This window comes from Serinus canaria, chromosome 1A (assembly GCF_022539315.1).
Source record: "Serinus canaria isolate serCan28SL12 chromosome 1A, serCan2020, whole genome shotgun sequence".
Classification (NCBI taxonomy): Eukaryota; Metazoa; Chordata; class Aves; order Passeriformes; family Fringillidae; genus Serinus; species Serinus canaria.
Window position 1 is genome coordinate 57496207 of NC_066314.1, and position 69741 is coordinate 57565947.

At 42.0% G+C, this 69741-nt stretch overlaps 5 protein-coding genes and 1 long non-coding RNA gene across 7 annotated transcripts in view; 3 read left to right on the top strand and 3 right to left on the bottom strand.

Annotated features, from left to right (window-relative positions):
- Nucleotides 1-888: 888 nt before the first annotated feature.
- Nucleotides 889-7280, bottom strand: RAD51AP1 (RAD51 associated protein 1). Of its 2 annotated transcripts, XM_018918646.3 has the most exons (8): nt 7174-7278; nt 5154-5203; nt 4781-4907; nt 4052-4161; nt 3655-3729; nt 3086-3235; nt 2300-2446; nt 889-1411 (listed from the first exon to the last, which is right to left on the bottom strand). In XM_018918646.3, the coding sequence occupies exons 1-8, from the start codon at nt 7191-7193 to the stop codon at nt 1284-1286; spliced, it is 807 nt and encodes a 268-aa protein (XP_018774191.2). In that variant the 5' UTR covers nt 7194-7278; the 3' UTR covers nt 889-1283. The 2 variants fall into 2 exon arrangements, with proteins under 2 accessions (XP_018774191.2, XP_050843447.1); XM_050987490.1 differs by lacking the exon at nt 3655-3729 and having other exon boundaries at nt 7174-7280.
- On the top strand, nt 7220-27557 carry C1AH12orf4 (chromosome 1A C12orf4 homolog). The gene is made up of 14 exons (XM_018918645.3): nt 7220-7353; nt 8548-8742; nt 9008-9153; nt 10231-10412; nt 11813-11912; nt 11993-12114; nt 13703-13809; nt 15323-15520; nt 17051-17179; nt 18217-18285; nt 19773-19975; nt 24963-25020; nt 26243-26310; nt 27299-27557. Exons 2-14 carry the CDS (start codon nt 8565-8567, stop codon nt 27389-27391), a joined length of 1653 nt encoding a protein of 550 aa, XP_018774190.1. The 5' UTR covers nt 7220-7353; nt 8548-8564; the 3' UTR covers nt 27392-27557.
- Nucleotides 27558-42261: 14704 nt separating this feature from the next.
- FGF6 (fibroblast growth factor 6) lies at nt 42262-45744 on the top strand. The gene is made up of 3 exons (XM_009094127.3): nt 42262-42601; nt 43513-43616; nt 45568-45744. The coding sequence occupies exons 1-3, from the start codon at nt 42262-42264 to the stop codon at nt 45742-45744; spliced, it is 621 nt and encodes a 206-aa protein (XP_009092375.1).
- An 8205-nt stretch (nt 45745-53949) lies between these two features.
- LOC127061049 (uncharacterized) lies at nt 53950-62454 on the bottom strand. The gene is made up of 2 exons (XR_007780470.1): nt 62370-62454; nt 53950-54288 (listed from the first exon to the last, which is right to left on the bottom strand). It is a non-coding gene; the product is annotated as an uncharacterized LOC127061049 (long non-coding RNA).
- Nucleotides 59036-62555, top strand: FGF23 (fibroblast growth factor 23). The gene is made up of 3 exons (XM_009094236.4): nt 59036-59282; nt 61446-61549; nt 62118-62555. Exons 1-3 carry the CDS (start codon nt 59054-59056, stop codon nt 62553-62555), a joined length of 771 nt encoding a protein of 256 aa, XP_009092484.1. The 5' UTR covers nt 59036-59053.
- A 6527-nt stretch (nt 62556-69082) lies between these two features.
- The window catches only part of TIGAR (TP53 induced glycolysis regulatory phosphatase), an 8933-nt gene continuing 8274 nt past the window's right edge, over nt 69083-69741 (bottom strand). The window contains exon 6 of the mRNA XM_009094128.4: nt 69083-69741. This exon is cut by the window's right edge and continues 791 nt beyond it. The gene's annotated coding sequence lies outside the window, so the exon portion shown is untranslated.

The following is a 69741-nucleotide window of genomic DNA, read 5'->3' on the forward strand; positions in this document are numbered from 1 at the left end:
GCCCCTCTGCACCACTCTGCTGAGCCCCCCTGCAGGGCTGCATCCAGCCCTGGGCCCAGCACAGGAAGGACAGGGAGCTGCTGGAGCCAGGCCAAAGCAAGGACACCAAGGGGATCAGAGGGATGGAGCAGCTCTGCTGGGAGGAAAGGCTGAGGGAATTGGGATTGTTCAGCCTGGAGAAGGCTTTGGGGCGACCTCATTGTGCCCTTCCAGTGCCTGAAGGCAGCCCTCAGGAAAGATGGAGAGAGACTCTTGACAAGGACCTGGAGTGACAGGACAAGGAGGCAATGGCTTCACACTGACACAGGGTAGGTTTAGATTGGATATGAGGAAAAAATTGTTCCCTGTGACGGTGCTGAGGCCCTGGCACAGGTTGCCCAGAGAAGCTGTGGCTGCCCCTGGATCCCTGGAAGTGTCCAAGGCCAGGCTAGATGAAACTCCGAGGAACCTGGGATAGTGGAAAGTGCCCCTGCCCATGGTGGGGTTTGGAACTGGATGATCTTTAAGGTGCCTTCCAAACCCAGCCATTCCATGATTCTATTATATTCCTTTGTTAATGCAACTGCCTGAGTCACGGGTAATACATGGAGAAATGGATCTGCTGCCATCCACTGTAATCAGTAGGCTTAGATAGGAAATTACAGACACTGTGGATTAGTAAAAGCTCAGTTTCATTAATCAGTAGCAATCACTTCACTACTTTACAAAAACCCTACCTTAGCATGGTATCATGATCCTCAATGAAGCCCCAGAAGCTCCAAGGAAATTCCTCATTGTCTGAGCCTGACTAATGCTGCTGACTTCCAGTAAAAGCAAATACAGGCAAAAATATCTGCCAGACTGCAACCAACATTTTAAGTGACCTTCAAAATTAATACATTCATGGAATACAATTAGACATTATAAAGTATTTTATTTTAGTTTTTTTTTAAAAATACAACATTCTAAAAAACATTTCCCTATCATCATACTGCCGTAGTGCTGTCTAGACTATGTTAATACCAAGACTTAGGTATTAAAGAATTAAAATTATCACAAACATCTCTGAATATAATACATCAAAAAGCTGGCGACCAGATGTCACTTTGATTAAACAACATAAGTATTCAGTAGCACTTAAAAGATGCCTAGCAATTTGCAGAATAAAAACTCATCCTAACATCAGACGCATCCATAATAAGAGTCCTCCAAAATGGATGATCCCAGGATGCTGCCCACCCTCTGTTTATCAGCAAAACCCTTTCCACAGTCTTTTCCTCTGTGTGGCACTTTGTCACTGACCATTAACTGCTGGTAGCACTTGGATGGAGAGGTTTGACTCTTGCCAGTCTGGAGAGGCCAAGTCTTAGGCAGTGAGTAGGTGATTTAACAGGAACACATTTCGCAGAGGCATTACTGCTTCCTGACGGAGCTGGAGATAATTTTAAAATAAAAAGAAGGTATTAGAAGTTTAAAAGGGGAAAAAAAGTATCATATTACTGCTGTCTTCTAATAGTTTTCCTATAATGAAAGCAGGACAAAAGAAGCATTCTGAAGAGTGCAAAAAGGTCCAAACCACAAAGGCACATGGAAATCACTCACCAGGGATTCCTCCCTCTGGGAGCTAGTGCAGCAGGAATGGTGCACATGTTAATTACCCAGTCACATACTGCAGCAACACTGGGCAACTGTTCCCAGTGTCTTAGGCATTTTCAGGCACTCCACAGAGAAATACTGAACACAACTCCAATGGGGACACGAGGACTTGAGAGAGAGGAGCCAAACAGAAAGAACCACGTACAGAAATATAGAGTAAATATGAAGAAAAATCCTGAATCAGGAGGCAGCAGCAGCATGCTCAAAAACCTTGAGAATATGAAGCTTTTAAGCATTTGCTTTATTAGAGCAGCTAAAATACTCCAGCATTTTTTTAATATTCTTTGTTTAGAATAGATAATAACTTAGCACACACCAGAAATAAAGAAAGCTCTAAATAAGAGAGAAGTGGACATGGAAAGGATCTTTTGATTAAGGTCTGATCCACAGTTTGGAAAACATTTTGTAAGCCCCATGCAGATAAAGCAGTTAAGGATAATGCTGCAAAAGAAACATAGATATAGCACTTCTTCCTTTCTCTCTTTTTTGTTTTAAATCTGTCCAAAGAAAGTCTCCATAAAATGTATATAAAGGGTAGGAATTTTTTCTTGGAATAACTTCCTTTTTTGTTTGGTTTTTGTTTTTTTTTTTTTTTTTGAGAGAGAGATTGCTAAAAGCTAAAGTCAGCTCATGTATGTATCTATAGATGCAGCCTGACCCATACCTGGCGGTGTCCATTTCGGCTTTTTATTTCTGACAGGACTTGATGCATGTAGAGGCCTCCCAGATGCTTCCAAGGGACTGGACATCACCTTCTGCCTTGGCTCAGAGTTGTCTTCCATTATCCAGGAAAGAGAAACTATAGGCGATGCTGGGATGGAAAAGAATTACTTTAGAAAGATGTTTTTTAGCAGAGAAATGATCACTTAAGATGAGGGACCACTGCACAGCAGAAATAATGAGAATGGTAGTAGACTGTCCCATCTTGAAGCAGTAAATATTTACACAGACACCTTGCCTGTTAGAGAATGACAGAGACATGGATGCAGCTTGCTCTTCCAAAAGATGACAGTCACAGGAAGGAAAGAAGGGAGGCTACTTGCTTTTTAAAATAAGCTTAAAGAAAGCCAACAGTGAAAGCTCCAACACCTGATACTACTCCAGAGTCACTGTTTTGACACAGACCCCAGAAAACAACTGCAAAAATTAACAAAGGATCTTTAAAGAGATGAAACTTTCCTGGACAAGGAGGCAGAAGGAATTTCTCCTGACACACAAATGCAGAGAAGCAGTGACATTTTGCTGGTCTGGGAGCAAATAATCTCCAGTGTGTAAATTTAGCATTAAAGTGCAAATGAGATGTCATGACTATGAGGAGATAATGCTTCAGTAAGGGGGGAGTAAGGGAAAATGCAGTCAAAGAAGCACGAATTTCACTAAAAATCCAAACTAAATGTATTGCATCACATCTAAAGCACATGTAAGGAGAGGGTTTTGGTGGAGAGCTTACTGGGTACAGACTCTGGCTCAGAATCAGGATCATGGGCTCTGTCATCACTGTCAACCACCAGTGACTTATGATGTGCTGAAACTTTGGTTGCTGCTGTCCTTTGTCTCCCATCCTGCTCAGGTGCATCATCATCCATAACCTGATTGAGACCTACAAAACAGAAAGTGATTCAATCAGCTCAAATTCACAGTAAATCTATTTTCTTCCTCTACAATAATTTGGTATCTGAGTGCCCAGAATTCATTTTGGTGATATGAAGTTACACTGTTCAGAAATATATCACTGATGCCTGTTTTCACGTGCTTCTCATTTTATTTTCTCATTGTCAAATGCAATCAAGATTTATCTGTAATCAGGCAAACAAAACAAAGACCAAAAATTCACCAATCCACAGTTTGCTCATTTTCAGACTAGGGCCAAATTCTTAATGGAAGAATTTACATATCCTTCAACCTTTATTTAAGATAAAGACCCTTTTTTCCACATAACCAAAAAAAGAAACCAATGGAAACAAAGAAGATATAAGGTGCTTAAAAGTTTTTTGTAAAAAGAGTGTGAGAACAACTGACCTAAAAGTTCACTGTCTACAATGCAGTTGGAAAAAGGGGGTCTCCTCTGTGTATTTTCTGATTCAATATTCTTACCTGTTTTAAGATCCAGGGAAAACAAATGAAAAATATTATACAAAAACACATAAAAAAGTAAAAATAGCAAAAAATTAAAATAGCTGAAGTTTTTATCTGTCTCTAATCCAAGTATATATTTGGAAAATCTTATAGAAGAGTTACTTCCCTCACAGAAAAAAAACCCAAAAACCTAAGAAAACAGGCAATACCTAGAAACTCTCTCTTGCCATGACATCTTGAAATAAAATATAATTTTCAATCTACTTCAGTGTAAAATAAATTCCAATGTTCAAATTCACTGCATATAAATAAAGAGTGTTGCATGAAACTGTAAAGTAACCTTGTTCTTCTGAATTTTGCACTTTTGGGGGATCTGCAGATTTTTCTTTGACAGATAAGGCTAAGGCAACTTCCAAATCTCTTTTATAAAGTTTCTCATCCAAGGATAACCTAGGGAAAAAATGACAACATGTTAAATAATAAAACAATTACACGAGTGTTATAGAACTATTTCTTGCTCAGTGAACGCTTTAAAATTCAGGTACTTGCGAAGAGAGTAATATTTCAATACATTTTTATAGCATATTTTGATACAAATATTACATTTTAAAATTATTTAGAAAAAACACACACTAACTTTTAAAGCACTCTATACTTTAAACCATTATGATTGTAAAACAGTGTATGTGTGCAGATATATACATATATATAAAAATATGAACTATTAACTGGCATTACTACGGGAAAAAAAATGGATAGCCTTTGCTTGAAATACGACACCAAAATGTAATATTTAAACACAACTCTACCAATAAAAATTAGATTTCTCTTTTTCATTGACACTGACAAAATCAAACATTTCTTTATATTTGTCCTGTTTAGGAGTCCCTAAGAAATTCAGAATTTTTAGAGTTATTTGAAGGTGCATTAATACAGCTCAAAATCTTGATTACAGTCATGTATTACTTGCTTGTTCTCAGCTGCTTAAAACTCTAGGGGAAAAGAAACCAAACCCAAATATTCTTATTGAACTCCAGTTTTACACAGAGTTGACCACAACATTTCTTACCTCTTACTAAGTGTCTGTGCCTGTGATGGAGTCACTTCTTTGGGCTTTTTGGACTTCTCTTTTTTCTCCTTCTTTGATTCTTTGAGCTGTGTTCTGGACTTTTTGCTTGAAGGTGCAAAGTCTTCATCTGTTGGAAAACAGCAACAAGCTCTCATGAGTTTTCCTATATTCTTAAATTTCTTCATTTTCATTGCACACTGAAAATCTATCAAGATAACTTTTTCTGGAAATTAATCCTATTTTAAAAGAACACAACAACTGCACTATCCTTAAAAGTATTTAAAATGAAAATTCAACAGACTCTCTTTTATATGTACTTTTATGTAAGAGGCAATGACTTCAAATTCTGGATGTACAAGAACATCCCACTTACCATCATCTTCCAAATCCCCAAACTGAGAATAATCAACAATTTTCTTGTTCCTGTGGCAAAAAAAAAATATACATATACATTATCAATCCCTTCTGACAGAGCATCTTGATTTGGTAACATGTTTGGGTAGATCATGTTTTACAAGGAAAAAAAAGCAATACATGTTCAGGTGTCCCAGAATCATGGATTATCCTTGAGTTGGAAGGGACAAAATCACAGAATCATGGATTATCCTTGAGTTGGAAGGGACTCACAAGGATCATTCAGTCCAGCCCCTGGCCCTACTCAGGACACCCCAATAGTTCTACCCTGTGCATCCCTAAGAGCACTGTCCCAACACTTCTGGAGCTCTGGCAGCCTTGGGGCCATGACCATTCCCTGTTCCAGCGCTCCATCACCATCCTCTAGGGAAAGAGCCTTTTCCTGATATCCACCCAAAAACCCTCCCCTGGCAAAACTCCAGATGTTCCCTGGGCACAGAGAGAAGAGATAAATCTACAACCAATGCAACTGTACAGAATGGCTCATTAGGAATAGCTTGTAGATTTTTTTTAAAGACTCCACACCCTCTCTGGACAATCTGTTCAGAGCTCAGTCACTGCACAGACAGAAGTTCTGCCTCCTGCCCAGGTGGAACCTCCTGGTCTCAGTCCCTGCCCGTTCCTCTGGTGCCATTGCTGGGCCCCTAGAGCAGAGCCTGGGCCCTGCTCAGAGCCCTCCCTGCAGACAGGGACACACAGGGCTGAGGGCCCCTCTCAGCTGGGGCTCCTCTCGAGGCTGGACAGCCCCAGCTCCCTCAGCCTTTCCCTGCCAGAGATGCTCCAGGCCCTAAATCATCTCTGCAGCCTCCACTGACCCCAATCCAGGAATTCCCTGTCCCTGCTGTGCTGAGGAGCCCAGGACTGGACACAGCACTGCAGATGTGCCTCCCAGGGCTGGCCAGAGGGGCAGGATCACTCCCTGACCTGCTGGCAATGCTCTTCCCAGTGCACCCCAGGATTCCATTGGCTTTCTTGTCCCCCAGGGCACTGCTGACTCATGGACAGCCTGTTGTCCACCAGGACCCCAGGTCCTTCTCAGCAGAGCTGCTGGCCAGCAGGTCACCCCCAGCTGGTGCTGATACACAGGGCTATTCCTTCCAATGTGCAGAATACTGCACTTGCCTTTGTTGAATTTTAGATACTTCTCTGCCCACCTCTGCAACCTGTCCAGGTCCCTCTGAGGGGGTGCACTGCACTCTGGGGTATCAGCCACTCCTCCCAGCTTTGTGTCATCTGTGAACTGCTGACGGGACATCAAACCCTTCTTCCAAATCATAGATGAGCAATTTACACAATACTGAGCCCAGTATTACCCCACCCACAGGGCTGCATCCAGCCCTGGGCCCAGCACAGGAAGGACAGGGAGCTGCTGGAGCCAGGCCAGAGCAGGGACACCAAGGGGATCAGAGGGATGGAGCAGCCCTGCTGGGAGGAAAGGCTGAGGGAATTGGGATTGTTCAGCCTGGAGAGGAGAAGGCTTTGGGGCGACCTCAGTGTGCCCTTCCAGTGCCTGAAGGAAACCTACAGGAAAGATGCAGAGAGTCTTGACAAGGACCTAGAGTGACAGGACAAGGGGCAATGGCTTCCCACTGACAGAAGGGAGGTTCAGATTGTATATGAGGAAAAAATTGTTCCCTGTAAGAACTAGTGAGGCAGAAGTTGCCCAGAGAAGCTGTGGGTGCTCCATCCCTGGCAGTGTCCAAGGCCAAGCGGGATGAGGCTTGGAGCAACCTGGGATAGTGGAAAGTGTCCCTGCCCATGGCAGGGGAGTTGGAACTGGATCATCTTTAAGGTCCCTTCCAACCCAAACCATTCTACAGAACCCCGGGAGACACCACTAATGCCAGGCCTCCAACTCAGCTCTGTGCCACTGACCAGACCACTCACGACCGCTGGTGGAAAGGGAGACCACCCTGAAATCCCCCAGAGTTCCCGAGGGGATCGGGCCAGCCCCTAGTCCCTCAGCCCCGCACACGCACCTCCTGGCCGGCCGCGCCATCCCCGCCGCCGCCGGCACCGCTTGGCGCCTTGGCCACAGGCGCAGCGCCGAAAGTGCCGCTGCGGATGCGCAGCTGCGATGACGGGAGCGGGGAGGCGGAACATCCCAGCTCCCCCTTCCCCGCGGCCCGGTTAACCCACGGCTTCCCGCCCGGAGCCAGGTGAGCCGCGACGGACCGGGCCAGGCCGGGAGGCTCCCGGTGCCGGCGGGCACTGCCGCTTCCACCGGAGGGAATGCGGGCACCGGGAGCTGCCCGCGGCGGGGAGGGGGCGGATGGGCTCCCGCAGGCCGTGTCCTGCCGGTTTGAGCCTGCGATTTCAGGTCCCCTTTGGAACAGGGGGTTGTCCCCCGCTCCTTCTCTGTCAGCTGCTTCCCCACCTCCTCGCTGCATCGGGGAGCAGCAGAAAGAGCGTGGTCGGGTTTGCGTTTCCCAGGATTTCCCTTTGAATCCCACTCCCAGACAGGCCGGGACACCGCCTCGCATCAATATTGGTTGTCCTGAGATGGTTTTGAAACTGACTTGTTTCGTCTGTGTCTAACACATGTGTTTGTTCACAGTAGAACCCACCCCCAAAAAAGAAACCGAAAACAAAACCAAAAAAAACCACCGAACCCTAAACCTGTGAATTCTGCTGTTGCATTTTTTATTTTTATTGTTATTTCTTTTCCTCGGGGTGTGGTTTTTAGCACTGGGGAGGGTTCGGGTGAATCAATGTGTCCATCTTTGTTGGTGAGGTTAAAAACAGAAGCATGTGAATGAGCAGAGGAACCCTGTGAAGGGTATAAACACCAGCACAGTTATCTCAGCCTGTATTTTCACTCTACACAGCCCTCTTGCATCTCTTTTGGCTTATTTTTAATCCAGGTTACAGAAAGACAAAATCAGCTCTTTCTAAAAATCGTTGCAAACATCTGCTCCCCCACTCCCCAGGCCTTGCACCTGCAGAAAGGAGGAAATAGAATCTCTGTGCACTCTGCACGATTTCAGCTTTTGAGGCATCCATGACAGAAGTCAGGGTGTTTTGGTTAATTTTCTATTTATCAGGATTCCCATCTGCCCTGCTTCTGCTTTTAAGTCAGGAGATTTTATGTTGTAATTTTTAAGAGCAATTGCCCAAGTTTATATATTGACACACTCAAATACATTTTAGAAGCATTTGATATTTTGGAAACTGGTATTTATGCTTCAGTTCCAGATGCATGTATTTGGAAGTCAAAACTGAGTATCTATGAAAATTTGGGGGGTTAAGTATTTTTGGCTGTTAATTATTAGCAAAGCCATGTCTTTTCATTGCCATCTTTTACTTCTGAGTTTACAAAAATGTAATTCTTGTTATTTTCATTTCTGTTGCAGGAAACAAATTCAGGAGGATGAAGCCTAATAAAGGAAAGACTTTAACTAGAGAGAGAGACTATGTGTACAAATTTAGTGCTGGAAATGAACATTTGGTGCTTACTGTGCCTCTCAAATTCCCTGTGCAAGAGAATATCAGTCATTTGCATGGACGTCTGATGGTTCTGCACAACCTGCCATGCTTTATAGAAAATGGTATGAACTGATTTCTTAAATTAACCTCATGTATCCTTGTCCACAAGTATATTACAGCTTGCTCTAAAAAACCAGAAGAACAGTGTTTTACTGGAACAGTGTTTACAAAATCAGTTTTTAAACAGCAGAACATCAGAGAAAATTACTGTCAGTGCTAGCAAGTGCTAGCAAGGAAAAGGTTTTCAGGTGAAAAATTTTACTTACAGATTTCCTGGGTGATTGTTGATGTGTTCTGTTGATGGACCATTTCTTCTTGTTGTAATAGACCTGAAGCAATCTCTTAGTAAATTTGTAGAAGAGGAAACCATTAAAGATTATGACAGAGAAGCTGAAGTGGCTCTGGAAGCAGTGAAATCAGGAAAAGTAGACATCAACCAGCTGGCAGATATTTGGGCTAAAGCTTATAAAGAGGTAAGATTAAGGCTGGAAAGTTAATATTAAAGGCTTGCTTTGTGAGAGTATGTGTGTGTGTGCAATCACAGTTGTGAGGATGAAATACTACACTAAAATTCACTGCAATTCTTGCAGTTTTTTCTTTTTATCTGGAAATGAGCATCAAGTCTTCATTCTACAAGTTCTTAGGTTTTTCTTAAATTTAATAGAGTAGAAAGACAGAAAATGGAGAGGCAAAATATGGAAGTTTGTTCATTCAACAGTTGATATTTCAACAAATACAGGCATAAGGCTCATAGTGGCTTAGAATTAAAGCAAGAAGTAATGAAGGGACACTCCTATCCTAAATCTCAGTAACAGCAATTAAGGCTAGAAGGAGAAAGTGTATAGTTGAGAGAGACTGCAATTCATTTTTTTGGGTCATATTATTTAGGAAGAATGAGGCTTTAGTTGGAATAATGTCTCCAGTTTCACATGGGATCTTAAAAATAGTGGAGTGCAAAAGAACTGGAGGAGTCCTAGTGAAAAGAAGAAATTAATGACAAAACCTGCAGTATTTAAAGAAAAGTTTATAGGAATGAATTTGCTTCTCATGAAATACAGAAAAATGTGAAAAATTCCATTAAAAGTTTGCAAAACTGGCATTCTTGGGCTGTTCTTTGTTCAATAAAAATAGCCTTTCTTAAATCAGTATTGTTGATGGAATTCTTAGTGACATCAGCAGTTAGTCATCCTCACTAGCAAAGCATTTTTGTTTGCACAGCTGGTGTTCTGGGCCTTATCTAAAATTCATCAGGTGCAAATATTATTGTGGATATTGCTGTTCTTTCTGAGCTGGTGTTGTGTGAAAATTGGTAATTCATTACTGTAGTCCAAGCCTTAATGATTCTGACTTTAGTTGTTTTGAAAGATAAAGAATGGGAGAGGAGAAAATTGAAAGCTAAAGTAGAATGCCAGGAAGCTTAAATTAGGGAAGATAATTTATGTATGGTACAGTTGTGTGTGGACCCCCAGGGTTTTACTCCACCTTCATGAGGGATCTTTATATGTCCTAAGAGGTATCTTATCCTTTAAAATCTCTTACCTTTTCTGTAGACAACATTAGAACATGCCAAACCTGAAGAAACCAGCTGGGATGAAGATTTTGCAGATGTTTATCATGATCTGATCCATTCTCCAGCTTCTGAAATGCTGTTAAACCTGGAACACAATTATTTTGTTAGCATTTCAGAATTAATAAGTGAGAGGGATGTGGAGCTGAAAAAGCTACGTGAAAGGTATTACTTTTTTTTATTATTTAGGTTCTCCTTTCTCTTATTAGATAGGGGTACATGCTACTGGGTGTATAAACTCATAAGACAACGTGTGTAGCTTGTATTTGTCTGTGTAAACCCAAAGTCAGACAACACTCAGCTGGCACAAGAGTATTTAGAGCAAGGGGGAATGGCTTCAAACTGAAAGAGTGAAAATTTAGATTGGATATTAGGAAAAAATTCTTTACTCAGGGTGAGGTGAGGCCCTGGCACAGGTTGCCCAGAGAAGCTGTGGCTGCCTCATCGCTAGAGGTGTCCAAGGCCAGGTTGGATGGGGCTCTCAGCAAACTGGTTTGGTGGAAGATGTCCCTGCCCATGCAGGGGTTGGAATGAAATGAACATTCATGTCGTTTCCAGCCCAAACCATTCCATGATTCTATGATGTTATTAGGGTGGCCTTCTACTATTTTCAGTGACAGAGGAGAATATAAGTTTTGATTTCCAGAAAGTGTCGAGTTTGTGTAGGCACACAATTTGTAGTAATTGGGAGTGGGGCTGTGACCAGCCTCATCCACAGTGAGCTACAGCTGTGAAAAGCAGGTGACCAGCATTATTGAAGGTAAAGGAGTGCCCAGGTGTGCTGGCCAATCACAAAAGGGACACACAGGTGCAATGCACGTAAGGTGAGGAGTGTAAAAGGTTGGGCTGAAGAACGAGACAAGATGTTTGTCTGCACTTTCTGAAGTGATGTTGCTCTGTGTGGGTTGAAGCTTTCTGAAATGGCATGGTGTCACTCTGTGTATCTTGGTTGTCTCAACTGTGACATATGCTGTGACAAGTTTGAGTCTGGAGTTCTGGAATAAGCTTGCATAGCTGCAGGTGACTACTTTATCCACAAGAGGGAACACGTTGAGTGTGGATTTTTCTTTTTGTGTCAAAGTAATTCTAGTAGTTCTGAGTAGCAATATTCCTCTTGAGCTGTGTGTGTTTAAGCTCACATTAGACAATGCATAATCAGTTCGTGCTATGGTTTCTTCTGGACCGAATTGTAAGTATTTCTAGTTTGGTTGTCAATGTTTGCAATGTGTTTGCAAATCTTTTTGCTGCTGTTGCCTCTTCTCAAGTATGCATACAGAAGAAAGTGCAGTATTGTTGTAGAGCTCAGGTGTAATGTAGCTGTGAATTAACTCTTTTGGAATTTATCACATATCCCAGGCTGTCCCAAATGAGGGTAAATGATGTTCTGTTTACACAGGAGCTGACTTGTGTCCCTGACCTGTAAAGCCAGTTTGTTTTGTGGATTTTCATTGCTATATCTGTGACTGTGCATTCTGTCAGTAACAACCAACCAAGTTTGTTGTTGTATCACAGTAAAGGGTGGTCTGCTGCCAGTCTTCTGAATTCTGTGTTCGCTTCCCTTTCAGGCAAGGAGCTGAAATGGATAAGGTGATGCAGGAGCTTGGGAAGTCACTGACTGACCAGGATGTGAATTCCTTAGCAGCTCAGCATTTTGAGTCTCAGCAGGTAACTAGAATATGCCATGCACATAATCACCTTAAAAAGAACACCCACACCACTCAAATTATCACTGCTCTCCTTGTCAGGATTTGGAGAACAAATGGACCAATGAATTAAAACAGACTACTGCTATCCAGAAGCAGGAATATCAGGAGTGGGTGATAAAGCTTCATCAAGACCTAAAGAATCCCAACAACAGCTCAGTCAGGTATTTAATTCTTCTGTGATGCTTTATTTCAGCTGAAATAGTTCAAAGGATTTGCATTTACATAATATTTTAAATAGGATACTATAGTCCTATTTATTATGATATGATAATATGTATAAATAATTTGCTTAGGATAATCAAAGGCAAATAGACCATCATAAAGAAATATGTATAATTTCAGGAGTTTCTTCATTTTGTAATGTTACAACATCTCTGTACCAGAAAGTGTTGTAATGCACTAAAGTGCAGCTTGACATGAGTGGAATTTCCTCCTATTTTGCTTTCCTCTCCTATATCTGTCTTTAACACTGTTTCACAAAGCTTTCTATTACCACCCAAGCATGTTCTGGAGAATAATGGTACTTTAAAAAAATGGTAACAATGGTTTGAATTAACAAGCCTCTTTTCTCTTTCTGTATGTATGTCACTGGACAGCTAAAAAATGGAATTTTTTAGTGTGACTGCTTATGGAGGGAGTTGAATGAGAAGCTTTCCTCTGTTTGAGGAAATGGCAGGGAAATTAGAATTTGTAAATTGGGCAGGATCCTTATTCTTTATCACTAAGACATTGCTGCTTGGCAGTTGAAATCAGTAAAATTGCTTGCAAGTTTATAAGAGATTTTTGGAGGTGAGGCACTTTGAAAACAGAAACTTCTCACTAATGCAGAGACAAGTTGGATGCTGTTCTTTCATGTATTAGGAACTGTCACCGACATAGTTTATGAAAAATCCTTTACTTAGGAATTTTCCTCTCCTGAGAGCTGAGAAGCCTCAGGAACAAGCTGTAAACAATTCTTATCTGCTGCTGTGGAATGCAACGGGGAGAAATCTGTGATTGGCCCTGTCAGACTGTTTGCAATTAAGAGCCTATCACAATTCACCTGTTCGGCCCGTCTCGGGCTGAGAAGACTTCAGTTTACACATTTCTATTCTTAGCTTAGCTTTGTAGTGAAATCCTTCTCTTTATTCTTTTAGTATAGTTTTTATATCTTATATATCATATCATAATAAATCAAGCCTTCTGATGCATGGAGTCAACTGTCTCATCTCTTCCCTCATCCTGGGACCCCAGAAAACCCTGTAACAAGGAACAGTATTTGTTGTATCACCACCAGACTGTTGAATTTAGGGAAAATATTAAAACTGATATCTGAACTGTTTCCTGCTAGTTTGAACACTGTTGAACATTTGATAAAGTGGTTTTTTATCTCCTGTTTTGTGTGGGAAGAAATGCTCTATTTAATAACTTCATACATAGGTTTTTGCTGCTGTAAATAGGTTGAAGACTTTTTGTTTTCCTTTTAATGCTACATTCTTACTATGTTATAACTAGGTATTGGGACTTATTTTTAATTCTCAGTCTTGGAATGCTTTAGAAATGGGCCAAGTAATGTAAATCTAACAGTGAATTTCCTCTTCCTGCTGCCAGGAATGCAAAGGTAAAACCTCACGAATGGAGGTCATGCTCATAGGTTTGATCTCCTGGTTTCCACTGACCAGCTGAGAAAACTTGGTATAACTTTCCCAAAGTTGTTGGTCTTGAATAAAAATTAGGATTAACTTTTTGGTGCTTTTCTTATTATTTTAGTGATGAAATTAAAGTTCAGCCCAGCCAGCTGAGGGAATCTGTGGAAGGAAATGGGAGAATCTATGAAGAGCAAAGGCTGTTAGAAGAAAGCTTTACTATTCATTTAGGTAAGTGGAATAAACCCAAGTAAAGCTGGTAATAAGTAATGTATCCAAGGCATTTATTATTTACATTATTTAACTCTCAATGTGTATAATCCATAGCTTGGAGTTTGTTTCTGTTCTTTACATGTGTAAAAGAACAGCATAAACTGTATCATGCAATGTCTGAAATGGTTGGAAATCTTAATGGAAAACATCCTAGGAGCAAATTTTCACCCATTCTGTTTGGGTGACTCATGTGGAAAAGCACAGCAACAGCAAAACATACTGCCTAAAAATGAAAATTCAACTTTTCTTACATTTGGTAAGAAAATGTGTTTACGAAATTTACTTCCCACGATTAGTTGACAGTGGAATAGGTACTTGCAATTTGTGTTTTTGTTTGTTCAGTAGAGTCTTCTTGAGCTGTTTTGACCATGTCACATTGTGCCAGAGTGGTTTAGGTCACTTAAAAAATCACCAGCAAAGGTATCAGCCTGAGGAGGTCTGATACAAATTTGCAAAAGAGCAAAAACATCCAAAGGGAAGGTTCACTTTTTTACTATATAGCTAAAACACAGAGGAAAATCGGTTTATAACCAAATCTAAAATGGTTTAGGCAGAGATGGTTAGCAGCAGTCCTTCCCAGAATCACAAATTTAGGAAGTTGCAAGCTCTGAGAGGTATCTCTGTCCTAGGGAGATGCTAGTGAAGCCTGCTGTGGTGCGGGAAAGCTCCAAGGACATCCCATAGGACCATGGGGTCACAAGATGATTGCCTTGAGTCATTTGGAAAATGTTCATCCTCAGGTTGAATTGCTGGAGTTTCCAAAACTCCAGCAGCAATGGTGCTGTTTCCCTTGGGCCATGGGTCAGGTAGGGGATGTTTCCAGACTGTGAGGGGCTCACTGATGATCCCTTCCTCTCCATGCAGCTCCCACTTCAGCCATGCAGCAGTTCCTGGGATGGCCCAGGGGTGCCTCAGTACCCAGCTCATTGCACAAATGCTAAGGCTTAGCAGGAGCTCCTGAGCTTGTGGAGTGGTTCTGGGGAGGCTGGGGAAAGATACACCACCACTACCACACATCAGTATTTCATCCCTAGCCCTGCAGTACTCCTCAGGAAGAACTGCTTCACAGAAAGGGTTGGAAGGGTCTGCCCAGGGAGGTTTGGAGTCCCCATCCCTAGAGGTGTCCAAGGAACATGGTGCTCAGTGGGCTGATGACATGGTGGGGATTGGGCACAGGTTGGACTTGATTTTGAAAGTCTGTTCCAAGCTTAATTCTGTGATTCTGCAGTGGGAGCAAGGCTCATTTCAGGCACAGACGAGCCTCACTTTGTGAAAACACTGTGTTTTTATTGCTACTTTGTGAATTGCTGGTGTGCCTGTAAAACTGAATGTGTGGTTGAAAACTTCCTCTGGGTGTTACTGCTTACAGCTCCCTTCCAGATTTTTAGGGAAGCATTTTGTGCCCTTGCATTTCAATCTGAGTCCTGAGTTTAGACTTCCACTGGGATTGAGGCACATGTGCTCTGTGCAGGAGCTCAGCTGAAGACCATGCACAACCTGAGGCTGCTGAGAGCTGATATGTTGGATTTCTGCAAACACAAGCGCAATCACCGCAGTGGGGTGAAGCTGCACAGGCTTCAGACTGCCATGTCCCTCTACTCAACTTCCCTCTGTGGCCTGGTGTTACTGGTGGATAACAGGATCAGCTCATACAGTGGAATCAAAAGAGGTGAGCTTGCTAATGGGAGGTATCATATCAGGGAAAATGAATAAAATAAATTAGAACAAAATCTGGCTGCCTTTCTCACAGAGAAATATTCTTTGTAAAATTAAAATTCAGTGGAGGGCACTCATGCTTTGCATATGGTATGGCAAAAGGGTTACAAAAATGCAAAAGAGATGTGGATGAGGATGGGGGATAATGTGCTGTTATCTCTCTTCCCTACATTTTGTGTCTAACAAACAATATTGAAGAGGACCATTCAATATTGGTTTAGACAAATTTATTATAGGAGTTTCCAACTCTTTAATACCAGATTATCACACTGAACCCTATTTGCAAAAATGAAAAAGAAATAAGCCCAGATTTTGAAGTGTTAGGTAAATATAAAAAAATACCATGACCTTTTGATACTGTGAATTCTGTTAAAAATAAACAATAGGAATATGACTTCCCTACTTCTGAAAAGTTTGATTAATAGCAATTTGAAGTGCATGTCTTTTGATTAAGTGGGCACTATGATGGTGTTTTCTATCAAGGTTAACCAAAGAAACTTCTGTCTATTCCTGGTTGACTTTCCCACTTCTGTCTTGAAGTTTAATACCAAAACACTTGCAGGCACACAGTTTGTGGTAATTGGGAGTGGGGCTGTGGCTGAGCCTCATCCCCAATGGCCTATAGCTGTGCAGGACAGGTGAAGAGTATTGAAGGTAATGGGACATGGAGTGCTCAGGTGTGCTGACCAATCATCAGAGGGAACAGAGGGCACACGGGTGCAATGCATGAACCATGGGGGTATAGAAGGTTGGACTGAAGAACAAGAAGGGAGGATGCTTGAAGCCTTCTGAAGTGATCTGGTGTTACTCTGTATGGGCTGATGCTTAAAGAATTTGGAAAGTGTATGGTGGTAATCTGATGGCTGTCTCAACTGTGACATATATGCTGCTACAAATACACTTGGAATGTCTTTTTTTGACTATTACTTGTCATTATTCTTGTATGCCATAGAAAAAAAAAATGCACAGTAGTGCTTGATATTTTTTGGAAACAGTTGGAATCAGGCTTGTACCAAGAAGGGGAGGGAAGTGTACCAGAAAAAACTGCAGTTGCATTTGTTGATTGCTGTTGATGGTTTCCAAGTAGTTTAATTGTCAAGTATTATTTTGTACTTATACTTATTTTGCAGGTACTTTTTTAACTGTTTAATATTTAAATGAATAATAAAAGGAGAGTGTCTGGCTTTATGTTAAATTTTAGGTGATGAGAGAAGACAAATTTAAATAATGCCATTAAACACAAAATGGCATCTTGTAGCCACCAACTAGATCCTGTAGCCACAGTAGAGGGCAAAGTATGGGACCATGTCACAATCTGTCAAATATAATCCTCAATAAATTTTGGAAGAGGAGTCTAATAGGGCTTTATCTGCTTTTGGAGAGTTTGCCTTTATAGCTGGTTTTACTTGATCAGTAGAGTAGAATTACATAAGGTTACTGAGCACAACCTCAGGACAGCATTTCAATCTTATTTTTTTCCTAGATTTCGCAACCGTTTGCCAAGAATGCACGGATTTCCATTTTCCTGGAATCCAAGAACAACTTGAAATTGTCCAGAAGGTTGTACTTAAGGCCAGAGCACAGCGTAGCAGCAAGACAAAAAGACACCACGGTCAGTGACAACCAAAATTACCCTCCTTGAAATAGAACAGTGGTCAGAGGGATGTTTGTGGGCAGGGCAGAGTTGATGCCACTCTTCTGCAGTTATTTCATCTGTAAAATTGAATGTTTGGGTTCATCAAGAAACTGTGAAATTCACAGAGAATGTGATGTTTGGGTGGTGTCTTTGCTGCTCCTTTAAAATGAATCAACATATAAGTCACATTTTAACAGCATGGGAAATGCATCAGGCTATTTTGCTTTCCTAAATTGCCTGTAGCCGCACAAACTTTATCTGTCTTTGCCTTTTTATTGCAATTTACATTGAAGCCTTTAAAAGTTGCAGAAAAAGGAGTTTACTACTTTTTCTCCCTTTCTTTAAAGTGAATGCTGAAAGCCAAATAAGAAATTGATTAAATGTGTATTTAGCTTTCTTGTGCTAGCCAAAGCTTTGGGAATGGTTTTCCTTACATTGTGTTTGCAAATTGCTGGGAAATGCTCTGACCACGTGGTGTTTAGGCAGTGCAGTTGTACATAATGTAATTTTGTTTTCCCTCCAAAGAGCTACTTATGTGATTTAAATGCATCCAGAACATGAACAAATATGAGTACACAGAAAAACAAGCTCCCTTGAGAACCTGCATATTGCTGCACCTCAAGGGAAATGGTGGAAGCTGATTTATGTAAATCTTTTAGGAACAAATTTGTTTTAATTTATTCCATTATTGAGAGAGTAATAGCAAGATACTATGTGGTTGTGGGGGCAACTTTGAAAGTTTCATGTTATGTGTGAGAATATTGTTTGCTGTTGTCCAAATGAAGAAATATCATGGGATGGTAAGTAAGAAGGGCAGGGATTTGAGGTAGGATTCAGTTTGGGGTGTGTTGAAGACAGCAAAAACTCTTCTACCCATCCCCCTTGCAGTTTGGGGACTTTATGGTAACTTCATGGTCAAAATTCAAGCCAGATATCAGTACATGAACCTTTTCATGCCCAAGTGTAATTAATAGAGGATATGATTAATATTTGTTCTGTATGTTCATACACAGAAAACAAAATCAGTGGGAATGAAGATAAATTAAAGAATATCGAACGAAACCAGTCAAACATTTTGCCAGGTGAGTTGTGTGGCATAGACCCCCTCTTCCTGAAGCAAGTTGTGTTTTATACATCCACGTTTTTAGCTCTAAAGTCAGAACATAGATTATAAACTGAACCCAAGCTGACCTCAATCAGAGAAGAAGGATGTTCCTGTGGCTGAGGCGGAGAACTGGGTGTCAGGACATCTGGTTTCTATTCCCAGCTTTGCCACTGCATCATATGGTGTGGGGCGAATCACTTCTCTTTGCCTAAAATTTCCTTTTGGAATTTGAGGGTGGAAAAAAAAAAAGAACTCTGAGCATCTTAGGGGAAAGGTGAAACTTCAATACTAGAAGCTAATTTTATTTTTGAAAATGGCTATATGTATATTACTGCTGTGGTACAGAAAAGCAGTTTTGAGTGGATTTTTTAACTTTCAGAAATCCCTCTCTCAGGGGAAGTATCTTCTGTGTGTATTGTGAAGTTTAGTAAGGAAAGCTGCTGTGGAATTTGAAGATGAATATGCAGTTGAAGGGGGGGAGGAGTTAAGTCCATACAACCCATGGTTGAGTGAGAGCTTATTAAAATTGATTTCATGACTGTCTTAAATATTTTTAGTGGGAGTGGATTATAAATCAACTTGGATCAGGTAAATCCAGGTGTCTTGTAGCAGTGAGCTGTGTTACTGCTTGTAGATGGTCACTGCTGGGGATTCCTGCCTCCTTTGCAGTCATCCAGAAGGAGTACAGACCCATTCTGCAGCTGTTCCAGTTCAAAGAAAGGATCTTAACTTCAGTGGCCAGTGGGAGTAGATTTGAAGGAAGATGTTTATTTGTTGACTGAAACAGTGGGGGCATTGCACACCTGCTTTTCCCTTGACTGTACTGTGGACTTTAGATCTCCAGTGCAAAGGAACAAAGGAGAGACCTGGATTTCACTGCTTCTCACCTTTAATAAATGAATACTAAGTCTAAAAATACCCCCAACAAGATGTCTTGGTTCCTTTTTTCAAACAACTCTGTAACTCACCTTCCCACTACTCTGAATTATTTTAAATTCTAATGGTCACTGATCCCTTTGTGTTCCAGTGCCATATCTCAGTTGTTACATTACCCACTATCTTTTTCCACAGGCTCTGTGCATCCTTTATTTGAGCCCATCCTTTTTTGGCCTTTCCGCTTCCTACATCTGTCTGCAATTCCATGCTTGCATTGTGTATTTTGAGTATTGCACCTCCTCTGAGTTTGTTTTTCTGTTTTGTGCTATATAGAGATCATATCCTGTACTGGCACTGTTATGTCTTATTACACCATGTGGCCATGATGCCAGTGGAACCCATCAAAGCAGGGGAGAGTGTGGGATGGATGTAAAACAGTGACAGTCCAAGAGATTTTAGATCTCCTGCGTACATCCTCATCTCTGCTGTATACTTGTATTTGCCTTTTATCTTTCTTACACTGCCAAACAATTGGATTTCAGATCACTACCATGACTTCTTACCTTCCTGGTTTGCCTTACTGTGCAGGAGAGTTCTACATCACACGGCACTCAAACCTCTCAGAAATCCACGTTGCCTTTCACCTGTGTGTGGATGACAATGTCAGGTCTGTGAACGTGACCGCCCGGGACCCGGCCATCATGGGGCTCAGGAACATCCTCAAGGTCTGCTGCACGCACGACATCACCACCATCAGCATTCCCCTCCTGCTGGTGCATGAAATGTCAGAAGTAAGTAAATAGAAGCATTTGGGCTGATTTTATATCCTTGGATTTTTTCCAAAGGGTGTGTTTCATGCCGATTTAAGCCAAATGGGATGGTTTTTCTCACTCACAGGCCTCTGCCACACCACATGGTACTTATATCTACATGGTGACGCAAATTAAGGAGCTAGACCAATTAAAAACATCTCAGCCAGCTGAATTACTCAGTTTTTATTCCCATCCCTCCTTTTGGACAGTTCACTTCCTAGATCCATCTCGCTGGAGTGGTACAAGTATTAATAGAAAATGGCACTACATTACTGGAAGCTCTTGCTTAGGAACTCTACCTTCTGCAGTAGTGATACCAGATCCCCCCTCTTTTAATTATCATTATCTGTAAACATTAAAACTAAGTTTTGGGAGCAGCAGGACTGGCAAAGCTTGGCTTAGAGTTCTGTAAATCTAAACACTACCTTTACCTTCTGTAAATCTTCTACCACCTTGTCCCTACGCAGGAGCAACCAAATTTCACATTCACTTTGAACTGTCTCCTCCTTCACTGCCTAACTTCTGTCCCTGTTTCCTCTCTAAGTCCCCTCTAATACTGGCTGGGCCAGAGGCAGTATATTGCTGATGCTCTTTGTGTTCTTACTTCCTGTCCTGAGTTTTGTATTTTCTCCTGTAGTAGGACTCTGCTGTAAGGCTTGTCTCTCAATCAGCTGTAACATTTCTCACTGCACAGCAACTTAAAACTATTGGCAGCTTCTTTTCTCTGTCACACCTGGCTCACAGAGAAGAAAAGGGGTGGGAAGGCAGGCAGTACAGCCATATGCCTCCTATCCTGAAGAGCTGGAAAGTCTGTAAACCTAAAGAAATGAGAAAAGAAGATAATTCTGCCATCCATACAAGGATATCAGTAATAATTACAGTCTGTTGGAGAGGTTTCTTTTTTAAATAACCCTCTGATTTTTTACTTTTAGATTCAATATTGCCTTTCCTTTGTGGAAAGTGGCTGACTCACAGCAAGATAAATGCTCACCAGTGGATTACCTTTAACAGTGACAGGTTATATAGTAGAATTTACTGGAACACAGAGTAGTAGTCACCCTTTTTTGCAGGATTAGGGTCTATTATCATGAAAAGCAAGCAATGAAAAAGGTAAAAAGAAACAATAATGACGCTTCTAAAGGATGTATTTCCATACATAAAAGTAGACTTTTAGGAACAGATTAGATTATTTATGAAACTTTTCATCTATTGTACTGAGACCTTTCTTTGGGCACAAATGCAAGTTATCAACATGCAGGACAGGAGCCTGGGTCTCTCATGCGACCCAGCTGCTGTGTTTCAGAAATTTATTAAATATATTGACCTTTTACTTAATCAAAGTGCCACCTGATTATGTTCTTCTGGTTTTTGTTTCCTTTACACCTGTTTGGTTTTAGCTTCTGTTTGCATATCTGTATTTTAAACTACAAATAAAGCACATGATCAGTTGTTCAACACACCTTGAGATGTGTGAAACTGAAGAATTACCTTCTTGTCTAGTACTGGATTCTTAAAAGGTCCTGGTAAAACAATTTACCTTTTGCATTAAGCTGTTAAGTCTTAGCGGAGTTAGCAGAAGGTGATCTGGATGGTAACTTTGTGTTAAGGCACAAGTGCTTTGTATGACTTGCATTAGCAGCTTGCTTATTACAGTGTTTGGCAGCTGCCTGACCTGGTTTGAAACACACAAATCTGTAACTCCTTGTTGAGGGAAAAGTGAGTAATGACAGATTTCTGAAAGTTACCCTGAACTCGGTGCCTTTGGCAGCCGCAGTTCTGACTCTGCATTTACCACCCACAGAAGAACATTTTTGTGAGGTGGTTAACCAGGAGCCCAGCTGCAGAGATGTTTCCATGCTTCCTTGGGACAGGCATTCATTACCAGTGTTCTCTGTGCTTTTTCCAAAGGTTTTCTCCTAATGTAGAGGGAAGAGTGGTGTTTATAGCCTCACAAAAGTAATTTCAGTATCACAGACTGCTTTGGGTTGGAGGAGACCTTAAGCTCATCCTGTCCCATCGCCTGCCATGAGTAGGGACACCTTCCACTCTCCCAGGTTGTTCCAAACCTCATCCAAACTTTCCTGGAAAACTTCGAAGGATGGAGCAGCCACAGCTTCTCAGGGCAACCTGTGCCAGGGCCCCATCACCCTCCAATCTAAACCTGCTCTCTGTCAGTTTGACTGTATGATCTCAGTGAAGCCATTAGATTTCATTGTTATTTCTATGAAAAAAAAAAAAAATTCTGTTTTGCTTTGTTTTTCTTATGGCAAGAACAACCAAAACAGATCTCTCTGGTCTGATCATTAAATTAAATGAAGGAAGGAAACTGGATTTGATTCCTGAGAAAGGCAAAAGCAGGCAAGTTTGATTTCAGGCCAAGAGAGGTGTTACTGATCACTGGAATCTGCTATAAACTGGGGAATGAAATGGCTCTAGCAGCCAGGCATTGCTAAAAATGCCAGAGCTGGCACTCTCCCTTGGTAGTTTCAACATTGCTGTTGTCCACATAGCAACAGTGACAAGAATGTGACTCTTCACTGATCTCAGTGCAGTTTCTTTATTACCATTAATTAAGACAAAATTGGTTTTTAAAAAAATAGAAATGAAAGGAGTGTAAGCTGTGTAACAAATATTTATGAACATGGTTTATGTCCATAGAGTGGTTACAGATAGGTGTATTGACCTCAAGTGTTTCTCATCTGAGTTTCCTGCCTTTAAATTTATATCAGCTCATCTGGTGTTTAGGATTTGGACTGATGCACTGTGAGTTAAACACCTTGCTAATTAGTACTGATATTACCCACTGAAGTTTAGTTTGAAATATTTTTCTACATGATTTTTGTGGACTTTACTGTTTTACTTCCTTGATTATGACATGTTTTTGTGAATGCCCAAGCCCTAAGCAGCCCCATGTAGTGAGCCTGTCATAAATTAAATGAAAATAAATCAAAAGGATTGCAGCATACCTTTCTCACTGTGAAAATATGTGAAAGACCAGTGAAGCTGGTCTCTCCTCCCCCCCTTTTTTTTCTAAATGAGTCAAAGAAATCTTAATTTGACAAAATGATTGCATCTTAAAAGGGGTTGAAGTGTCTCTGCTAGTGAAAAACACCCAAAGTTCCAGGTGGGTTTTTTTAACTTTATTGAATGCTGTTTTCCAAAACTCCCTCTAAGAGGTTGGCTGCTTGGTTTTTCGCTTTCTTATGTCCTTCTCTGTATTTTGCATTGTTGCTTAGCTGAGCCTCCATTTCCACACCACAGAAAACTCCTGGTGATGTGGTGAATTCATGAGAACTTTGGTGTGTGAAGATGGATTAGAATTGAATCACTGCTATGTCATTTTCTGTTCTTCTGGCTTGCATGGAGCAACATTCTGTTATTTCCCTGGATGCCCGCAAAATTTAATCTCTCTGTTCCTTTAAAATAGTCCAGGGAATGGTGTCATATCCTGCTGTGTTGATCAGTCTGTTAAGGGTCACTTCCCATCACTGATTGCTCAAGGTGCTCCTGAGAGAGAATGTTCTTAGTTACTTGTTTCTTACTAAGCCAAAGCAGTGATCAAAACCAGCTTGTGACAGAAAGCACACATGGGCAGATGAATTATGGTAAACACAAAGTGTTGCTTCCAGAGTGCTTGAAAATTAAAGTCAAAAAGCAACCACAACAAAAGTACAAACCCAAACTTGTCCAGCACTATTTTGTCTGATTAATGTGGTGTATACACTAAAAGCAGCATGTAGGGATGCAGTGATTTATATAATGAAAGGTTTAAGAAAAGATATTTCAAACTTACCCAGTTTTTAACATACATTGTATTTTGGGGGGGGGGGTCGTCGCAGGAGATCCTCCCACCTGAGGAGGAACTTTGGCTTTCAGTACTTGTTTAATGAAGCCACATATTCAGTTTATCAGTTGTGTTATCACTGAGTGTTCTTAGATAACCTTGCCTCTCAAATAACTTTCTTTAATCCCGAAATTAAGCTTTCTGATAACAACAGATTGCACTGTATGTTTGACATTGCAAAATAGAGACTGACTTTAGTGAATAGAAAAATATGTAAAGCTTAAGTTTGAAAAGGTACATGGAATGATAAATCAGTTTCCACATCTATATTCCTGTATTCAGAGTAGGAGGTGCACATCTTCATGTTGAAGATTACAACAGAAACAAACAGATATTGTTTTCTTCTTCCTGAGAAGTGTTTGCAGTGAGTCATTCTGCCTCTGATGGAGTTACATCATCGTGGTGTAATTGGCTTTTTGGCATACAGCCAAACATGTTTCATGAACTTTAATCTTAAATTATTTAGCCCAGTGCTTGTACCCATATCTTAAACCACTGTGGTTTTCATGTCATGTTTTGCTATTTAAGTCTAGGTAAGGATTTGGTGGCTGTTGCTGTCTGAAACTCCTTCATCAGATGCAGATGATTTGTTTGTTCTCACTCTTACCATAAATGTGTCTTAAGGAGGAAGGGCTTCTTCCAGTTCCAGTATTAGAGAGAAGGTTTTACTGAATGTTGTGGGTATGCCAAGAAATATTAAACAAAATCAAGAACAGTTAAAAGTCATCATTGTGCTTTTAAGATGTGGTCAGGACCCTGCCTTTGATTTGCTGAAGCATGAACCTGATAATTATCAGTTGAATATTAGACTTTTTCTGGAGCTCCACAGGGGAATTGAACAGCCCAGTTTCCAGTGGGTTTGACAGCATTTTTATTCAACACCTCTGTTTGAAAATGTTTAATACTGTTCTGACACTGGCTTTCCTAGCAATAAGGAGTGGTGGTGCTTTTTTGGTCACCTGTAAGGTGTGTACAACTGCCTAGAATGTTCTGAAAACCAGGTTCTAAATCGTGCTTGAAAATTATGTTCTAGGGCAAAAAATGTATTGCTTTTAATAATTTCCCTGCTATTCTTGCTGGTTGGATTTGTGGGCCATTGAGGCTTTTTATTTTTTCATTTAGGAGATGACCATTCCATGGTGCCTGAAGAGGGCAGAGCTTGTGTTCAAGTGCGTCAAAGGTAGGGGAGTGGAGCCCCAGTGGGATCTGGGTAGCCAGTCCAGAGCAGGAACATGAACTCATTAAAGGGCTGGAGCTCTGCTGGGAGGAAAGGCTGAGGGAATTGGGATTGGTCAGCCTGGAGAAGAGAAGGCTTTGGGGTGACCTCATTGTGGCTCTCCAGTGCCTGAAGGGAGCCTACAGGAAAGATGGAGAGAAACTCAGGGACCTGGAGTGACAGGACAAGGGAGAATGGCTTCACACTGTGATAGCAGGTTTAGGTTGGATATTAGGAAAAAATAGTCCTCATGACTCAGCCTGGGTTTCTGTCTTTCCAAGAGGTGTTTTTACTTTTGGCTTTTTTTTTTCTGCTGCAATTAAGTGGTTGACCAAATCACTTTGTTTCAACCACCTGCTTGAAGAACCTCTTCCTATTGTAATTGACCTTTAGTAGTTCATATCATCCACTTCTATTTACCAAGTATTTTTCTGAGTGTCCTTATTTGCCATGAGAGGATTCCTGTGGCTTTTGGTAGTTCATTACTTGAGCAATAAATGAGTGCTGAGCTTTTCCCCTATAGCATCATAGAATTGTTTGGGTTGGAAGGCACCTTAAAGATTTCAAACCCCTGTCATGGGCAGGGACACCTCCCACTATCCCAGGTTGCTCAGAGCCCCATCCAGCCTGGCCTTGGACACTGCCAGGGCTGGAGCAGCCACAGCTTCCCTGGGCACCCTGTGCCAGGGTCTCACTGCCCGCACAGGGAACAATTTCTTCCTGATACCTGATCTAAATCTCTTCTCTGTCAGTGTGAAGGCGTTTCCCCTTGTCCTGTCACTCCGGGCCCTTGTCAAGAGTCTCTCTCCATCTTTGCTGTGGGCTGCCTTCAGGCGCTGGGAGGGCACAGTGAGGTCACCTCTGTTTCTCAGTGAAAGAAAGTCATGGAAAGAACTCCTGACACACTTGGAGGGTTTGGAGAAACCCTCACTTCTGCTGTGTTATCACTGTGCTGCACAGAAGGACTGATAATTCTTTCCTCAGTGTAGGTATTCTGCGGAACTCATCATTACATTTTTCTACATGGCAATCATTCAGATTGCCCAAGTCTGATTTAAAGGCAGTTGAGGACATCCCTAATTCAGGCAGTTGACACCCTACTTGTGTGTGAAAGTTCCCTCACTGCCTGTAACTGCTGGGGAGTGTTTCACAGGTAATTCAGGCAGTGTCAATGCTGGTTTTTTAGGTTTCATGATGGAAATGGCCTCGTGGGATGGAGGGATTTCTCGGACTGTACAATTCCTGGTACCACAGGTAGGTGAAACCAAAGTCATATCCAATCTAGGAGACTGCTGGTAAGAAGTCACATGTCAGCAGATCCAGCTGTGATTTTTTTTTTTTTTTTCTCTTGCCTGCCCCCTTTGGGTTTAAATTAATCTATCTGGTTTTGTTTCTTTGCCTATAGAAGAGGAGTAAGGGTGGGTTTATATTTTGGAATACCCAGTAGTATTTTCTGAGAGGATGCTAACATTTCAAACTGGGAGATTCACCTTTACAAATAGTGAATGTGTCACCTTTGAAAAAGGTACTTTTTTTTCTGTTAATTACTTAATTACATATTTGTGTTAATTACTCTGGTGGGCTAACCTTGTGTTACATGACTTGTTTGTTAGTCATATTGTCTAACAATATGGAAATTTCTGCAATGCAGAAAGTTCAGTCATGCTTTCACACAAAAAATAATTACTCCAGGTATTTGAAATTAGTTCTGGTTTAGATTTGAAATTATTTATTTCTGAAATTTTGAGTTCTAGCTGATCTTCAGAAACAGGAAGATATCCAAAGATGGCCAGCATGAGGTTTGTTCTAAAAACCAGTAAAAGTAGAGTTAATGACAGGAAAGGAGTAACATTTATTTCTTGCCAAACTAGAAAGCTGCTGAGCAAGGAGGAAGCCACAAATAAATTCCAAATTTGAAGCTAGTCTTGAAATGAAGAGAGCAGGAGTCCTGTAGATAACAAGCAGCACTGTCCTGCTTATGTTTGGCAGAAGTAGTGAATCCCTGGAACAAGAAATCTGCAGGAAATGGTTATGTGGGTATGTCACATAAATATACAGCCAGTATTTTAGGTCAGTCTTTTAATTGAATTCAGTCAGATTATAACGCAATTTGAAAATTTTGTTGGCTTCTGAACAGCAGCAATTCTCTTAAATACCAAGAAACAAAGTTGAGAGAGACTTAATTCTTCCAAACTACAAAAAGACAAAGCTTACCTGTGTGTTGTGTTTTTTTATTTCCCAGACAATTTCAGAGGAAATGTTTTATCAGCTGAGTAACATGCTGCCACAGATCTTCAGAGTATCGTCCACACTGACTCTGACTTCCAAGCACTGATTTCTGTGGGGCACTAACCTGTATCCTATTGACAGAGGATGAGATTTAGGAGATTCTGCACTAGGATGTCTCTTTCCTGTGGACTCATGACCCCAAAGTGGCATTTGTTGCAATTTCAAGAATTGTGTTGAAATAAAAGATATATGGTGTCTGTTCTTGGCTGGTAGCAGCTGATTTTGGCCTCTTGTTTTCTTTCAGCACAGGATTGAGGAATTCCTCTCCTTTATCTGAAAAAGGTTCACTACAACTTGTAAGAAATCTACAGAAATATTCTCATACATAGGTAGTAACAATAAGAGCTTATGCTAGGAATGGGTGTCTTCTGGCTTTACAAACATTTGCTGACTTTTCTTAGTGACTTGTAGAAGAATATGGAGCATGTGAGAATAACCAATGGCATTGTCATAATTACCATGGAATAAAATGTTATTACTGCCTCATTTTACTGCTGCAAAATGAAAGACTTGAATCAAACATTTACCCTGTTGCATTTTGTAGATTGTGGAAGTGTTTAAAAAATTAATATATGCTTGTGACAATAATTAGAAATTTTGAAGTATAGGTCTTCCTATTTTTTATAATTTTTGCTTTATTTCCTGACTTCACATTGAGAAGTTTATAATATGAAAAACTTAACAGAAACACTAAAGTGTTCTGGACACAGTTACACAGATAAAATTTGCTGCTTCTTAGTTAACATTTTATGACTAATCAAAAATGCCAGGGTGACAGCTCAAGATGCAGCTCTGAACTTTTTTGGGACGAACTTGAATCCAGTCAAAAAACCCCCAACCACACAACCCCTGCAGCCCAGTGGTGGGAGACAAGGGGGATGCTGGGCACTGCTTTTTCCCTATCATGGACAATCTTGGAACGCAGCTGTAGACCCAGGAGCTGGAAGCAGCTTTTCCATGCACAGAGGGAAAGTCCTGTCAGGAACTGGGATTCTTGGGATTGCCAGAACCACTGGGCTCACAGCAAAGCAGATGTGGGGGTGAGGGTTCCAGGTGCTGGGATTTCTAAATCCACAGTTCTGCTCTGTGGGAATCATGGGGATCCTGGCAGACCTGGCTTTGAATCAGAAACCTCTTCCTATGTACTGCAGGAATTCTGCACTGGAAACTGGAGAATCTGGAAGCCAGTTAAACCCCAAGTTATTTTCTGTCTTCACAGTTATTTTTTAAAATGTTTTTTAGCTTAATAAAGGCAAAGATTGAAAAACTTTGTTTTGGGGAAGCTGCATAATTAAAAATTCTCACGGAGAACCAAAGGAATATTCGCCATTTCATGATGATTGTAAGGTCACTGTAATTAACAGACTCAGCTTAGTATTTTTATCAAGTCTTGCATGCTGCAGGAAGCCATGTAAGTGACCCAGCAAACATCTCTTGCTGAACTGTCAAATGCTTTCTTTTCCTCTGCCAGCAGCTTCTAAAGAAGAATCATGCAAGTAACGTGACCTAATTTGGTGTTCTAGAAAAGAAGGATGTAAATTCCTCTAGAAGGAGCTGGATTAATCCTGTTACAGCTCATTTTACATTGCTGGCCTTAAACTGAAATCAAACTCTGGTCCCAGAAAAGCAAGTGTTCTAACACTATTCTGTCTGGGAAAGGTGTGGTGGCAGAGCTATTCCTTTTTAGAAGTTGTAATGCTTATCTGTGTGTGAAAAAGATCTGTGTTACCTACTTATACTAGTTTTATATTTTCATTCAGTCAGTAAATCTACCAACAAGGAGCACCAACAGTTCTTAAGCAAACATCTTGCACATACTTCAAGACTCTTTGGTAATAAAAATTATGCCTTATATTTTTGCCAAAGCATGAAGACTCTATTTAGTAGCACTTGGGTGAAATTGCCGCTAATTTCTAGGAAAATAACTCAGCTTTTTGCCTTTTATTTTTGAAATATTTGTTTTCAGTCCTCAGCCGACTGCATCTAAACTTGTCATCAGAAGAACCAGTTGGTCTTTGATATTGAAATGAACCAACAAGCTCTGGTGATGAGGTTTTGGAAAGCCAAAATGGAAGGAATGGTATGGGAAAACTATTAATTCTGCTTGCTGAAGTGTGACCCTTGTAAAAGCTGAATAAGCCTGCCAAAGAGAATCTTTGTCTGGAGGATCTGTGACAGAGCATTTAATATTCCCATTTTTCATACCTGTTCTCAAAGAAGTGGTGCTAACAGCAAAAATTTTAGCTGTCTTTGAAGAAAAGCAGAATATAGAGATGGGCCAACCTAAGCTGTACCTTCTCTTTGGTCTGTGCCTGGCAGCTGTAGAATACAGGCTGCAGTTTATGGTGTAAAGCCACCTTAGAAATTCTGTTTCAGTCAAGAAAAGCTATTCAACATTAAGAGGAAAGTGACTTAATGGGCATGAGGTTTTCTATTTGTATATGCAGTGCAGATTCCTTGGAAGGGTGACAGTATTTAATGCCTTGAAAATGTTGTGTAAAATTATATGTGTGGCTTGAATCGAATAAAAAATTCTTGCCATGGGGAGAGGTGAGGAGTAAATGCCATTATTTAGCTTCTATTTTGCTCATGGTGACCACTGTAAACTGCAGGTGCCCTTTTCAGAGTCTGAACTGAGGTTATTGCGAGGAAAAAAAAATGCCAAGAGCCTGGATTTGTCAAGGATATCACTTAGTGCCCTTCGCCTCTTGTCACCGGCTGTGTGACCTGTCTGCTTCTGTGGGAACTGGTGACAAACAGGAGAAGAATGCAGGCAGTTAAACACATGTACAGACCTTGCCCTGGCCAGGTGCTTCTACCCTGCTGCAATGCCAGAAATGTCACTGTTAGAAGGTGGCCCTGCCCAGACAGGTGGGATTCGTACCTGAGGTCCTTTCTTCTGCAATAATTCACTCTGGATAGTGAAATCTTAATGATGAAAGAGTTGTTTTATAACTTTTCCTGTTGTACAAGAGGTGAATGAAGGTGATTATGCAGAGGGGATATAATGTGAGGGAGGAAATTATCATGGAATGGTTTGGGTTGAAAGGGGCTTTAAAGAACAAGCAGTTCCCTCTGAGAAGATTGAGATTGCACATTCTAACCCTGTTCTGGTATTTCTGTGAGCTTAAAAGTTGATCAGTTTATTGTATCTGTACCTCATTTTCCCCTCATTAGAGGAGAGTTTAATTTATACTTGTGTAGTATTTTGAGCATTAGTCTTTCATGCCTCATTTACTGGGGGTTTTTTGCCTGTGCTATACCCAAAAATACAGAGCTATCCCCTGGTATTCACACCAGGTCAGCTGAGTAAAGAGATGCCTGTCCTCTTCTTGAATCTTTGCCTCATGGAGCTCTCAGGACACACCATCAGTGCTGCATAAAAATAAATTTATTACTTCATACTATATACTGGATGTGATAGAAGTCAGTAGCAACCCCAGGACTGCTGTCCTATGGGACCACAGAATTAGAAGAATATGTTGTTACCATTATGTATAAGGACAAACAGTTTTATTTCATGTTGAATAAGTTGAAGAGCTTGATTTTATTATATAATAGCAATTAAACACTAAGGTGTAATCTTACCCCAACATTTAGAAGCAAGTTCTTTCGAAGATTACTCCTTGGAGGTTAGGCCAGATTCTGGGTAAAGAATGGTGGTTCATAGTTCTCTATTTCCTTTCTCACTTCTGTCAGAATAACCTGCAAAGGGAGAAAAACAACATTCACACTTTATAATAAAGCCTTCAAAAGAGAAAAGCCATGGAAATGAGTCAGCTTAGGATGTGAAGTCAGTATTGCAAGCTCTGCCAAGTGCAGCTTGGAGAAGATGAGACAGCTTAAGTAAGCACTTCCTCTGGGCATGCACTTTCCATATGACATATTTTTTTAATTGGGAAATGGACACTGGACTTCAGTTTGTGATGCTCAGTTCTGGTCTCATTGGCCAGTTTTTCTGCTTTCAGAACACACATAGAGCAGGATTTTCAACCAGCCCTATGAAGGGCTGAGAAAAGGTGGAGAAATGTTCTCTGCTGGAGTAATTATCAACACTCATAGGAAAAAATAGTGACCAAACAAAACAAGGTTATTGTGTCATGTTTTTACCACACAGAGAAATATGAAGTATCTAGTATCAAATATTCTATGTAATGTAGAAAACCTCTTAAAATCAGTGTTAAATCATGCAAGCACTCTGCATGGACCAGCACACAATGATGTGCTCTATCTCATTTCTTAGAGGAGCCATGGTGGGTACTGGCATCTTCTTCATGGCTGCTGCAGTTCACAACTTCTTCTAAATCTTCACTCTAGTCACTGAGAATGCAGCTAAAAATATCATGATAGAAAAGGCACCAACCTTGTGCAGTCTGTGGCCCACAGGATGTGATGTTAGTTTTGATTGACATCCTGTTTTATCTTTTGGCATTCACCTTCTGCTCTGTGTGTTGCTCATGTCAATTCAATGTCTATCAAGTTTGCTGAGTTACTCCAAAATTACAGAGATGTAACTGAGAGCAGAATTTGGCCTTGTGTGCCCTTCCCAGGGTGCTAAGTTTGAAGAGATACACACAGAGCAACACTGGCTAAATGGCGACTGAAGGGGAATATGAAAACCATCTGTACATATTTAAAGGATGCAAAGACTAAAGAGGAGGTGGGTTTGGACTGTATGTTCCAGTAAGAGTTTCAACTTAACTAACAGGGATAATACTAATAAAGGAAAATAGGGAAGATTTAGAGAAGCAATATGTCTGGAAACTTAGAAATCAGTCTCATGCTGTACACATACTACTCTGAGAATGGAGTGATAGCCACTGTGTCATTTCCAAGAAAACAGGAGGATACAGCGATGCTTTTGTAGTATAAAGTACTCTTAAGTTGCCTGGGAGATGGCAAGACAGGACTTCATGTCTGTCTCTCTGTCATGTCTGGTCAGCAGAAATAGACTGATTTCTCCCTCCTCTGCTCCCTCTTTAGGAAACATGTGGATGACGATCGGGGTCCAGACAAATGTGCTTCATCACCAGTTGGCTTAATAAGGTGATTGATTTCAAATCTGCAGAAAGGAGGATCCCATGGAGAAAAGCTCTACATTCCTACAAGAGGTACCTTCCATGAAAGACAAATGGAAGAAATGGGCGGAGAAATCCTTAAATTAAATCAGTTCAAGTTTAGATGAAGGGTAAAGAGAATCGTATGCTCCAAGGCACTATCAGCTCTTTCCTAATGGGCATTGGCTCACTCTTAGCAATGCCAAATATCATCAGAGCATCTTTGAGATCCAGTGGTTTCAGCAGGAGTTCAAGGCCCTTGGCCCCCAGGCAGGAACAGACCCTGTACATATCAATTTAGGAGTATCTTGAACTGAGGAGTTACCAGAGTTGAAGCTGGTTTGGTCGTCTCCCAAAAGTCTTATTTTAAGTTCCTTAAACTGAACCATAACAGCTCTTGCCTGGCATAAATTATAATCCTCCAAAATACTCTGTACTTTTTCATGCAAGTCGTTTATAGTGACTGTTTCAACTCTGTTCCAAGGAGCAGTTTTAAATCCCAGCAGAAATAGCCTGACCCCATAAACAGGGGCTGCTTCCTTCCGCCCCTCCTGGTGTGTGCAGCACCCAAGTTATCAGCCTGCTCCATGCCTATTCCCACAGCGGAAATCCTACCAGCACAGGCCAGCCAAGCCTTCCTTTCTGAGAAATGAATCTCTCTCCCCGCTCACCAATCAAAGATGGAAATTGCAGTGGGGCATTGGCAGGAGCTTGGTCCCAAGCTTGACCAGCACAAGAGGATGTGAGTGCTTCTGTTGAGTAGTTGTTTGGAAACCGCTGCCTGACCACCAGTTGTTATCTTGGATGTGCTTTTAGCCATTTTGGGCACTTCTCCCTGCCCATTGGAAGTGGTTCTTTCTTTCAAGCAGTCCATCAATTATGAGCAAGTCATGCAAACTGATGTTGCTACATGCAAAATGGCACACACCACATTTATATCTTACTTTTGCTTACAGTGGGAAATCTTATGCTGCAAGAAGACAGCAAAATTTTCTAGTTTTTCTTCTCCTGATGATTATTTTACAGCATGCAGGTATTTATGGATGAGGACAGTCAGCCCCTTTGCCTGGGTGTGAGACCCAGCAGGTGAGTCAGCACCGCCTGATCGCTTAGAAGTGATGTCCCCCAGGGGCCCGTAATGGGACCAAGTCATTTTTGATGTCTTCATCTATGACATAAACATTGGGATTGATTGCACACTCGGCAAGTTTGCAGATGGCACCAAGCTGAGGGTGCAGTGACTTACCTGAAGGACAGGCTGCCATCCAGAGGCGCCTGGACAAGCTCGAGCCGTGGCCCAGCTCTGGGGGTCCAGCACAGGAAGGACATGGAGCTGCTGGAGGCAGTGCCGAGGAGGGACACCAAGGTGATTGGAGGTTGCCCAGAGAAGCACAGGTTGCCCAGAGAGGTGGAGGATGCCCCATTTCTGGAAACAGTCAAGGTCAGGCTGAGCAGGGCTCTGAGCAACCTGATCTGTTGAAGTTCTCCCTGCTCATTGCAGGGGGGTTGGGCTATGTGGCCTTTAAAGGTCACTTCTAGCCCAAATGATTTTATGATTCCATGAAAAAGGCATCAAGAATTTGGAAGGGCAGGCTCTGTACAATACATGGTGCAGCCATGTCTTTTTTGTATTTTCTTCTTTTTACTGATGCTGTCAGGAGCAGCTCCTACGAGAAACATTGTACCCACTAATAACTGGCCTGCTGGATCACCTACTTCTGCCTAATCCATCTTCTTTTTTTATTGCGGAGTCATACAGAGCCAGACCTGCCAGACACTTAGAGAAACAAAGGATGGAAAACATAAAGCAGTCAAAGAGAAGTTAGGATGAGCCAAGCTGGAGTGGTGTCAGAGCCTTTAACTTCCTGCTTTTGTCAGGAAGACTTTAACATAAAGTACAGCAACCCAGGACCTATTAACGTGCACTTCTGTGGCCAGTCCTTAAACTGGCTCCTCAAGGTGGGGATTATTGTGTCATGAGCACCATTAATTTTCACAACATTATTTCCATGAGAGGTTATTACACATTAAATTACAACATTCCCATGCATCCAGGCTTCTTGTAACAGTAGGAGAAATGGTGGGCTGGAGAAGACAGCTGGGTTTGCACGTGGTCTATGTCAGTTTACTTAAGCAGAACCATTTTACTGCTGCTGGAGGAATGCAGCAAAAGGTCAGTGCTGAAACTCCACTAAAGTAAGCTGAGCACACATTCCATCTGCCAACATATGCTCACTCCTTGCTTGATCAAAAAGGAAATTTCAGAGCTCTGCTGCATGCTTGCCTTGACCCTGCTCCACACCGCCTGTCCAGTGGGCATCAGACAAACCATTCTTTAATCCTACATGGAATACACATTCTGCTGGAAGGATACTTGGAATAACTGCACAGCAGCAGCAACAGCATCATCCTAAACTGGGCCCTGCACAGGGAGAAGTGCCAGACAGCCTGGAGAGGGATGTCAGGAGAAGAGTTATATGAATGCAGGAAATATATGGGTTTATTTCCTAGTCCTGTGCACCCATCACAACCTGACCCTGTCCAAATGAGACTCATCTTTGCAGGGGAAAAATAAACTCAACATTGTCATTCAGCTCTTGCATTTTCTTTGCCTGTCTTCTTCAGATATTTCATCTTCTGGATTCTGCCTGATCTGGTCAGTGTCAGAGGAGGAATTCTTTACTAACAACATGCACAAGGAGCTGCACCAACTTTACTGGGCTGTTAAAAATTGCAGAAGTGAAGCTCTTGCAGCTACAAGAGCTTTTGGCTGATTTAGAACACGCCCTCATAACATCACTTGATAAAAATAAGACTTGGGCTTTTTAATAGAACAAATTACTTAGGCTTTATATTTAACCATAGTCACTGTTAAAGCTATAACTGGTTTTCAGAATATTTTAGGAATCTGATCTTGATCTTCCATATGTTGAAAACCATCACAACAAATACCTTACACTGTGGTTCCTGATGAAGAAATGACAAGGTGGCTGCAGCCTTAAACATAGAAAGTTTCCTTTGGACTCACATTTGCTACTGTTTAGAGTGACTACTGGAAATTATCATTTCAAGGCAAAGAAGGAGGCAGCCTTGAACCAGAGAAACTCACAAACATGCATGATTTTTGTAGAGAGGGTACTGATGTCTTAGTTACTTGCAGCCAGCTCTTCAACAGATCCCAGACTCCAGTGGGAAAAATGGCACTTGATGCACTGAAAGCAGAGGATATTTTGACACTGAGAGATGGGCTCCCTTCTGAAAACAGGACTTACAGACTTTAAAAATAATATTGAATGACCACTGTGATCAACCAGATTAGAACTGCATTTACTCATCTCACATTGTCTTTAGGCTGTGCCTTGGGGATTCAAGTCCATTTAAGTGTATTGTATAGTCCTGGATTGTGATGAAAACATCTAAAATCACACACAGAAAAACATGAATGTAAAAAGATGAGGCTAAAGAATGAGGTCTTTGCTGGCAGAAACCAAATTAATTTTTTTAATATTGTATTTTACTATGTGTGATGACCATATAGAACCAAATCACTATGAACAATAATTTGGAGAGTGGAAAAAACATCCTGCATGAATGTGGCAGGCATTGGAGGAAGAATCCATCTGTACTCCCAGATAAGTTTATTTTCCCTAACCTGCAAGTCTGCAGTTGGCAACAATAAATTGTAGGAAAAGAATATATAATGAGGGTAGGGCTGGCATCCAGCTGGCCCCTGAAAAGCTGGAACAATGAATTGACAGGATTCTTGTGCAGCCTGGCATTAAGAAATGCAGAGCCTAGACCCTGGGAATACATCATTCCTGGCAATAGTCCAGGCTGGGCACTGATTGGGGAGCAGTTTTGCTTTGAGAAGAGGCTGGGGATCATGGTGCAGAGAGCTGAACCCAAAATCATAGTTGTGGTGAGGCAGGACAGCCACAGATTGGGCTGTATTAGCCCAAAGGTGGGCAGGAGGCCAAGGGGTGAAGGAAGGGATTACTTCCCATCACTGGCACATGTGGTGTGCTATGGTCAGTTTAGGGCATCCTAGCACAGGAGAGTCAACAGATTGGAGGAAGTCCAGTAGACAGCCCCAAGGATGCACAGGGAGTGTGTTGAAGGTGCTCAAAGGAGAGGCTGAATGTGTTCTCAGCAGCTTCTGAAGGATCAAGAGGCTGTTAAGCTGTTTGGAGCATTTTTGACCAATGGGAAAAAAGCTTCTGTTTGCCTTGGAAAGATGCCTTCTGTATAAGGTTCTGCCTGTCAGAACAGGGACACAATTCTGTCATCCTTCTGTGGAGAATTCAGAACTTTGTGCCATAAACACATCCCTTCTTCAAGCACAGAAGATACCTAACAGCTCTCAGCAGGAACTGTGCAGGTAGAATGAGCAGAGTGCAGTGGGAATGGGAACAGGGTGGCAGAAGAGGAAAGGAGGAGATGTCAAAACCAGGATCCTTTCTGTGGAAATTAAACTATGAATCACAACTGCTTGAATGATGAATTACAAGCTTTAGACCTTCAGGTGCTGCCGGTCATGCAGGGAAAAAAAAACCCCAAACACTTGAAAAACCCAGGAAAAAATTCAGATGACTACACAAATTATTTCAGAATTCTCCTTAGAAATATTAGAGAGGATCCAGACCAATGGATGAAGGATTGGCATGCAAGAGAAAGTCCTCAACTGAGCTAATGGTGCACAACACAAGGAAGACACAATAACCTGGCAAATGACAGAAATTGCCTTTGACCTTCTATGGTCATTACATAATTTAATCTGAATAGTTCTATGGTCAGGAGAATCACACAGAGGTCAGCTGGGCCACTGGACAGAATCTCATCACCAACAACAATAAAAACAAGGGGGTTTTTTGCTTTCCTACTCAAAATGTTGCTTAAATGTGGCATTTAGCATCCCTGTTCCTGCAGTGTCCCTGTTCCTGCTGTAATGAGCAAACTGTGCACGAAACAAACAAAATTAAACATGGCCCTTGTCATTCATCTCTTTTAATAAATAACTCCAGGCAGATCCCTGTGGGGGTGGTGGCTGTCACTTCTGTTTTCTTCAGCTCAGCCTTTTACCCTTGGACTGCCTGTCCTTGTGGAGTGGGAACAGCTGAGGAGGTGATGAGGAGAAGCAGTGTGGGCTGGTGGGCACAGTACCAGGTGGGAAGCCACAGGTCCGCTGTGGAGTCACCACTCTCTTTTCTCACAGTCATTCCCATTTCTGTGGGACATGGAGAGGGAGACCTGGCCAGCTCAGGAGAACACAGATGGGCATATCTGACTGTCTCTGTGCTTGACACACCTTCTGCAGAGAATGAGATCAGCGTGAATAACCAGTAAACCAAAATCTTTTTCCAAGCAAGGTAGCATCCACCTAGTCCTAAATGCTCCAGAGTTTCTTGTGGGAGTAGATCCTTTTTCCCACTTTCCTCCAAAAAGAAAATAGCAGGAAGCTTTTTTGTGATTTGAGCTTGCCTGTAAGAAATTGGCATGTGAAATTTCAGTGAGAGATTTCTCTGTAGAGAAATGGGAAGATAATTATTTGAGATGACTCTAAGCTGTTAAATTTACACACTCTCCTGCCCAGGTGTGTCTGAGTGGCCTAACCAGGATCTCTGTGTGTGTGAGACAAAGTGGAGGTTCCCTGTTAATATCTTGGCTTCCTTATGACTGGTGATGACAAACCATATTTGAGCAGGTCTTGTACATGCTTTAGTAATCAGCAGCTGCAAATCAGGGGATAATTTTGAGTCAGAAGTTTGTTTGCTTCAGCCTCTCAGAGCTCATCAGCTGCCAAGCCTCTTAGGCAAGGTTGCTGTCTGTTGTCCTGTTTATTCACTTTGGGGATCAGTGTGACAACAAATCTGCCTCCCTGTTGGGTAGTGGGAAGAGAAATAACAAATACAGTGTGCTACAATCCTTTCTGTCATCCTCTGCTACCAGAGCTCAGCTCTTCTGCTGATTAATCATCTATTTTGTGGTCCTACCCAAATTAGCCTTGAAGCCAACAACATCAGTGTTCCCTGATGTTGCTGGCATCAAGGGAACAGCACCCTTTTCAGTGTTACCAGTTCTGCAGTTTGGTGGAGTCCTTGGGTGTCAATACAGCTCTGCAACCCTTGCTCTGTTATTTTTTTATGCTGCTTTCAGACTGTGATTAATATTTAATTCATAACAGTCCTGCTATATGTGTTACAAATCTCTCCAGGCTTGTCAGCAAACCCTATTAACCTATTAATCTAAAGATGATCAGATGGGGCTCCATGGTCATACTTGGGCTTACAGAATTTTATGCAACTTGTCCAGAGTCTGCAATACCTGCCCTCCCACAACAGGCAGATTTATCACCTGGAAATCTCCCTTCTCCACTGTCCACCATCAGCTTGGGTCTTCACAGGCAATGTGAACAATTTTAGTCCATCCTTCTGTGTTTGAATGAGGGATTGCTCTTTCCAGGCCCTAAAATAGGGAGAGAATTTTAACAGATTTGAAAATGGAACTTAGGACCCTAAGTCATACCACATTTTTTGAAAGACGTGCTCTGCATCCATATCATATTACTGCTCAGCTGCAGGACTTTTCTTAGGCTATCTGAAAATGGATCTGAACTGCTGTGCTCCAAAGAGAGTTTATTTTAATGTTGTGCTGAAATACTGACAATGAAAACTTGTTGCTTTAGTTAGACAGTGAGCACTGTCACCCCAGGTCTTAAGAGTTCAAGTAAGCAGAGTCTGATTGCTAAAGTAAATTTTTACTGTTTTGGAGTTCACAGGGTTTATTTTACTGCAAATGCTAGTGGTGTCTCCCTTCCAAATTTCACTGGGAACATGAAGCCAGGACAACAAGCTACTGAAAATCAGAAGGTTACAGTGTGTTTTCTGGAAACAGTCACTTCATGGGCCAAGAGGACGAGTTTAAGCAGAATGAGACATCTTTTAGAGCAAACAAGGCTTGCCTAATTGAATCAGAAGCTCAAGAATTTACATGGCAGCTCAAATGCTAATACACAGAAACTCAGCAACCTGCTGGCCACAGATCCAGCTGGAGAACGGTTCAAGACTCATTTCAGCTCTGATGCAGAATTGCTGAGCAGTACAAGACTGCAGAATGCACTTCATCTCCAAGCTGTACGCACTTGCTCTGCGGCCAGACATCAGGACTCCTGGTCTTAAGAGGACCAGGTGTTCCAGTGAAATCACAATTTTTAGCTATTTGGTTTGGTTTACAGATCAGGCAAGAAAAGTCCAGAATTTTTGCAAGCAAGCAATCTGTGTGCCCTTTCCATACAGAATGCTGTCAGATGGACTTCCTCATCAGGAAACTGTTGGAGCAAGGCTGTCTCCTGGGTCACCACAGTCCTCAGCAGTCCTTTTCCAGCTGGACTGACTAAAAGACAAACCAACCTATCCCACAGACTTGTTAGAAATTATCTTTGTTTGTTTTGTGTCTGACCATTTGGTTTTACTTCTAGGATCAAGGGTACTGGGATGAGACATGGTGCAAAGTGTTCCTACACTACAAAGTGTTCCTTTAACTTGGGCCATCAGGACTGTGGATTCCCCATCACTGTGGGGAATCCACAGTGGCAGATGTACCAGCAAAAGTTAGAGGAGCTCAAGGATGGAAATCCAGCCCTGCATCCATTACATTGAAAAGTTCTATAGGGGGAAAGATAAACAGGAAAGAAAATATTGTATGTTTTTACAGACAGTGATGACTCTGAGAACAGGCAGTGTTGCCAGGAGTCACATGCATTGGGAATGGGCAGGTTTCAGACTGCAGTATAAGAAAAACTGGGAAAACAGTACTCCATGCTTGTAACAGGGACCATGGGCTTTGTTTACCAGTGATGCTGGCCTCTCATGAAGACTGCAGCTATGATAAGAGGGAGTAAAATACTAAATTATTTTAGTATTTCAGGTGTAAATTATTCCTTCCTAAAAATTATATATGTGCTTTACATAGATGAAAAAATCATCAGATAAAGTAGAAAGCAGGAGAGAAAAGGATCTGAGGATTTTCTTTGTCAACAAAAAATATCCTTCCTTTGGCCACCACCCCAAGCCTGCCAGAGTTCAGCGAGTGTTTGGACAAGGTTCTCAGGCACAGGGTGGGATTGCTGGGGTGTCCTGTGCACTGCCAGGCGTTGGACTTGCATGATCCTAGTGGGTCCATTCTAGCTCAGGTTGGATCACTTGCATGATCCTAGTGGGTCCATTCTAGCTCTGTGATAGTCAAGTTCAGCTTCAGCAAAGGCACAGAGACCTTGAAATGTCACCTGAAACAAGCCAGGGCCTAGCCCTGTGGTTCCCAATTTTTTTCTAGCTGAGCTTGTCTCCTGAGAGCAATCAGTATTCACATACAGCACTGACTCTGACTGATCTCCTGCCTCAAGGCTGCCAGGGGCTCCCGTTCACCTCACGGGGCTCACGCTGGGGAGTCTACAGTGTCCCAGGCCTTGTATTGCACCTCTGCTGCCTAATGTGAAACTCTGTCACACTGGGTGTGCTCAGATTAATTATGCTTCCAGGTAGTCCCCTCATTAGCAGGCTTCTCAAGTAACACAGAAGATGCAAGGCCTGTGCTATGAGAAGCTGACAGACATATTGACAAAAGTATTTGTATAAATCTCAGCCGTTTTCCTCTATCTTATGTCTTGATGAGTTCTGTGAAACTAATTGAGATAAAAGTCTAATCTGTCCAACCCCAAAGGAGCTGAAATAGCTTCAGTGGAAAATGAGGGGAGACAATTAAGACAGTCTGAGCAGGGGAGGCAAATTAAGATGGTCATAATTTATAAAAATAGTGAATATTTGGGCTTGAGGGAAGGAGACAGTGAAGCACTGGGAAACTGTGGCCATCTCACTTTTTCCTCATCTTTTACACATCCCCTAAGTCCTTGTCTTGCTCCTACAAACACTACTGCCCCCCTGCAGGAGGCACACGCCCTCCCCAGGTAAATGTGATCATCTGGAACTCACCTCAGTGAAAAACAGGAAGACCTAATGTTCCCATCTACGTGTCTCTGCAAGATTAATGCTCCAGCCTGTGTGCCCTGCTCAGCAGAATTCCCACTGGGATAAAACCTGCAGGAGCTGGGGCTTCTGTCCCTGCTGCTGCATGGCTTACCTCTCCTTTAGCCAGCCAGGAGCACTCCCTGCAGAGGTACAGACAGAGGTTAGTACGCAGGTCGCTCAGTAAGAAGTGCCTTGGCTTTGCAGGGTGTGCACAAAAAGAGCTGTGGCCACCTCAAGCCGATTGTCCCCAAGTATCGAGGTGCCCTGACAAGCACCCGCCGATCGTGCCACCAAGGAAGTGGCTGCAAATCTCTCATTGCTCACTGATGAGGTTCAGAACTGTTTTTACACCTTCTTCTCTAAATAAGGAAGCTGCCTGTGAGGCCTCTGATTCCCCGACCAATTTGACTCCTTTGCTTCCCACAGCCAATGAAATCCCACTCCTGCCTCCAGTCTTGGCTGACAGCACTCCAACCTCAGCAGGCAGGGAGGACGCAGGTTTGTGTTACAGCCCTGGCAGCCTCACCTTGGGCAGGCTGTTGATGTCAGAGTGATGATGTGGGCAGGGACAGCCCCTGCACTATAAAGATGGCTCAATCAAATATAACGGAGGCTGCCCGGCGGGAAGCAGGATCTACAAACCATGGTCCCCACCAGTTGGAGTCCTGCTGGCCTGTCTCTGCTCCCAACCCAACTGCTATCAGGCTTTAGTTTCAGGTCAGCAAGCTCTATTTGCTTTCCAAAAATAAGCCTCTGCCACCATGCTGAAGGGAGAAAAACAAGAAGGGCGGTATTTTTAGGGCCATTAATTCTGACCACGTGCCCAGGAGGTGAACGGGATGGCGACGGCACAAAGACTTCTCATCACTATGTCCTGCGACGCCAGCGCTCACCGGACGCTGCCTGCCCTCCTTCTCCTGGGTCTGCTAGCCGGGATTGCTGCCACACACCCAGTTGTAAGCAGAACTAATGGCACATTGCTGGAGAGAGGATGGCAATCTCTGCTGTCCAGGTCCATGGCTGGGATGTCAGGGGAGAAGGCAGATGTGAACTGGGAGAGTGACTATTTGCTAGGAATCAAGAGGCAGCGGAGGCTTTACTGCAACGTGGGCATCGGGTTTCACCTTCAAATCCTCCCAGACGGAAGGATAAGCGGAGTTCACAATGAAAACCAATACAGTGAGTTGCATCCAGAAATGAAATAGAATAGATGTCACTTAATTGCTGTGAACTCTAGTAATTACCCTTCACAGAGTGCAAATGTTGTGACTTGATATTATTAACATGTGCTACATCTGTTGCCTTTTAAAGTCTCTGGGATCAATAAACATGAGAACCCTCAGGGCTGAAACGTGGCACAGAAAATGCTTACTTGAATTTAGATAGAATTTATTTTTACCTGCTTTGCTGCACAGAGGAGAAATGACAAACCAGGTCGAAAACTATCTGCTGCATTTTCTTGCTCCTCAGCTTCTCATTTGCCTTTTGAATCAGGAGGTTTTTGCTGAGTCCAGAGTGGCAAAGCATGATTCTTGAATCCCAGCTGACCAGTATTTTTGGGACACTCAGTGTGTCCCATGGAAGGGGTTTGCTGGTCCTGGTTTGTTCATTCTTGTGGGTGCTGTTCTGTTGCCCTAAGAGTAAGGAAAGCATCAGTCATGTGGATTTGAGTTTCCTGTAGAGGGCAGTTGCTAAAATCTTTTGCAGCAATGTCATGTGGGACTTCAAAATGCAAGCCACACTTCTTTAAGGCTCAGTAAAAAACCTTCTGTAAGTATAGCATATTACATAAAAATTATTTTCCTGTTGAAAAGGTCCAGAGTTTGGCAGATCAAAAGAGTTTGATAGAGCAAAAGGCTTATACAGAATGTGACTACAATTCTAGAATACTTATTTTCAAAGCCTGTGACATACAGAAAGTCCAAGATCTTCTCTGTGTATATTTATTTTGCTACATTAGGGAGTTAATTCTTACAAAGAATATATTACAAGTTTGTTATGGTTAAAAAAAAAAAAAAAAGATATCTGAATTGTATTCCATTAGCTCTAGATTCTGTGATAACACTCCTATTAAACTTCATGTTTTTCAGGTCTCTTTGAAATATCCACTGTAGAAAGAGGTGTTGTAAGTCTGCTTGGTGTGAAAAGTGCTCTCTTCATTGCAATGAACAGCAAAGGCAGGTTGTATGGGACGGTAAGTACAAGTAGTTTTTCACAGTTTATACAAAAAGGTTTTAAAGTGGTTTGGTTTGCTTTGTTTGTTTGGGGTTAGTTTGTTTTGGGTTTGTTTGTTTCAGTCTTTTCCTTATGGAAATCTCTGATTACAAGCAGAGAAAATAGCCCTCTTGCTACAGGGAGCCTGCCCAGCCTGCTGTCATCAGTGCTATTTAATGCAACAAGCAGCATGGCTGTTACAGGGCTGGGATTTTAAAGCTTTCCTGTAAGACTGAACAGGGGACACCTTAGGAAAATGAACCTATTCTGCAAATAGAACAGATTAATTAGATGGCTTCTTCTAAGGTCATAGGGCTGCAAACACATTGTAGCAAAGCTGAGCTCCATTGATTCCATCCTGCATTGCATTGTGTGTAGGAGAGGCACAATAATAGCTATTTAATGACCACATGCTCCTTCCTACCAAAAACAACCACACTATCAAGAATAAATAGGAAGTCTACCCTACAAGGTCAACATGTGTGGCTGGGGCTATTTTAATGATCAGTTCTGTAAGATCAGTTGCAAAGGGTGAGAAAATAATAACTATTAGCAGTGGTATGCAGATCGTACTGAAACACCATCATCTCATCGAGATGATTTGCTATCTAAATGCAGTTTAACCTTTGAGATGTGAGCAACACATCTCCAGGGTCAATATCCAGCAGGAAAAGTGCTTGTGAGGAGGTGCATTTGAAAGAGGCTGGCCCTGGGCAATAGGCAAAATCAGCCCATCTCAAAGTAATGAATGGCACTGGTTGTCTTTTGTCAAGGAACAACAGAGTCCTTTCCATTGGAACAGCTGTAATTTCGACAAAGCATTGCAGTGGTTTAAAATAATGCCAAATGTAGTGAGGGACCTGTGGCATTACTAACCTGATTCCTTCTCACACTCATAATGACAGACACTTTAAGGTCCCATTTCAGGAATATTCTTTCAATATAAGTGATCACAAGCACCTAAAAAGTGCCACAAGTCCAACTGCTTTACTTCGCTGGGTCTTTCTAAAGAAGCACAGGGTCTGGCTTCAGAAATCCCTTTTGATTTTTTTTCCCATACAGTTTTCTTTATTTTCAAAGACACTTTCAAAAACTGTAAGAGATGTGCATTTTCCCTGCACAGCACAACGCCTTAAGTTAGACTCTTACAGGCTTTGGATGGTGTTATCACAGAGATGACCAAATAGAACTGCATTGGTGGAATCTCTTGGGCCAGACATTTGAAGTCAGAGAATTACTCTGCTTTCTCTTTTATTTTCCTCTGCATTTGTCTCCTGCTTGTCCTTGTCTCCTGTACCTCCTCTCCCAGATATCTCCCCCTCCTTAGATTTTCTTGTTTTGACATGGAGGATATTAAAACTGTTTTCCCAGATTAGAACCAGCTGCATAGTTAAATTTTAGTAATAAATTAGTTAAATTTTAGTAATAAATATTACTAATGGTTTAAGAAAGAAATTATTTCTTGCTAATCAAATCTCTTATTAAAGCAAGCAGTTGTCCCTGGACACTGCTGTTTGGAAAAGCTCTGAAGGTTTCAACAGCCAGCATGTAATTATTTTTATAAATGATGGAACTTCTGGCAGAGGGGAGGTCTTAAATAAAGCTGTTGTTTGGGCGAGAGGGTGTGAAGCTGACAGAAATTATTACTTGCAAATAAAATTAAGAAATCCACGATTTATAATCAACTAACTTGATCTGCCACAGGAAATACATAGTCCATTATCTGGACAGGTGGCATCTGAGTTCATCTGACACCAAATTAGCACCGAGGAGGGAGATTTATTGTTGGCCGCAGTGGCTGCGGCACCACCTGTCGCACGCTGCAACGAGCCCTGGTGTAAAAACGCGAGGAAGAAAAATGACCTGGGCCTTGGTGGAAAATTGATTGTACCTGATTTGTATCCCTACCCCCTCCCCTTGCTGTTCCTTAGGCTGTTTTCCAAGATGAGTGCAAGTTCAAGGAAACATTGCTGCCCAATAACTACAATGCATATGAATCCAAGGTTCACTGCGGTGCTTATATAGCCCTGAGCAAACACGGCAGGGTGAAGAGAGGGAACAAGGTTTCTCCTGCCATGACAGTGACCCACTTCTTACCAAGAATATGAGCACCAGCAAAACAGAAGATTAAATCCCAGGACAAACTGTTTCATTTTGCACATGGGGAATAACCTCCCAGGTAAAGTATTTATACTGGTCATTGCAAAAAAAAAAAAAAAAAAAAAAAAAAGGTATCTCTATATGTATGTGTATATTTGGATAAAAATATTTGTACTAGATTAATCAAATAGCATATGTACTACAATGCTGCTTCTCTTCTACTCTGTACAAATTTTACATGGCTGTGTGCCTCCTTTGGTGCTGTACAGAGAAAAAGCTGGAGTGCAAAGGAAGTTTTTGGAAGACATGGAATGGCTGTGGGCAACCATCTAATCAATCATAGGTGATTTACTAAATATTATTTACCTCAGATAATAACCTCTTGTAGTGAACTGTTTACATATCATGGGCCAAATCACCAGATGATTTTGCTTCATCAGAGCTTCAGGCAGTTTACTCCATCTGAATATCTGCCTACACCTGCCTCTACAGACTGTGTCCTGTCCTGTAAAGTTCTCAACCTGTTCTGATCACTAAGGTGCCAATTCTTCAACTGTTTCTACACAAGCAAACTGTCTGTTCCCAGAGTTCCTCTGCCTCTGAAGGGATTCTCCAGGGTCTCCTCACATGGACTGGTTGGCAAAATGAAGACCTACAATCAATTTCCCGTGGGAAGGGCCACAGGATAAATCACAGATGGGTCCCAAATGCAAAACTGATTTGGAGCTGAGGATTCCGAATGGCATTTTGTGAGCTTTGTTTAGACTTACCTCCAATATAAATGTGTACATCTTTAATATTAATATTTGTATATATATATAGACATGGGATGGATGAGTGTGCATCTATGTAAGTACATACTTTTAATGAATCAGTCATGCCAGTCTCCAGATGCCCATTTGCCTTTATATAAAAGAAAAGAAATATTTAAAGGCACTGAATCTCATTTAGCCTGAATGTTGTTGATCTCTAAGAACTAGCACTGGTGTGTGAGATACATTTTATAAAAAAGATAAGACATTCATGGAAGCTTCCAGCAAAGGGTTACTTTAGAAATCTCTGTTGAATTTTCACTGTCTTAGGTATATTTGGTTCTTCTCTATCATACCTCCCTGAGGTATGAAGGACAGAGAAAGGAGGCTACACAAGCATACCTTCCCATGTTGGGACAGAGGAATTTGTGCCATAATTCCGATTTCTGTCACTTGCAAAGCATCGGTTTCAAAGAGAACATAGCAAGCTGTATGAAACACTCTTCAAAGCTCTCCTAGAAGCTGTACAAATGACACATAACCTTGCCTTGCTATTTTGACAACCCTTTTGCAGATCACCAATGAAGCTGCATTCTCTGTGCCTTTGAAAGAGTATTTTAAGAGGCCCTAAGTCAATAGTCACTATAAATGTCAGTTACCAGAAGCCTTGGGATTCCTGCATTGGTGGCGTGCTCCTAAATTTGAAACTAGATTCAATGTAATGTCAGAGCATGAGCATTTTCAGCATAGATGGACCATGCTGCTGCAGAAGTGAATATCTGAGTGCAAGATTATCTCCCACGTCCAGCCAAAAATGGTGTTATGTCCAGCCTTGACATGCCATTCTATTTGCAGGGGCTGTCTATTCGTGATGAATTTGAGCCTTCTGACATGCATGAGAGACACTGTCAGGGCCAGATCCTCAGCTGGAGTAAATCAGCCCAGGAAAACTATCAGTTTATAACTGCAGAAGATTTGGCCCAAAGCACATACCCACAAGGATGTACCCACTGCCACCATTCCCAAGAAACTGTCAAGGCAATTGTTTTGTGAACAAGATACAGTTTTCCAGCGCCTCTAGTGTGACTTATACTTGGATTTATCTGGTTCAAATGTAAGTGATGATCACAGTGTAAATGAAGAGAAAAAAAAGAATGGAATGCTGCTCACAGTACAGGAATGGGATACTTTGGAGGATGCGTTGGAAGGAAGGGAGTTGAAAGGAATTGCTCTTCATTTTCTGGTCTTGCAGTATTTCAGAAAGAAGCCAAGATGACACACTTTGTTCACCCACAACGTGTGCAGCAGTTTGCTTTGGAAAAATGTGCATTTGAAGTGAAAAATTGGGATGTTTTGAGTGGGGAGAGAGTGGGTCAAAGAAAAGTTTGAGGGTATCAGACAGTACATAGGCCTGATACCCTGATTTCAGCACAGCTCTCTGTCCCTAGAGGTACAGAGAGCTGTGCTGAAAAACATTAGCTGGCAACCTGTATCCTGGTGTTATATTCCTAATTGTCTTTGAAATGAAGTTTGAAGAAGTATGGAAGAGTCCTGGGATGTAGAAGGAAACAGAGTTCAAATGCTGGCACACAAATTTGTTTCTGATCACAGCTTAATCCAGCATCCTTATAACAGGATCCCTCTTAAACCAGGGCAGCCTAGAGAAAGTGATTGTTGCCAGGACTGGTAAGCATTGGGACAACTGGCACAAAAGGAGGGAATCAGACTCACTGGCTCCATTTTGCACACACTGGTCAAGCGAGGACCACCCATAGACCAGGTCACAAGAAGTCAGGACAAGAGAGAAACGGCCTCAAGCTGTGCCAGGTGAAGTTCAGGTTGGACCTGAATCAGGAAGAATTTCTTCACTGAAGAGGTGGTCAGGCATTGGAACAGGCTGCCCAGAGAGGTGGTGGAGTCACCATCCCTGGAAGTGTTCAGGAAATGACTGGATGTGGCTCTGGTCTGGTTGACAAGGTGGGGATTTGTAAAAGGTTGGACTTGATGATCTTGGAGGTGTTTTCCAACCTCAGTCATTCTGTGATTCTATAAATCTGTTTGGTCACAGCCTGCTAGGCTGAGACTGTTCTTAGGAACTGCAGACCCTTTTGGATGCAGTTTGGGTGGACATTTGGAGAGCCCCATCAGTCACTCTGCTGAGTTACTCTTTACACACTGTTTTTTATCTCATTACACCTCAATGCCAGCCAGATAAACACGGAAATCACAGCTGAAATCAAAGAAGGGTATGTGACTATAGAAAGAAAACTCATGAAACTAAAGGAATTTCCCAAATCAGGGCTAAATTAGGAACTTCAAAGCATATCTCAAGTGTGCATTAACAGGGGTCATGCCATGGGCTGAGCTTTGAAAGCTTTGCTGTGAATGCTCCACACCAGCCTAGCATGCCCACATTTTGTACATGGGATTCTCCTGTGGTGTTAATGCCTATTTTTATAGTTTCTCCTTCCTCAGGAAAACCCCATAATTTTCTAAGACTTAATTCACCCCGTTAGAAAGCAGATTTGGCTGGAACTGAATCATGTTCTTAAATAATTTTTTTTTCCCAGACATGCAGAGACACAGACACACACACAGTGGAAAAGCAGAGTAATATTTGTATACCTCACTATTTCAATTCCAAGATTTTATTTTGCACAGTAAAATGGTGCCAAAGTTCTCAGATTACTTTTTTTCACTAAAATATACCTCATGTTCTGACTCAATATGGACTCACAACTGAGACTGTAAATTTGCAAGAAACATAAAACTGTCCAATCAATTGTTTGTGAAATTGCTTCTATTTTTATATGTATGTGCTGTGCACAATAGTTTAATGTATTCATAAAATAAAATTTTATACATTTTTGGTAGTGTTTTGACTCTAAATCCCTCTTAACATTTGGTTTTTTCCTTGATTCAGAAACACTGTGTTAACTCTTCCTCCAAACCTAGTTTTTATTCACCTCTAGAACCAGAGTATGCATCACTACACTTCAAATTTTTGTAGACCTTTGTGTAATTCAGATTTCTTGCCTGGGAAGTGTCCAGGTGTCCTGGGAGGCATGGGCACTTCCCATGCTCCCTTCCCACTCTGTACTCTTAGCTTGGGGCATGAAAAATCTCCTAGGAATTTTGAGGACATGACATGGTGGATAAGCCTCATACCCCTATGAAGAATAGGAAACATTTTGCTAAGTTTTGCCTCATTTTCTGCATCCTCACAGGTAATTTGAAACTTAATAATATCTCTGTTTCCATGGAGACATTTAAAAGGGAAAGGACTGTTGGAAGGCTTGAATCCAACCTCCGAGATGAGTGCAGGACCAACTTCAAAGCTAGGGGAAGATGTATGAGGAAGAATCCCATCTACTCATCTCCTGCAACAGCCCCTACAACAGCTCCATGATTCATTAAGCTCTGGTTGAAACTCTGGATAGCAACTCAAAGGGAATCAAAGAGATCTGCTGGGGGTCACCAGAGCAGCCCATGTTTTGCTTAGAGTCTAAGAGGGGTTGGCATCTTCTTTAGGGTCTTGACACAAGACACATTATTCCTGTGCATTGACAGAAAGCATCCCTCCCGCTGGAGCTAACTCTTACCAACACAAATAGCTGCAGAAATCATCTGAATGATTCAGTACTATGAAGGGAAAGGGGAAAAAAATAAAAGAAAAAAGAAGGCTTTCTGATAATTCACACATACAGGATAAGCTCAGCTGCAGGCACACAAAGCTCAGGTCCATGAACTGTGTGTCTTCAGCCAAGACCACATTCAGAGTAAGGGCCAGCACCAGTGCCAGTCCTGGGATCCAGAACCCTCCTCCCCTGTGCTGGGCTGAGCCCCCAGTGTGGGCAGCAGGGCAGGGGGATTCTGCCCCTCTGCCCCAACCTGCTGAGCCTCCCTGCAGGGCTGCATCCAGCCCTGGGCCCAGCACAGGAAGGACAGGGAGCTGCTGGAGCCAGGCCAGAGCAGGGACACCAAGGGGATCAGAGGGATGGAGCAGCTCTGCTGGGAGGAAAGGCTGAGGGAATTGGGATTGTTCAGCCTGGAAAGGAGAAGGCTTTGGGGTGACCTCATTGTGCCCTTCCAGTACCTGCAGGGAGCCCACAGGAAAGATGGAGAGAGACTCTTGACAAGGGCCTGGAGTGACAGGACAGGGGGCAATGGCTTCACACTGGCAGAGGGGAGGTTTTAGATTGGATATAAGGAAGAAATTGTTCCCTGTGAGGGTGGTGAGGCCCTGGCACAGGTTGCCCAGAGAAGCTGTGGCTGCCCCTGGATCCCTGGTAGTGTCCAAGGCCACGTTGGACAGGGCTCTGAGGAACCTGGAATAAGTATTGGCCATCTAATTAAAGATATGCTTGTAAAAGGAAATAAACAGCCCCACATCTCTTTTGCATTTGTCTTTTGGGGTGTTTTTTATTGTTTGTTTTACTTTTGGCATTTGCTGAAGCCACCCTGCTCTGCATCAATTTGAGCAATGGAGGAGACAATTAGGTCCCAAGTATTTAACTACAGGTGACTTTATTCCTTCAGAAAATGGTCCAACTGCAAACTCTTGTGCTTCATGTTAGGAATCACAATGACTTGCAGAAGCCAAGAGGACATTTGGTTTCCTCATCAGAACCCAAGATTAAAGAAGGAAGTAAGAATCTCTTCCAGCTGCTGGACAACTGAAGAGGAGACTCAGGGTGAGATAAAACACTGGGAATCTCTAGGTTTGATACATGTAATGCAAACAGGAATTGCAGTGAACTGCAGTGAGCAATCCTGGCTAAGGAAACTGCTGTCATTGGAGAAAAAAAAATATTGAAAAAAACAACCAAGTATGCAGCCACAAGCAGAGATTTCTTTTTTCTCTCTAGCCAAGCTCTGCTTCCTGCTCAGTCCAAAAGCATGTTTGTTTTGGAAGCCATACACTGCTGAAAAGTGTTTGGCCAAAATCCAAGGGGCCAATAAGTCCAGATGAGCGGAACGAGCTGTGTCCTTGGATCATGAGATTTGAACACATCATTCAATCCTGGATCTCATAAGCACATATAATTGTTGGTTATTTTTTGTCACAGGGTGTGGACCAAAATGCCTTGATTAGGACTAATTTTTTTGCCCTCACAATTAATTGTTTACAACTCACAATCTTATTGTAAGCTTTCATGAACCATAGCTGACAGCTCCAGAATAGCTTCTCCAAGGACAATGAAACTACACCAACTTACGTCAAACAAGAAATCATTAGGGATGATATCTAAATCAACAGAGTTTATAATTATATTTGTTTCAGGGCACTCTGGAGAAGAGCTTCCTTTCCTTTTTTTTAATGAAAAATGATCCATCCTGACTCATTTCAGGTGGCCAGAGCTTTGCTTTCTTCCTGGAGTTACTTTGCCTATGACCTGAGCCCAGGACTCACTGGTCCAACACAAATCTTCTAGCCTACTGAAGAGGCAATAAAACAAAATTATGCAAAAACCCAAAGAAGGGAATTATGCTAAACAGCATAGGTGTCACTCAGTGAGATCAGGAGAACTTTAACTACCTCAGTGATCCAGTAAGGGACAAACCAGTTTACATTTAACCCAGGGTCAAAACACAGGTGGAATGACTTCAAAGTCACTGAGAGTAGGTATAGATTGGATATTGGAAAGAAATTATTCTCTGTGAGAGTGGTGAGGCCCTGGCACAGGCTGACCAGAGAAGCTGTGGCTGCCCCATCCCTGGAAGTGTCCAAGGCCAGGTTGGATGGGGCTCTGAGCAAGCTGGGATAGTGGTAGGTGCCCCCTGCCTGTGGCAGGGGGGTTGGAATGAGATGGGCTGTGAGGTGTCTCCCCCAACCCAAACCACTCTATGATTCTATGATGACAATGATTTTGTAAAGGCAGTAACTACAGAAATAGAAACTATAGGAAAGTGGATACGTATGGGGTATGTCTGTGTGTCACTTTCTGTAAGTCTTGAGCAAATCTGCAGATGTGTTTGCACTTTTTAAAGAGAAACTTGCAGATTTCAAAATAAAAAGCTAATCTCCAATGGAATTTTTTCCCTACACCCCTATAACAATCAACATGCAGGTCCACAGGCCACCTGGGTGATTGGAATTTCTTGTGTGTGACATTTCTTATGTATGTTTGCATTCTGCACAACCTCAGTTCATGCTGAAATGGTCATCAGCTGGTCATGAAGGCGGTGCCTTGAATTCATTTCCATTCTTCCACCAGAAGTGGAGACTGTGAGAGGAATGGAGCAAAGGGTCAAGAAGTGACACCAGTGCCAAAGAGACATAGTCATGTTCAGGGTAGGCAGATGGGCTAACCAGCCCCTGCATGTAAGAAAGTTCATTTGGCATAATGGAAAGGATAATAAAGAAGATTAAAAAAAAAAAGTTATTAAGTTGCATTTCTAAGTTTTGAAAGAATTGTCAGTGAAGAAATCCTTCTGCTTTTGGAGTACTGAGCAGGTTGATAAGAGTCCAGAACTTCAATAAAGATGACAAAAACAGTCTGATTGACTTATTTGAAAGAGAATGCATTTCCCAACCAGCCCTGGCATGGCACCAGCTTGTGACAGCTGTGAAAATGGCCAAAGATCAATAGGGCCCAGGTGCAGGATCAGCGTCCCAGCAGCTGATGAACCTTTGCACAATGTGACTCTCAAGATCTTCCTCACCAGCAATCTGACAGGCTGAGAAAGCAACATGAAGAACTATTGTGTCTACACTGAAAAAAAAAAAAAGTAGCTGCACATCTACCTGACAAGACATTTTGTGAAAGAAAATCTGAATCAGGGGCAGAGTTCAAGACATATTTTTGCCAGATTTCTGTTCAGTCTCATAAACTCTCCTCAATGTGCTCCCTGTCATGGAAATACCTCAGAAAACAGAACCCAGCTTGTGAGCAAAGATGAGCTAACAGAGTTTAGCTGAAAAAATGAAGTCCCTGTTACTTGTCTTGCCCTGCCCCTTACAAACTTTGATCTCCATGTTTCTTTAAAGGACTCCAGAATCCCAGACTGGTCTTGCAGTGGCTTAGGGAATCTTTCTATTTTCCCTGTATTAGAAACCCTGAGTACAAGGACAATGTTCAGTCATGACTGTCTTCATTTATTATTTAGGCTTTTGTGTTAAAAAATTACTCTTAAAACTTACAGAAAGCAAAGATTTCTCCAATGAAGTTTTCATTTCTGAGATTGCAGAAAAATAGAAGTCCCAGAGCTAAAGAGCAGCACCTGCAATTCCACTGAGGCAGCTCTTACCATATCAGTAACATGCTGTGTTGTTACTGTCCCACACTAAAAGTGCCCTTGGCTGATGATGACGTCTGCATATTTTGTCTTCTTGTTTCACTGCATTCCCCTCTCCCACTTTTCATTTTCCATTCCTAATTTCTTTAACCTAAGCCTTTTTTATCTCTTCTTAAAGGAGACAGATCTGAGTGAAACGTGAAACCAAGAGATTGGAGTAAGTTTAAAATTGTTACAACAAAGTTTATTATCGATCCTTGTCTTCTGCCTAACAAGGGAAAAATGTCCATTTAGTTTATTGGAAACTGACAATTAATGTCCTGGCAGATGTTGTTGAATCCTAGAAATACTTAGATCAGAAGGGGCTCCTAGATGTTCCTAGTCCAAGCCTTTTTCCCAATGTTGGGTAATAAGAAACTTTACATAAACCAAAGAATTTTCCCAAAATAAAACCACCAGCCTGCTTTTAGGCACCTTGCAGCGTATTACCATAGGAGATGGATGACTGAAGTGACTTTCTTGTTGAGGCTGTGTATCTGTGTCGCCAGGATTCCTCTGCACCTGGAAGCAAGCACACCAGGAGAAAAGAGTCACTTACTCAGACAAGACACACTGCCTGGGCAGGCAGGTCAGCAGGACTGGGTGTGCACAGGGCAGATTTCAGAATCCAGATAAACTTCAGGTCTTCCAAGCCTCAACATCAAACCAGAACATTTTTCAACCTTCCAGACCTGAGAGGAGCCTACAGGAAAGGTGGAGAGAGACTCTTGACAAGGGCCTGGAGCGACAGGACAGGGGAATGGCTTCACACTGACAGAAGTGCAAGGTTATATGGGATATGAGGAAGAAATTGTTCCCTGTGAGGGTGGTGAGGCCCTGGCACAGGTTGCCCAGAGAAGCTGTGGCTGTGTCCAAGGTCAGGCTGGATGGGGCTCTGAGCAAGCTGGGATAGTGGCAGGTGTCCCTGCCCATGGCAGAGGGTTGGAATGAAATTATCTTTAGAATCACAGGCCATTCTGTGATTCTACAATTTTTTTTTGAAATTGAGGGTATCAGCAGCTCTCACCACTAATTGCACCCATCCTCTCTCCCACAACACCTAAGAAAACTCAGACCCCTTAAAATGACAGAAACACTCTCTGTTCAGAAAACAAAACCTTTTAGGGACTGGTTCTGCTTTGCCTGGGAGCTGTGCCAAGGATTTCAGCTGGAGGAGGAATGAGGCCCTTCATTTCAGTTCATTAGAGCAGGCACACTGCAGAAACTGCTGGTACACACTGTGGTCCCGAACCCAGTGGGCTGTGCTTACCTCATCTTGTTCACGTAGGTGAGCTGAGCCAGGATGTTTTCTTTAGTCGTGGGCAGTGTGACAAGAATGGGGCCTCCAAATAAGGTCACTCAGGATGTGTTTAACAACACTGGGTGAAGTCTGTGGCAAAGGCAACTGCTCACACACACACACACACAGCATCCACTGTACATTCCCTTGGCTCAGTGCGTCAGTATTCCTAGAATAACTGCTGGAGAGGCACTCCACCCTTGTGCTTCCAGTGCTGGGGGTGTCATTGTCCCAGAGCCACTTGTAACAGTGATTTTAAGGAAGCAGGGGCAGAGGGACAGGCCCCTGATTTCTGTGATCTCTTTTGAAGAGATGCAGTGCAAAGGAAATTATTAAAAGCAGAAGTAGTTTCAAATCTATCAACCCAAACTCCTGTGCGAGCTGAGCAGCAGAGAGCAAGAGCACAGGCACTCAGATGGCACAGAATGCTGCAAAAGGGCAAGCCACCCACCTGTTTACATATAAGTCAATATGCTTTATTAGGCAAGAGTGCTACAGGTGCTCCTACGTGATGAAAGGAACTCCAGCACTGTGAAGGGACATGTAGTTTCACTCGTAGGAGAATCCCAGAAGGCAAATCCATTAGATTGAGTAGAATTTTTTTTTTTCTGATTGTTCACAAAGCCCTTCCAAAAGATAACTGCAAGTCCTTTCTAGTAACTTCAATCTGTTGTAAAAAAAGCTTGCCTTTTCTTTGTGAGTCCTCTCTAAAACTGAGGGGATAAGCAGTAAAAGAAAGCAGCACAAGGAATGATATTTAGCTGCTGAGCGTTTTACAGAGTTGAGGTGGTAAGTCTGGACTGCAAAATGACCTAAAGCTGAAACTCAAAGCAGTCAAAATGGGGGAAAGTCAGAGCTCCTGTGACCCTCAGCTCCTTCTGTGTACCATTTGCAATTAAATGATGATACCAGGGAGGTCTGAGTGTCATCTGTGCTCCAGCTGAGGCACCTGGGCCAGCTGAGTGCCCAGAATACTGGGCTAAACCTGAGCTGACCTGCCTCTGGAGCAAGGAACAGGAGGCAACAGGAGCAGGCCTGGGACAAAGGCATGGCAGGGAGAGAGGAGAGACTCACTAAGGGCTGGAGCATCAATCACAGAATCACAGAATGATTTGGGTTGAAAGGGACCACAAAAATCATCTTGTTTCAACCCCCTGCTTTGGGCAGGGACACTTCCCCCCTAGCTCAATGATTATCTCGAATAAATTTAATCCTGAAAGCTGGGGTCTGTCTTATCCATATTTTCCTTTAATCTTTTGCTCTGGAGTGAGGATTTCCTCACTTTACTTTGGTTCCTGACATTGACAATAGGTGGCAGCTCCTCCAGGCTGTCTCCAAGCTCCCTTTACAGGATACATCTAACGAGTGCCCTGCACGGCTGTGGCACCTGACACTGGCAGTGCAGCACCCCTGCAGTGAGAAGTGGAAAATGTGACAATGTGAAATGGTTGTGATTCAGTCCCATTTCTTTTCCTTTTATTTCTCCCTACAACAAGCAATTTCTGTTAATTATCAGCAATTTCTTAGCTGAGAACTGAGAAAAGCCATCTCAACTCATCAAACACCACAGAGCAATATAGAAATCTGAAAAATCAATACCAACTCCTGTGGTATAAGTTGCAGAAATATTGTTATTGCTGATGCATCAGCAAAACGTGCAAGACAAAAAAGATTGTCCTCACTTGTATTTTAACAGACTTAGCTGAAGGAGTAAAGCAGCTTTCATACACCTGGCTACCCCATCAACAGCTAAATGGGTAGAGGATAAGAGAAATAGACACAGAAGGAATAAATGGATCAGCCAGAAATAAAAAAAGACAAGGACTGAAAAAAAAACCAAAAACCCACAACAATCCACATGAAGAGGGCATTTATAGGTTTAAAGCAAAAAAGTCTATGAAAAAGCAGAATTTGTATTATTCTCACAAGCAGGGACTTAATAATTCACTTTAGCCCAGCAGATAAAACAGAACTTAGTAAAGTCTGGTGTTTTCTTGACGCTGCGGGCAACTTTAGATGCTAAACAATTTAACCTTCTAAACGTAACCTTTGCTTGTCTTATTATTATAAAAAGATAAACAGATGCTCACAACTGGCATGTGCTTAAATGAGATTGAATAAATGTTTCATACATCTGAGAATGTTTTCTGTGCCACCAAGGCACTGGAGAAAGATCAGATCAGTGCATGCTGGCAAGCACAGCAAAATGTCATAATGAATATGAAACATCAAACCGGAAAAACTGCAGTCACAAAAGAATGACAGACTATTGCAAGAGGGCACAGTGCCTCTCTGAGACACTTCTGCAACTGAGGTATCAATATCCACATTTCCATAGGAGCCTAATCAAGGGGGCAAAGAAAAAAAAAAAACAGAACAACCAACTAACCAACCAACCCACCAACCAACCAACCAAAAAACGCAAACATTTGTTATAAGATCAGAGTGAAAAATACGGGTGGATCATTTCAACAGCAAATAGAGATATTTCTTAAAAAAAAAAAAAAAGAAAAGAAAAAAAAGATGAAAAATGAAAAACTAACTCTCATTCTAAGCTACCTTTTCATTTAAAGCATTTCAGATGTTATAAGCACTAAAACATCTGAGGCCTGGATTCTCTTTCAGTGCAGCCAGCTTTGTCAGCCTGCTCAGTTTGAGATCTGACCCTTATACACTTTGGCTAAAAAGTGCTGTCATTTACACAGGTGAATATACTCTGACGCAAGTCTTTGGATTTACACAGGTGTGGCAGCAGAATTTGGCAGGCTTTTACTAATTTTAAACAATAAAAAAACCTAAATCAGATCCATTTTTGCAGGGGGTTACAGTTGTATCAATCCATTAATGTTATCAATCCATTATATGCTGATGGTACAGCTCCACAGCTTGTTAATGAAACTAAGAATTTTTCATGCTGTGTCCAGCTAGAGACTCAAACTGAACCTAACACTGCTACAGTTAAAATCCTCAGGAAATATTCATTTATTGTTTGGTACTTTTGTCAAGTTTATATTAAATTTTGAAAGGAACCTTAATACAGTCCAGTTTTGGAACCTATCACTCCTATCATTGATTCACCCATATACAGTGTCCCATTAGTACAGCGTTTTCATGTAATAAATGGAACCATATTTTTTTAAATCAGAAAATTTGTTTGTAAAGACCCACAACACTGGCAGGACACCTGAAAAGCAGGTCTTGTATCTTGGAACATTTTTTACAAACTGCCAGCCAGGTGTGCAATGCAGGAGCACACATCCAGCATTTAAGTGTTTTACACATTATTTTCAGCTGGTTTTGGCCAACTTTAGATTATTTGTGTGACTCAGAAGGAAATAGAAGAAAGAAAAGTGACAGTTTATTTGAAGAAGCCTCTGTTCATATCAAGTTCTCTTCACCTGAATGGAGTGACACAAATATCAGCCCAACAGGCTTGGTGTGGAACTTAGACCATAATGAAGGGGGAATCAGGCTCAGGACAACTTAATACTAACTTTTGGTACATTTGCAACAAAATTTTAGCTGTATTTGATGTTTCCACTAAATCAGAATGCAGCTTGGAAACGGTGAGGGGAGGTGGGAGTCTGAATAAACACATCTGGCAAAAAAGAAAGATAATTCAGGTCCGAAGGGTCATTCCCTTCAGTTCAAGTGCAGTGGATTGCCCTTCCTGGATCCAACAGTAGAGGCGTGGGAAGCTTTCAGATGTCACAGGGTTGTAGATAACATTTGAACATATGATTAGCTTTCGTGAGCTGTCTTTAGAAACCTTACATTTTTCCCCCACACACCTTAGCCAGAGATCCTTCCCTTGAGGTTTCGGGACACTTAAAATGTTGCTTTGCCAAAAATCAAGGATGTGGAGAAGGTTTTCCTGTGTGATGTCATATTGCTGCCCTTTATAAGCCTCTGCAGAGAAGAAGGGATCCTGTCTGAGGATTCGCACTCCAGGTACGAGGGGAGGCAAGGAGCAGACGCTGACCCACCATGGAGCAGCGAGCCATTCCCCAGGGCATTCCCTGCAGCTCCCTGCTCCTGCTACTCTGCAGCCTGAAGGCTTCCCTTGCCCTTCCCAACTCCTCTCCACTGCTGAGTCCCAGCTGGGGCAATGGAGACCACCTGACGCACCTCTACACCGACACCGAGAGGAGCAGCTTCCACCTCCAGATTAATGCTGATGGCTACATCGACGGCGCTCCTCATCAAACCATCTACAGTAAGTGGCTTCCTACTCCATGGGAGCAGGGGAGGGACAATGAGATTTTTTACTTCCTCACCACCTATAGAAAATCCCCTCTTCTCATTAGGCAGGCAGGCAGAGGAGCACAGCCATGGGATGGAAAATACACATCATCATAATTCACCTTTTGTTCAACAATAAAATCACTCCAAAGAAATCTAGTGGATAGGGAATTTCATTCCTTCCCTAGGACAACTAAAGTCCTATGGCTCCTGTAATACCCTGCATGGAAAAAACACCTGAATTATCCTTCACTTCATGATTTTACCCCCAGTTTCTGGAGGAAGCTCCTATTAGAGGTTGATAATGATATCCCCAAAATAGCTGCTTCCCACTGGTGGTGCTACCAAAGGAACTGCACTGAGGGAACTTGCCAGAGCAGTGCTGGCAAACTGATGGCATCCACAAAATCTGTATTTTGGGGTGGAGGGCTGAGAACTACTAAAAGTTAAGTTTCAGTGTTCACAGTACATGGGCATGCAAAGATCAGTTAAAAAGGAGGAAACTGTGGAAGATCAGACTGGCATAAAAGAAGTGTTGAGCCTTTGGGGTTCATGAGAAGAAACTATACCCTAATATCATTAAAAGGTTCTCAAACTGTGTCTTCAGAGTTTATTTAATTATATATTTTATTATTCTATTTCAACACAGAATAGTTTATTCTTCTTCCTTTGCTAAATACTTGGCCCAAACTCTTTAGTTAGTAGACAAATATGGGACGGGTTTAAGACTTAAGGGTTCTTTTATAGCATTTCAAAAATACTTCTCTCTTAGCAGCATTCAAATCGCAAGCTATGCATCATAAAATTAGGTTGTTGTTATTATTATTACTACATATATTTTATACACTCAGTTAAAAATCTAAGCCTAGGTAGTGAAGCTTTTACATAAGTAAATAATGATGGTTTTTAAAGTTATAATTTAATTAATGAGGAAAAAGGATCACATTCTGCTATTTTTTTAAGAAATTGATAATGCAACACTCACAGAAATGCCAACACTATCTTGTTATTCTTCCTACATATTAAAAGATTTTATGAAACTCATTTTAGTTATGCTGGTCAAGAACCAGTGTGGGATTTTAGAGAACAACCGACAGCAAAATATCACATTTTCCCATATATGCCATGAAACAAGCATAGCAGGATTTGGAATGGTGGAGCAGGAAAGATGGAAATCAGACAACAAAAGGGATATTGAGAGGGAGGGTGCCACCAGACAATGGGAAGTGCCAAGTTCTTCACCAGGGTGGTATGGCCTGGGTGTGCACAGATCTCCTGGGTGGGAAAAGGCAACAGGCACTGAGTCAGATGCAAGGAGCAGATCAAGCAAAATTGTTTTTCCCACTTTACCTGGTACCAGTGACATTGCTCTTGGAGCACAACAGCAACCCCAGACCCCAGATCGTGTTGGATGAGTAGAAGGTGGAGTTGGTCTGGCACAGACCACAGGGTTTTCAGGGGGGCCTGATCACGATCTGTTGTGGTTTTAGTCCAGCAAAACAGATGTTAAGGGCAATGTATTGATAGAATCACAGACTGGTTGAGGTTGGAAGGCACCACAGGGTCCTACCTCCCTGCTCTAGCAAGGCCATCCTAGAGCACAGGGCACAGGATTGTGTCCAGATGGTTTTGGAATATCCCCAGTGAGGAGACTCTCCACACCCTCTCTGGACAATCTGTTCAGTTCTCAGTCACTGCACAGGACAGAAGTTCTGCCTCCTGTCCAGGTGGAACTTCCACCTGAGTATCAGTTCCTGCCCATTCCACTGGTGCCACTGCTGGGCACCACTGAAAAAATACCACAGGGCAGTCACAAAGATGAGTGGGACAAACTCCCCCTGGATGTGGGCAAAGGCAGAACTGAGAGCAATGTCCTCAGACCACAGTCTGGGACTTCAGAGGGGAAAAAAAAGTTGTCTTTGGGAGGTTAGTGCCACATTGGAACAGGGCACCCAGAGAGGTTCCCTCCATCCTGGCAGTTTCCGAAAGCCACAGCAAACCTGATTTAGGGTGGGCAACAATCCCAGGTCATGTGGGAGGTTGGTTTGAACTCCTAGAGGTCACTTCCAGCCAGAGCATCTGTGGATCTGTAAATGCATTGTTGACATGGATTTGATGTTTTTGTTGTTCTGAACAGGTGCCCTGATGATCAGGTCTGAAGGTGCTGGCTCAGTAATAATCACAGGTGTGAAGAGTGGACGCTACCTGTGCATGGACATGAAAGGAAACATATTTGGCTCGGTGAGTGACCTTTCCTAAGCCTTGAGGCTGAATGGCCAGTGCATTCTGCTGCTGTGGTGTCCATTTCCCCAGCCAGGGCAAGCCTGGGTAGCTGCAGGTAGAGGTGGAAGTGTTAGAGAAGATCTGACAAAGGTCAAACTTTGCTCTCTCCTTTGATTGTATGAAGTTGTAGAGCTGACAAAAATAATCTGAGATCCTGCCTGGGTAAATGAGGACCAAAAAAAAAAAAAAAAAAAACAACCACCATGAAACCAACCAATCAACCAAAAACCCACCACCACCACCACCAAACCCCCTATTTTTCCGTATTATAGAAATTAGACCCAGTGAGGGACCAATCTGTATGACAGAGCCACGAGTGGGGACCCTCTGGAAGAAAACAGCGTTTATCATTAAAATTCCTTTGCTGAAAGCATGGACATACAACTCTGATCTGCATTTGGGTCAGACAGACCTGAGAGATAAGAAATTCACCTGCTGCAAGATCTCACCCTTCTTTCCCTCTTCAACCAGTATTTGCAATTCACCAGACTCCTCTGCTCACAAGTGTCCTAATTTTTCCCCTCAGCATTACTTCAGCCAAGAGGACTGCGTGTTCAACCACAGGACACTGGAAAATGGGTACGATGTGTACCAATCCCCCAAACACCACTTCTTGGTGAGCTTAGGCAGAGTTAAACAAGCCTTCTCCCCGGGTATGAATCCACCACCATACTCCCAGTTCTTGTCCAGGAAGAATGAGATCCCTCTGTTTCGATTCAACACCCCTGAGCCCCACAGACACACCAGGAGCGCCAATGTTGATCCTGTAGATCCTCACCAGATCTTGGTCCCGCAGAGGAAGACCCCGGTGTTTGGCTCTCTGCAGCAGCAGCCAGCAGACTTTCCCCACATGCCCAGGGAGCCTGTGAGGATCAACCAGAATGATGTGGTGAACCCTGATGATCCCCATGCTATGATGGAGGCCAGGAGGTACCCAAGCCCCCGCTTCTACATCACGAGATAACCGCGGCCCTCGCGCTCACGAGGGGAAGACAGGGGCAAAAGGAACCATCTGTCACACCCAGCCTGAATGCCAAAGTGGCTCCTAGAAACCTGGGAGACATTGGGAAAAATTCCTTAGCTTCAAATATTGCTTTGTCAGTAAACTGCTGTCTGTAAGTACAAGTCAGATTTTTCCAGCTTGGGTTCTACTGGAAAGGAGATCCACTTTTGAAAAACAATAACACAAACCAAACCTTTTGGGGTCTGAACCACCTGAAGTTTGCATCAATGATGAAAACAAACAAAAAAGGGAATCCCTTGTATGAAATGAGAAACTGATGTTACGTTACTGATTTAGAGACCTGGAGCATCCAAGATTCCAGCAGAGACAGGGAATCTCTTGCTAACACCATCCGGTCCAAGCACAGCAGACAAACTGCCAGGTGGTGTGGTATTTTATTATATAAAAATTAACATGTCATGTATCCAATATCTGAAGGGGCTACAAGGAAGCTGAAGAAGGGCTCTTCATCAGAAACTGCAGACAGGACAAAGGGAATGGCTTCACACTGACACGAGTAGGTTTAGATTGGATATCAGGAAAAAATTGTTCCCTGTGAGGGTGGTGAGGCCCTAGCACAGATTGTCCAGAGCAGCTGTGCCTGCCTCATCCCTGGAAGTGTCCAAGACCGGGTTGGATGGGGCTCTGAGCAACCTGGGATAGTGGCAGGTGTCCCTGCCCATGGCAGAGGAGTGGAGTGGATGAGCCTTAAGGTCCCTTCCAACCTGTGATTCTTTGTTTTTAGCTTTTAAGTTGGAGCTTCATTCTCTCTTCACCCATAGGAGTCAAAAAAAAGGCACTCTGCTGTTATAGGAGCAGCGAACATGGAAAACTGGAGGAACTGACAGGACAACAGGACGGGATTAAAGGGTCCTAAAGAGCAATTTCTGACACTGCATCTAAGCTGAGGTTTTGAAAAAAAGCAGAGAGTCTCACTCTCTCTCAAGTGGTTTTCTATCACATTTCTACATTTACTAAAATCTAGAATCCCAATATAGAAATAAAGATCATCAGTTTTGCGTATTTTTAACTCAGAGAGAAGTACCAGGATTAATAATAATCAGTAGTTTGTTAAACAGAACAGTTTGTTTTGCATAATACTGAACTCTACAGGGGAAAAATAAAAAAACTTATGTTTTATAAGAATCAAAGGATTAATATTTAGACTATAATGAAGACTCTCATCTAATGAGTGAAAATGAGATTTCTATTTAGAAAATAAATGTCCAGTTAGCATCCATGTTTGTATTCAGTTCTGAGCAGGCATCAGATGCTTTATACTTGTAGGAGTGAAATTACTATTAACCAGGACATCTCTAAGGGTGACAAAACCTTTTCCTTGGTTTGGTTTATGCTTTGGGTAAGTTCACTTTGAAAAAGCTATTCTTGATGAACTCTGCAGAAATCAGGGGCAAGGCACTGATGAGCAGCACAAAATTCAGTGTGGCAGAGATTTGAGGGTTTTATTTTGCAGGGATTTTTTGCATGTCAAAACACAGATTCTTCTGCTCTGTTTATTTAGAATATTTATCAGCCTGACAACAATTTGAAGTGATACATAGCTCCTCAGTGTGCTCATAGCAACATACAAAAAAATTAGGCTGGATGCTGCTCTTTTTTTCTTTCTCATGAAGTAGTTCACTGAAGCCACTGGAGTTTAATCAGTGCAACAAAATCAAAATAAGAACCCCCTGTGCTTCTTGCTTTCATTTAATTTTTTCTGGATTTAGCATAGCAGCAGGACTGCTGACAGCTTTTAAAATAATCTCTCCCCCCCCCCCATATTTATATATATACACAATATCTCTTTATCTACCACATCCAGCTCATTATGTTGGAAAAGTTGTAGGTCCCTGATTCTGCTCTTAGAATAGTTTTCCTAGATGGAGAGATTTCTAATTAGTATAAATACTTAGGAGCACAGGACAAGCCAAATGATCAGGATTAGTCCAAGAGTTTCATCTCCTGGAATTTTTTTTTTCTAAAGTTATTGTGGTTTTTAATTAATTTCTGAAGGAAAAGAGTGATTCTAAGGAATTAAGGGAATTGCAGGCAGACAGTTGTGCTTTTTCTTGCTTATTCAAAATACAGCAAGACTTTTTACCTTGCTGTCTATACAGTGGAGAGGTGTGATTTTATTTATGTTCTGTTTTAATCTTTTTACTTGATTCCTATACCATTATTCTTGGCTTTTGCTCCTTGAGAGCTCTGGACTTCAAGTATACAAGCAAAGTTTGAATTTTGCATTAATTGTTGGAAGATCCTCTCAAGGACTGAGGCAACTGCCCTACAACAACTGGAACCATTAAAAGCTCTGTCCATATTAAATTTTGATGGGAAATATTGGTGGGGTTAAATCTATAGACCATCTCTAAATTACTATACTAGAACAGAGTAAGAAGGTTTGCTCAGTCTATCAGTAGCCAGGGGGTAAGTAAGCTAAGACTGAATACACCATGGATTTCCATCAAAAAACTATAAATGCAACTATAGGCAACTGTATCAAAACTTTAAAGAATTTTTTCTTCAATGGAGATGCTGGCAATCACCAGCTAGTAAGAAAGCATTACTTATTTATGTCACAGTATTTATTTATTTATTTGAGTGGGTCTTAAATCCTGCAGAATATTTATAAGTATTTATAATAATATATTATAAAGACTATTTCCCTTTAAAAGAGTACCAATAAACTTTTCCATTATCTCCAAATGGTGAATACTGCATTGTCTGTTCAAGCTCCCCCTTCCAGACGTACTTGAGTGAACAAATAAATGGTAGCAGCAGTGTCTGAAAATTTTTGTGTGCCGCTGTCCCCTGTGACTTCCAGCCTCGCAGATTTCAGCTTCCTAAGCGTTTCATGCACTCCAAGTATAAAAGTTCTGTGAAAGATGATGAGAAAAATAGTGTCTTAGTAGGTCTAGACTGACCATGAAGGGATTTTAACCTCTATTGGGAAATGTCTTGTACAAGCAATGGGAAAACACAGGTCTGTCAGTTCAGTCCTGCTGGGAATTATTTGTGATCCTGGCTCAAAGATCTTGGAATAAAAGATACTTGGTAAATTAAAAGCCTCTGCAGGGAGGGCTCCCTCCCTCTGCAGGGCCCAGGATCTGCTCCAGGGGCCCAGCAATGGCACCAGAGGAACGGGCAGGGACTGAGCCCAGGAGGTTCCACCTGGGCAGGAGGCAGAACTTCTGTCCTGTGCAGTGACTGAGCCCTGAACAGATTGTCCAGAGAGGGTGTGGAGTCTTCTTCACTGAGAACATTCCAAAACCATCTGGACACAATTTGGTGCCCTGTGCTCTGGGATGGCTCTGCTAGAGCAGGGAGGCAGCACCACATGAGCCACTGTCAGGGTCCAGCCTGACCTATTCTGTGAAGACTCAAGCAGTTGTAAGATTGGAAGTTCATCATTTCCTCCTCTGCATGCTATTCTGCCCCACATAGTTATTGATGATGCCTTCTCACTAATATTTCACATTCCTGTATTTTTATTCAAAGTCATTACAAAAAAAATTGCTCCCTAAGTGCCCTAAATAGCAGCTTTACTCCATCTCAGCACTTGATCTTGGACATTACTACTTCTATGCCTACTAATTCCTTGCATACCTTCTTCACCCTGTTTTTTCTCCTGAACAACATTTATCTTTACCAGCTGAGCTGATGGTTTCCATTGTGGTATTAAGCCTTCAATTAAGATTCACCTTGATCATATTTAATTTTTCCCTTGCCTATACTTTAGTTACTTCATCAGAGAACTACCCATTTAGTTGAGTGCGAACTACTAACAGTAAAACCTCATTTAATTAGATTCCAGGTTTCATTTACCTCTCTTGTCTGTAATTACTTTCTCCTTCAGAATTTGTTGCATTAACCATGATTTAAATTTCTTTAGAGAAGTAGAATTAAATAGTATGATTCTTGGGACTGTCCCAAGTAGGGCCAGCAGCCAGACTCAGTGATTCTTGTGGGTGCCTTCCAATTCAGTATATTTCACAATTCTAAAACTAATTTTGTGATTCCTGCCCTCTGAAATCAAACCTCCTTTTTTCACCTCAGCTTTTAAATTCATTAAATTCACTTTTCAATGGCCAGCTGTTGCAAAACACATTCGGGACTTATTACAGTCAAGTGTGCTGCACCACCCTGCTCCCATTCAGCTCTGGCTGGATGACCCAGCTGGGCATCAAAAGGAAAGAGTTCTGCCTGGAGCCTTCCTTTGGTGGCCAGTACCAGCCTGCTCAACCCAACCATTCCTGGGTTTTATTCCAGTATTCTCCCATGCCTCCTGCTCTGTGGTCTCGGAGGCCTCCTGCCAGGCTCTGGCACTCAGGTAAGTAATGCACTGCCACATGGGGTCCCTGCACCCCAGGAAACCCAGAGCTGTTTGCAGTAACAGCAGAGCTGTCTGTCACATGAGACCCTCCTGAATGGCACTGGAGTCACCACACACACACAGATACCCCACAGTGGCTCTGCCATATCCATGGATACCAGAGAAGCAGCTCACAAACCACTGTGCAGTTCATTTGTGCCATGCAGCTGCCATTTGCGCAGGATTACCAAGATCTAAAAACCTCCAGCTCATGGCCAAAGCCCTCAAAAGCAGGACACATCTGGGGGAAATCTGACATATTTTAAGTCCAGGAATGTGGGTTGTGGACCTGATGCAGCCAAAAGCTTGGATATATAGAATGCATCTATTTAAATTATGTTCTAATTTTTTTTAAAAAAAGGAAAAAACCTCCTCCTTTTACAAAGGCAGGGCTATGTCTGCACAAGTCTTCAACAGAGAACTGTGGGAATAGAGAACGTATCTTTGCTTTAGAGGAAGGAAACTGTGGTACTACCAGAGCTGTCTGCCTGATAGCTGCTGGAGGAGAGGCAGACCTGTGAGGAGATGGAGCCAGCAACCATTTCAACTACTAAGTAGTCCCTTAAATATTTGTAGTCTGTTACTATTCCTAACAGACCCATCTTTTGCTGCAACTCTCCTTTCCCATGAACCCAATAAACTGTACAGGTTTACTGTACACATGCACAAGAGTCACTTGACCAAAAAAAAGATTTAGTCTCAGTGTTGATGTAAAAACTTAAAAAGAGGAGTACTATACACAGACCTAAAGAAAACAGCTTTTAGAATCAGCTTCAGAAGCTTCCAAAATTAGTGACTTTTTAATGCAGAGAGAACCTGACATGTGACATGACAAAGGAGAAATAACAAATGCAACTATTTTAGGGCAGGCTATAAGCCCACCTAGGCTGGCATCCTCTCTCCAGCAATGTCAACAGCAGATACTGAGGGAAAAAGCACATCTGGGCAACTGTAGGACACTCTTGACTGCTTGTACTCTCTTGGCCACTGGTAGATGTGTTTGCAGCATTTTAGTGTGTTTTACAAAGTCTGAATTGGGAGATTCTGATGAATTTTCACTGAAAAATGTGACGTCATTAAGATAGGAGCTGTTCAGAAAACCTGAGTGGTTTTACCCTTTGGTATTTTTCCTTGTCAGGCACCACAGTACCATCTACTTGCCCCGTGTGAGACTTACAAGAGGAAACAATTTGGTAACAGTAAGTTAAAGAAAACAATCACACAGGTTCCTTAGGCTGGATTTAAATTTTAATGACCTATAAATACAAAAAAATGTGGGTAAAGCTTATTATAGAGGAAGAGTCAAAAATCCCTCTGGGAATAGTGTGACCCAAGCAGCGGCAAAGCACTTAACAAAGTAGATGATCTCCTAAGTTATGGCATCATCAACAAGAACAGTATATTAATTACCTGCTTGAGAGCAAGCAAGAAAGATAAAGAAACCTTTGAAAGTGAGAAGCACCCCAATCACTAGTGTGTTTTGAAATATTTGATGAAATGACAGACTTAGGGAGAAAAATGTGTCACGTCTCCACTCATCCTCTCGAATTTTCAACTCCATTAAGAATTGATGAATGGTTCCAAGAAGAATTGATGGAATGGCTGGCAAAATTCAGGACATGGCAGTTCCAGAGGAGTTTCAGCAGTTTAAAGCACTGGCAGGAGAATTCCTTGCTATGTAAGTGGCATGCCTGAAATAAACTGGCACTACCAGGGACAAGCAAATTCAGAATTAACTCTTGCCCCATTCTCCTACCATTAACTCTGTTAGAAGTCATAATTAAAGCTTTTCTATCTTCATTGGCTGTGACCATCAATTTAGTACTGAGAAGCCTTCCAGGAAGATGCATTTCACAAAGAGCTTGAGGACTCCATGCAAAAGTCATATTCCCATTTTAGCTTCCTGTGAGGACTTATTTTCTTCAGTATATTGAGAAGGAATTATTTTATTACTGAAAAAGAGCCATGGAAACTTTTAAACAACATCAGCCTTAAGAGTCTTTTTCACAGTAAAAAGCCAGGAAAGAAAAAAAGTTATGTAATCTGAGCAAAGCTTCACAGGGCAATATTAAGAAAGATTTTTACCTCAAAAGAAATACAGATGAAATGGGAGTTCTATTCAAGAGCCTTTAATTTTTTTTTAACAGGCCAAAAATATGCAAATGAAGAAAAAATACATGAATCTTATAAATAACATAAACCAGATAAGCTCACACTGTAACACCACAAACACCCCAGTGGGGAAAGAATGCAGTATTAACACCAACAGTCACCAAACAATCAAACTTGCCTCATTCTAGGCAAAAATATTCATAGAATCAAGTGCATGACTGCAGCTGACAGAAGGATTCCAGTCAAGTACAACTCACCCCAGAGAGAAAGTCCCTTTTCCAGAAAAGAGACGATTACTATGTGCACACAAGGTTCCTCATCCTGCTCACAGCTAAAAATAAATACTCTGTGTTTGTGTACAGTGCTCGTCAACAGAGATCTCGACAACCTGATCAATTTCTTAGGAAATACTCCTGGCGAGGTAGGTTTATCATCATTCCCACATTACAAATGGAAAGGAGACTTGCCCAGAGTCTCACAGATATTCAGTGTCAGAGTCACATCCCTTGGCTCTGCACCAAACCTGTCCCACTGGGCAATGCTTCCTAGGTTCTACTATTGCATTAAAAAATTTAAGACAACATGTATGTTTCATATTACAATATAGTATTTTGTAATGAAACAAGAATACAGTATAGCTCAGCTTTGAGGTACCACTCC

What these genes read in the sequence shown, in the direction of transcription:
- FGF6 (XM_009094127.3), top strand. Translation starts at nt 42,262, where the DNA reads ATGGCGACGGCACAAAGACTTCTCATCACTATGTCCTGCGACGCCAGC. An exon ending in TCACAATGAAAACCAATACA is followed by an intron (nt 42,602 to 43,512) that starts GTGAGTTGCATC and finishes CATGTTTTTCAG; the next exon opens with GTCTCTTTGAAATATCCACT. An exon ending in AAGGCAGGTTGTATGGGACG is followed by an intron (nt 43,617 to 45,567) that starts GTAAGTACAAGT and finishes GCTGTTCCTTAG; the next exon opens with GCTGTTTTCCAAGATGAGTG.
- RAD51AP1 (XM_018918646.3), bottom strand. Translation starts at nt 7,193, where the DNA reads ATGGCGCGGCCGGCCAGGAG. An exon ending in TGTAGACAGTGAACTTTTAG is followed by an intron (nt 3,236 to 3,654) that starts GTCAGTTGTTCT and finishes TCTGTTTTGTAG; the next exon opens with GTCTCAATCAGGTTATGGAT. An exon ending in GCCGAAATGGACACCGCCAG is followed by an intron (nt 1,412 to 2,299) that starts GTATGGGTCAGG and finishes AATTATCTCCAG; the next exon opens with CTCCGTCAGGAAGCAGTAAT.
- C1AH12orf4 (XM_018918645.3), top strand. Translation starts at nt 8,565, where the DNA reads ATGAAGCCTAATAAAGGAAAGACTTTAACTAGAGAGAGAGACTATGTG. An exon ending in AGCATTTTGAGTCTCAGCAG is followed by an intron (nt 11,913 to 11,992) that starts GTAACTAGAATA and finishes TCTCCTTGTCAG; the next exon opens with GATTTGGAGAACAAATGGAC. An exon ending in ATACAGTGGAATCAAAAGAG is followed by an intron (nt 15,521 to 17,050) that starts GTGAGCTTGCTA and finishes TTTTTTTCCTAG; the next exon opens with ATTTCGCAACCGTTTGCCAA.
- FGF23 (XM_009094236.4), top strand. Translation starts at nt 59,054, where the DNA reads ATGGAGCAGCGAGCCATTCCCCAGGGCATTCCCTGCAGCTCCCTGCTC. An exon ending in TCCTCATCAAACCATCTACA is followed by an intron (nt 59,283 to 61,445) that starts GTAAGTGGCTTC and finishes TGTTCTGAACAG; the next exon opens with GTGCCCTGATGATCAGGTCT. An exon ending in AAGGAAACATATTTGGCTCG is followed by an intron (nt 61,550 to 62,117) that starts GTGAGTGACCTT and finishes TTTTCCCCTCAG; the next exon opens with CATTACTTCAGCCAAGAGGA.